The 70,774-nt window shown below is 39.0% G+C and overlaps 7 protein-coding genes across 9 annotated transcripts in view; 4 read left to right on the plus strand and 3 right to left on the minus strand.

Annotated features, from left to right (window-relative positions):
- Positions 1-3,083: 3,083 nt before the first annotated feature.
- LOC144649130 (uncharacterized) lies at positions 3,084-4,393 on the plus strand. Its single transcript, XM_078508577.1, has one exon. It carries the CDS (start codon positions 3,163-3,165, stop codon positions 3,583-3,585), a length of 423 nt encoding a protein of 140 aa, XP_078364703.1. The 5' UTR covers positions 3,084-3,162; the 3' UTR covers positions 3,586-4,393.
- A 7,214-nt stretch (positions 4,394-11,607) lies between these two features.
- On the plus strand, positions 11,608-12,748 carry LOC144649131 (uncharacterized). The gene has a single exon (XM_078508578.1). It carries the CDS (start codon positions 11,678-11,680, stop codon positions 12,119-12,121), a length of 444 nt encoding a protein of 147 aa, XP_078364704.1. The 5' UTR covers positions 11,608-11,677; the 3' UTR covers positions 12,122-12,748.
- A 16,543-nt stretch (positions 12,749-29,291) lies between these two features.
- Positions 29,292-30,360, plus strand: LOC144652075 (uncharacterized). The gene has a single exon (XM_078512115.1). It carries the CDS (start codon positions 29,548-29,550, stop codon positions 29,902-29,904), a length of 357 nt encoding a protein of 118 aa, XP_078368241.1. The 5' UTR covers positions 29,292-29,547; the 3' UTR covers positions 29,905-30,360.
- Positions 30,361-33,168: 2,808 nt separating this feature from the next.
- Positions 33,169-35,802, plus strand: LOC144649132 (uncharacterized). Of its 2 annotated transcripts, none has more exons than XM_078508580.1 (2): positions 33,169-33,267; positions 34,665-35,802. In XM_078508580.1, the coding sequence occupies exon 2, from the start codon at positions 34,732-34,734 to the stop codon at positions 35,161-35,163; it is 432 nt and encodes a 143-aa protein (XP_078364706.1). In that variant the 5' UTR covers positions 33,169-33,267; positions 34,665-34,731; the 3' UTR covers positions 35,164-35,802. The 2 variants fall into 2 exon arrangements, with proteins under 2 accessions (XP_078364706.1, XP_078364705.1); XM_078508579.1 differs by lacking the exon at positions 33,169-33,267 and adding an exon at positions 34,209-34,557.
- Positions 35,803-39,177: 3,375 nt separating this feature from the next.
- LOC144648088 (endoglucanase E-4-like) lies at positions 39,178-42,499 on the minus strand. The gene is made up of 4 exons (XM_078507723.1): positions 42,017-42,499; positions 41,190-41,512; positions 40,251-40,435; positions 39,178-39,638 (listed from the first exon to the last, which is right to left on the minus strand). The coding sequence occupies exons 1-4, from the start codon at positions 42,497-42,499 to the stop codon at positions 39,178-39,180; spliced, it is 1,452 nt and encodes a 483-aa protein (XP_078363849.1).
- Positions 42,500-47,100: 4,601 nt separating this feature from the next.
- On the minus strand, positions 47,101-64,607 carry LOC144651211 (endoglucanase A-like). 2 transcript variants are annotated; one of them, XM_078511125.1, is made up of 5 exons: positions 64,590-64,607; positions 51,258-52,184; positions 48,966-49,132; positions 48,321-48,561; positions 47,101-47,784 (listed from the first exon to the last, which is right to left on the minus strand). In XM_078511125.1, the coding sequence occupies exons 2-5, from the start codon at positions 52,167-52,169 to the stop codon at positions 47,215-47,217; spliced, it is 1,890 nt and encodes a 629-aa protein (XP_078367251.1). In that variant the 5' UTR covers positions 52,170-52,184; positions 64,590-64,607; the 3' UTR covers positions 47,101-47,214. The 2 variants fall into 2 exon arrangements, with proteins under 2 accessions (XP_078367251.1, XP_078367250.1); XM_078511124.1 differs by lacking the exon at positions 64,590-64,607 and adding an exon at positions 53,464-53,589.
- A 2,273-nt stretch (positions 64,608-66,880) lies between these two features.
- LOC144651214 (uncharacterized) overlaps positions 66,881-70,774 on the minus strand; it is a 4,931-nt gene continuing 1,037 nt past the window's right edge. Inside the window, exons 1-4 of the mRNA XM_078511127.1 lie at positions 70,707-70,774; positions 69,886-70,052; positions 68,618-68,858; positions 66,881-67,565 (exon numbers count right to left, since the gene is read on the minus strand). The exon at positions 70,707-70,774 is cut by the window's right edge and continues 1,037 nt beyond it. Coding sequence (XP_078367253.1) covers positions 66,996-67,565; positions 68,618-68,858; positions 69,886-70,052; positions 70,707-70,774 — 1,046 coding nt within the window. The 3' untranslated portion in view covers positions 66,881-66,995. The remainder of the gene's footprint in view (positions 67,566-68,617; positions 68,859-69,885; positions 70,053-70,706) is intronic.

A 70,774-nucleotide genomic window follows, 5' to 3' on the forward strand; every position in this document is an offset into this window, starting at 1 on the left:
AAATAAAAGAAATTAAAGGAATAAAACTTAAAAGAAACTAATGGAAGCTACTTCAGTGATTTTCTTGGGTCGAGCCTTCCTATCCTCGTAAACATTGTACGTACGTGCCTTGGCGAGGGGGCGTTTCCCTGGGGGCGTATTTGAAAACATGGATGATGCCGTCTTCGATATTATAGTAAAAAACAAGAACAATAAAGCACAATTTTTTGTAATGAGCAAGAAAAGAAAATCAAGGGTCAAAGTTAAAAGTTGGCACAGAGATTTATTCTTAAGAGCTTTTAAAGAAATCTTTATATTGATTATTCTCACTCGGTTGCATCCTTTTAATAATATCGCGCGAAGACGTGTTGTTCCGGTGGTCTTTTATTTTATATTTATATCTCTGATCTGACCAGTTTCTTGCCAAGCAGTGTGATTACTGGTTAATTAAATTGATAAGGATTGTTGATAAAACACAAAATTCCTTTTCCGTTTAGAAAACTTGCCAGTATTGAAATAAAATACCAGGAAAAAACATGTTTACTATCTCTCCGTCTTTTTCAGTAATCAAATAACTGAAAACTCACGTATTCGCCCGGTATTCGCTGTTAGGTTTTGCAAGGGTTTTATCTTTACAACATCGCCATTTGTTGTAGATGAGTTTTAGCGGAAATAAAACGCGCGAAAATTTTATTTATAAAAAAGATACAGTACATATTGCGCATATATCGAAAAATTTTAAAGGATCTGTCACGTTTTGAACGTGACCCGACGAAAATGAAGAAGGCCAATTAAAAACTCTGCCCCAGTAGGATATTTTAGGAAAAAAATTCTAGTTTTTCTGTCAACAAATTCTCTTTTCGGTATAGTTTGAAAGTGGACGCTCTCGAAAATTCGTCAAAAGCTTTGAACGAGTTGCAAATATAATTAACTTTATTTTTCGTGCTTGGACGAAAAGAAAAAAGGTGAAAAGCCTGAATCAACAAAACGTTCCGACAAATAGCTCATCGATATTTATGACCACCGATGAATTCGTGACGGTCTGTTTACATGCCGTGGAGCGTGGGCACACGTACATACATACAAGGGGATTCCTTTAAATCTCAATATTTTGTTCTCGTTTCCTCTTTACGGAACCTTGACTGTTTTTGATATTTTTGTCCACATTTTGGAAATCAAATTGAAATTTTCTGTGTGTGTTTTGCAGTGTACGTGCTTCCTGAATTGTCTCTTTGCTTTAAAATATGGTTCAATATGAAAAAGGTGTTTTTTCAGTTAATTGTTTTTTGTAGCGTAATTAAAACTTGATGGAAATTGACAAGACTGGAAAAGCGTTATTGGTTTAATAGAGCCTGTATTTTTAATAGTTTTAAACGTTTTGGATAATTAAGCACTCGTTTCTTATCTTGTTTGATCTAAATCTTGACTTTCTTATCCAACGTTCGATACTAAAATAATCTTGCTAAGTCTCGTGTAAAGAGATTATAAGTGATAATCCCACTGTGCGAAAACCTGTGAAAACCACCACATTCAATTAAAAATGTTTTCATAGGGCCTTTATTTATGACCCCAGTAACTCTAACAAGAGCCCAAGATACGTGACCCCGCACATTTCAATTTTGTGTTTATGTACTTTTAATTTTCCGGACCCCTACCGGATCGGAAAGCCTTACTGGCGCCTCGCCAAACGTAAGCACCGATAAACACTTTCGTCTGCGAGGAGTTCATGAATCGAACCTGACAACTAAGCTGTGCTTTTTATACCCCGCGTATAGCATCCCATTTCTGTTTGCGGTTGAATTAAATGTTTCATTTTTTTCTAATCGTGTTTCAGAAATCAGAGCATAATTTGCTGATGCCCTCAAGGGCTCACAAACCATTAAATCTTCGACTTCAGAAGCCATTTACAAGACTTCCGTTCCATTTATGGTTCTGCAGTTTATACAATTTCCGGAATCTTTTACGAGCGGGTTTTTGTTGAAAACTGTTAATTTGAAGTGCAGCCAGTGCACTTCCTTTCAACATTCTGCTAGCGGTCGGAGTTTAGAACTGCATTAAACAAGAGTTCGTATCTCGTTTCGCACTAAGGATTAATTGATGAATGAATATTTATCAGTGTTGCGCAAAAGATAACTCCCTGGAGAGGGTGCGGTTTTGTCTTTCTAATTCTGTTCATGCTAGGTCACAGGTCACCGCAATTTTCGTGCAGTCACTCAGTCATCATCCTGATTTGTAGTTTAACAAGTTTGGATAAATAGATAAATTTTACCATTGCTAATTTCATGATAGCACGAAAATATTGTCTTGTTGTTGAAAAATTTCAAACGATTGCTTGCGGGAACTGTTATTTAATAGGCGCGCACACTGTTGAACTTTCTTTGCCATCTGCTGGATTAAGTTGTTATGACTTGGATTTGTTTACATTAACCCAAAACCGGCGCGCTTGTTTACATGCAAATTTCCTTACGATTTTCACTTTTTAGAGATCCTGAACGCTACAAATTATCTGTGTGGTCGTTTAAGAAAATCTGTAAGCTTTTCCGCACCTTATATAGCCGTTTTTGAAACGTTTTGAGTTTGCAATTAAGGCTGTTTGTTTGTCTCGGCGCTTACAAAGCAGTAATGACGTAGGAACGTGATCTGTCAAAGTGTCAACCCGAAACAATGGGAGAGCTGAGCCCTGTCAGAAATGTTCTCAAGAATGATAAAACGTGCTTGATATTCACCGCAAAAACCGCATAACAATTAGAACACGTCAACACTATTTTTAAAAATATGCTTGTATGACAATTTTACAAGGCTAGTTCAGGTAAGTTTGGGCTGAATTTGCATTTTGTGTTCCGTGTATTGTCAAACAGAATTAAATCTAATAAGAGAAAAATGGGCTGACCTCTGTTGATTTGTGGGTCATTCAAGTGTTTTGATGTTATCAGGTTCCATTGTCTTTGGTATAAAAAATAGCACGAACCATCAAAATGACGCGTTCTGATTGGCTGGCGGTTTAGGCATGTTATGAATTATTGATTGTTATTTGAAATTCAATATCTAGTTAAAATTGCGAGCACGTACGCCCGCGTAAGTGCTTGAGTGTAAAAGCAACCTAATTATTTCTTTGCATCAGTTGTCTTAGAGCATTTCAACCATAAGGAGCTTGTTGTGAGAGAAAGAAAAAACTTCGAAGTCATGTGCAAAACAGAGCTGTTACAAGAAGACAGACCAGTATGTCTTCACCACGACGATATTCCGCTGGCGATGAAGGAGTTGAACGGGGCTAAAAGTTTCGATTTCGACTTCAAATATGGCCAAAAATCTGCCTTGGATTTCCACCAAGATCTTGCAGCCATCGACCTGAGCATGATGGCGAGCCCTAAGCCGACACGTCGGCGAAGAGTAAAGCGGAGAAAATACCCCAAGTTTTCGTTTGTTCCTAGTCTTGAGGACATTAAGGAGAACGAACTATTTGAAACATCGTCTGACGACGAGAAGAAGGATTTGGCCGCCATTCACCGAGAGCGAGCCTTGAGCTGTGGCATGTCAGTGAAGGAGGAAGGAGGCCGTCGTCACCGTCATAGAAGGCATTCTAGAGGTTCAAGTGGAAGAGTTTAAACGAAGCAGAGCAAGATGAACTTGTCTGATAAAAGCCAAACCCAAAAACTGCGGGTTTAAAACGTTTATTCGCTCTGCTACACGGGAACCTCGCCTTACCGCGAAGGCGATGGTGTGGAACTTCAGCGCGTGATGTATCAAATACGTGCTGTTTGTCAGGACTCGAGAATCCTTCGAAAAGAATAAAAACTTTGCCAAAACTCGGCAAAAGGGAAAGATTTAAGGATTTTAAAACGCGACCAAGAGACGGAAAAAGCGTGTTTTTAAAGAGATGATGAAATGTACATCTCTTGTTGCAGACAAGCTGGAACTTTGTTGGTTTCTCCAGTACACGTAATAATATTCACGTGACGAATGCAAATTCGTGCGAAATAAGAAACTAACATCAAGAGAAACACTCCGCAATAAACGAACAGTGATTGTTTTAAGAAAGCTGAAATATCGCTTTCATATTAGCAACGCTATTTATTCGACGGAGCTGTGTTAAACATCGACAAAATAGATTTATTCAAAAGCATTAGTTCGGGTAGCAAACAAGGATTGCATATTTTGTAAAAGAAATGTCAGTTGTTTGTTCTCGCTTCTTTTGCTTCGTTAACGCGATTCGCTTTGCTTAAAATCTAAGATAAAACCCCAAAATGTATTATATTTTACGGGAAGAAGTGAATTGAGATGTAATTCTTTATTTTGTTCAAATTATTGTATAGGTTTACGACCACAACGCCAGAGTTTATAGCGCTTGTGAAGGGATATAAAATCAATATAACAGCTAGAGTTTATAAGAACATTAAAAGTTGTTGAAGGTTAATTCAGTGTGTTGTATTGTTATTTCGATCAGTTCTGATGACTTGAAATGATCCTCCTTTATAATAGACGACTCTTGTTGATGAAAACCTGATTGCAAAACCAATATCGCTTGTGTTTTTACGGTTTAACACGCCTCCTCCTTGTTTTCGTAGAATTTCCTTCCTCAGTATTTCGTTTCTGACCGTTTCTGTTTCTCTCGCAACCAAGAAAGCAATGGTTTATGCCTCCATTTCACCAAAGAAATATGTTCTGTGATAGATTTCTACCCTCTAGCCGATTTTGGAGCTTCTATTTTACGGCTTCATGCCTCGACAAAGTATGTTGTTTTTGTGAAATGAAAGCACCCCGATATTGCTTCATCCTCGAGTGAATGCACAAGGTTGTTATGATCTTAAAAGTAATGCGTTTTAACGCGAGGTCTTTGTAATTAATCAACCTGGCTTTCGCAGACAAATATTTCGAGGCAGCGAGGAATATTCATCGACTTGCTCGCATCTATCTGTACAAATCGAAATGTGATATCGAAAAATTTGATAAACTGCGCGCGAGATTTTTAGCGGGGGTGTGTATCAAAACATGGGTTTTGAATGCAATTTAAAGCAGAACTACCTCACGAAAACTATGAAATGTGACTATTTCGTTTTAATCCGCGAATTCCTGTCCATTCTCTGATCGATAAAAGTTAGTCTTTAGTTTACCACGTCAGATTTACGGGATGTTAACTAAACGCGCGGGGGGGAAAGAAGGGGGGGGTATAACACGATACGAAGTTAACGTGTTGGTTACAAGAGCGAGAGAGAGAGCGCGCTACTGTAACTGACAGATTTCCTAAACTACTCAATTTCCGTGTCAAACACAAGAAATAAGTTTATTACAACATGATTTGAAAACCAAGTTCGTAATTAACTAGCGCTAGCGTGTGGCGAGAAAAGGCCTGTCTCGCAGCAAGAGATGTCCTTGATGGCTGATAAACAGGTCAAACAGGTCACACAGAAAGCGGAAATCCGATCAAAAGTGATGCTAATACGAGTAACACATTGTTATTCCAGGGGCCACTTGAAATATTTTCGTATCAATTTCGAATTTGTTTTAGAGATGTGATTAAGGGCGCGCAGCTTTGGAAGATCAAGGAATCTACTTGTTTTCCGATCCCTCGATTCATAGCATTTAATTTCATAGCATTTGTCAGCTACTCGACATATTTGTTCAAACGTTGATCAGTTTTCCATAATATACCCCTCCCCCCGGGACCACTCCTGTGTTTATCTAAGTAGAAACTGATCGCTGAAACTAGTACAAATAAAATACAAATAAATACATTTTTAAAAATTCAATCGCATTTAGGCCCCGGGGTAAGGCAGCGAAAAAAAGCAAAGGACATACATTCAATCAGGGTTTTGACAAACAGTTTTAACTTAAAAATATAACTTTTTATACGCCACAAAATGGTCTCAACGCTAGAGTGACAAGGAAACCGCAAAGGCGCGTGGACGAGCCGCCAAAGTCCTCGTTCGCGCGTGCGTTTTCAAACGTTTTGTTTCTTTTCCTTTTATTCCTCCCTCAGCACCTGCTAATTGACTTCTGCAAAAAGTGCTTACATTTCCTTTCCACTAACGAGTCGATAACAGATTCCCTAGCCTTCGAACCGCAAAACTGCAAAAGGTAAACATATTGGGCTGAATCGGGAAGCGCGTGTGTCCTCGCACACGCACGGCTACCTTGCGGTTTGTGTTTACTTTTACTCCAGCTGCATGCTACGCAGTTTAATAACCAACAGTTCTTATTTTTTAAAACTTTTGAAACTTCAGCTCACGGCAGAGGCATTAAAATGCTCAGACTGTCCTGAACACGTAGATATTTGTGCGGAAAATATGCTTGCGGAGAGAAGGGAGCTTTTTTTTAAAATAGAGTTGAGGAGAAGGGGAGGTAAACAAATCATAGGCTCGTGCAATGCTCAATGTCCAACCCTATTCATTCGTTCCTCCAAATGCGCGCAGAATAGCTAACTCCGGTATGGCTAGCCGTTGCATTCAGAGGCACTCTTTTTCCTTTTTCTGTCTTTAATTTTCCGTGGGAGCTTGTGCGTCCTGATGAAAGTGACACGCGTGAAACACGCAAAAGAAAAACAGCCGCGCGAGACGCGGAATGTGTTTTTATGGTTTCAGTTTCGCTTTCCGTTCGACGTAGGAAACGTGTAAAGGAGGATCGCAGCCTATAGCCCACATACCGTCATGAACTGGAACAAAAAACACTGCTTTATCGAATCAGAACAACATTGTACTTTCTATGTGTGCTTTCTTGTACAACGAGAACTATAATTATATGCATGGGTTACGGCTTCTTTTGTTTCATCTCCAAGCACTGATCTGGAGACGCACGAGTTGCGCGCGAGGAGGCTTTGGACAAGCTCTATTTCGTGGAGCCTAGCGATGAGCTGGTCTTACCGCGGTCTAGCTACCGCAGTCACGTGCAGGGTTTAAGATACCGACCAGTAAAACCCGAAAGCTATCATATTCCTGCATGCATGCACGTGCATCAGGGTCGAACCTCCGAGAAAAACAAAAATCAGGAGTTCGTGAAATCAAGGGTAAAATTGCAGTGTTACTTGTGTTCAACTAAGGGAAACACATCCAAAGGAAGGGAAACGTGTTTTAGTTCGAGAAATTACGGATTCTTCTCTATGAAGAATCCGTAATTTTAATTAGGCTTGGATTGATCAGGTATCTTGGAACTGTTTTTCACTCAGTCCCGGTCGACTCGGCCTGTAGCTTGATCACCATTACAGGTTCAACAAGTGGTTCGAACATTTAAATGAGCTACCAACCGCCGAAACACTTGTTATTTTACTGACACACTTGTTATTTTCTAAAGGCTGGAATTTTTATCTCGCTATCCCACCCTTTATCATGAGTGACAAGCACTGATCATGAGAATCAAGGAGGAGAGTTTTTTTGATTGAAAATATTTAAACGCAATATAAACGCATCCTAATTGATAAGGGCTTCTTACTATCTCATCCCCGGTTTTTTATACAATATCAAGACCTGTATGTATAAAGGTCAGATTCTCTTCTCGCTCAAGGTGTCTCTTGACATTTCTTCTGAAAACAATATCGTTCAGATTGCCTTTCGTTAGCATTTCTAATTTACAAAAATAAAACAAGTCTCAACTGAAACTAAATTGATATGATAGTCTCAGTTTTCAAAACCAAGGGTATTCGTGGACTTTTTTCGGAATTATTTTCTGTTTTTCGGATCACGTGACAGTGATTTGTGTATACCGCCAATACATCTTTACTTTTTTTTAACCCTTTTCTAAACATACACGTAGCTCCAAAAGTGTTCTCAAGACCTTGGCACTGTCTCCAAGCCACGTTTTCGCTGTGGCTCTTCAAGAGCTCTGCCACTGTTGAGATTATAGTTCTACTTGAAAGTTGATATTTGCTGTCAGTAGTTATCCCTGTTTCGTGCAAACAAGTTCATCCTGCCTGGCAAACGTTCAAACGACAAGTTTCTTTTGTAACGACAGGGGGAGAGGGGGGTGGAGGGGGTATACCAATAAACCTTTTAAAACATATACCCAGTATATTACTAAAAAAAAAAAAATTCCCATATATAATACCCAAAATTTCGAAAAGCTTAGTATACTGTGTAGCGTTTGGTATTTCAAAAACTAAACCTCGCAATTTGACTACGTGCGTTGTTTGTATGGATGAACATAAGATAATATTATACTTTTAATATGCATAATATCGTTTTGAGTGCCCTAGCCTTTTCATTCATGTGCGTTTTTCAGTCGCTTCTTTTCAGAAGCACTGTCAACTGGATAGTGTTTCTGCAGTTTTAAGTCACGTCAACTCTTTTTGCTCAAGAAGCACTTTAGCTTACTTGTCAAGATGTTACAGTTCTTGACTCTACTTAAAGCTGCATTCTCTGATCATGATCGGATATTTCTTCTCAGACAGTTGCGGAAGTGCTGTCAAATCTTTATCACTGTATGTACTATCAGTTAGAGGTTATATTTGCATCATATTTCCGAGAAATATTTTGATTGGTTCTCCTTACCCCTAGATTATTTCCTTATATGTTACAGCTACACGAGTGAGTACGTGTTCCAGTCGTTTGAAACCACGGCGCCTCACTCTGGCTGATGAATTTAGTTCTGGAAATTTGAAACGTCCATATAACTGTTTCTTTTATCTTTTTCTCCAGCTACCGGTATCCGAAAAAAGAAAGATTTTGTATTGTTGAGTATAATGTCTTGGATTTTTCTACCGTATCCTTTGCCTCGTGTATATGAAAAATATAGCACGCTCTTTGCCTAACAGGCCCTTAACCAGGATTTTTCACGGGGGTGCGTCTATAAAACGTCGGGTGGTATAGGGGCATCCTCCCCCAGGAAATTGTTAACAAAAAATAGGTTATCTGAGACAGCATTTCGCGCGTTTTGAAGCACAGTTTGTAAGGAAAAAGGCTGGTAAAAGTGAAGGTAGCAATGGCAATAATCTGTTACGTTTTCTCACAATGAACGGACTTCCAGGTTCGTGGGGAGGGGGGGGGGGGCGGACGCACCCATCGCATCCCCCTCCTCCCCAAGGGCCTGCCTAAATTGTTCATATTTGTCTCTTGTGGTGATTAAGTTCTTCTTGCATGCGTATATGTTTGCATTTGTTATTCTCGAATTTATTTGAGCAGCCGGGTCTATAGCAGTTTTTATTTCGAGTTTTGGTCTCAATCAATTCACTAGTGCTAAATTCCGGCCTCTTTGTTCCTTGTTCTTGTTTTAAGACGCTGATCTGAATGGTAAGACTAAGAATAAGTTTATTTACAGTCCCAGAATGTTTTCTTCATTAGCCTGTTTTACTTCTTGCCCGTAAATTTATCCCCAACCCCCCCCCCCCCTCGCAAACGAGGAAACTTGTATTTCCTTAAATTGCTTCATTTGAGCGAAAACGGGGAAACAGTTACCACGGAAGAAAGATGTTAAAAAAGCGAGTTTTAAGTTTCTAGGAAATAGAATTTGCTTCCCTGGCAACTGCTGCGTTGAGCGCTTAAGCGGGGTGATATTTTGGGAAACTTTTCCGCAACGATGTTTATATCTCAGTTGTCAGGGTCTTAATATAATATTGTGTCCATGATGCCCGCGTACTTTCTAATTTTTGACATTTGCAAGTTTTCATTCACTATAAACCCTAAGATTTTCTCTTCCCCAGATAAGGGATGTTGCCACTCCACTACAAGACGGTCTACAAGAAACAGGCGAGGGAAAAATTGCAGTTTTTTCAGTTCTGTTGTTTTATTTGTTTCGTTCATGCTATTTAAAGGTGAAGTTGTGATCGTATCGCAGTCCGTAACTATTTACTCTAAGCCATCAAAACATGTACCATATGCGAAACATATACTATGCCCAAGTAGTTCAAAACATGGCATACAGAGAAATATTTCAATCTAGAAATAGAATTATCAGATCAATAATATTATCGTGCTCGCTCTTTTGAAAGCGTTATTGATCATAACAATTAAATCATCGCTAAATTTTGACACATGATGTGTTCAATATAACAAGACTTATCAAGACACTACGTTTTGATAGGATTAGGCGAATTATAGCAATGACTTAAATATTATTTTTAAAGTTGATAATCATCATGGGTATTCTGAGTTCTATGTAGTACTTGGATCCCCCCTATTACTAAAAGGTCTAAATGTCGAGGGGGGGGGGGGTCTCCTTATGTAGGCAGACTCATGATAAAAGCAAGAGAGGCCTTCTTTATTCTTATGGACATGTTCACGAAGGCCGGTATAAAATACCTGAGATATTAGGGATTAGCTAAAATGCCATTTCTGAAAAGTTGACCGGACTTTTTAAAGTAAAAAGAAAACGATAATATAAGAGAATTCCTGCTTAAAACGGACATATTCCTGTTGCCCAATTATGCGAATTTATTGAAAATTTTCTCTAATATATTTGTACATTAGCATTCAATGACTTCCGTCCTTTGCTCGCTAAAGGCATCAAACTATACATACGTTGGGCAGGCGGTGTATGGTTTATAAGTCATTCTACTGATTAGAAAGAATTGTACGTGATCAAGCAGCCAGGGGCTTCAGACTGACCGAGCATTTTTATGATGAAACGCACCGGATGGTCGTTACGCCCTAGTTACGCAAAAAAAAACGAACATTAAATATAGTTAACGAACCAAATTTTCGGAAACCGAGCGAAGTTCGTTAAAACGTGATTGCGTTGTATTGTGATTGATTGATTTACGATGAGCATAACAACATTTCTCGTGACACTCTCTGATATTGTTATGCCGAGTTCTTTCTTTATTCCGATATCCATAAATGGTGTTGCTAACACGATACAGTCACAGTAAAGAGATACAGTTTATCACAAACCGGTGAAATAGTAAATAAATAAAAATACAGACTGACTTTTTCAGTCAGAAACGCATTCCTTAACTAGCATTGAAAAACAAGAAACTCGAAAAACCAGTCACCGGTGCATAATTGACCAATCAATATAACAGCTGGTTTGTAAAGGAAATTCTGCTATTTTCAGTTGTTTTCTAGAATTTCCAACATTTTGTTGTTAGCAACGGAGGCGATGCCTTTATTTTTTTATTCTATTCTTTCACAAACGCAATCTATAATAAATTACTTTGAGTTGTGTATTTAAGAATTTTACTTTCTTTGTTTCGACACCTGTACGTGTTTACGAAGTACTTTCGCTAATAGTTTTTTTCTTGACCTGTGGGGACTCCCATGTACATAAAAGTGACAGGGGTGACGTCGACACGTTTCGAGAGAGGAGCTCTTAGAGATACAAAAATCCCGTTCCTTGGGCACGACTTGAAATATTTTAATTTCAAAAAGGTACCAACTATAAAACGACAAGTATGAGTGCCTGTCATATTTTTCCCGACCTATCAATTTAAACGGTAGCAAAATAACTCTAACGGTAGCCACGAATTTACACCTCTTAAACGTAACCGCGATCACTCCGGTTACTTTTTTAAGGAGTACTCTACTCCCCCCTGACTGTTGTGTCGCGTGAGACGCGCTTGAGGCATTTAGCGAGCCTGATATTGTGTCCGCAATCTTCGAGTACCTGGGCGTTGCTGTAATGTCTTAAAATAATCGCCTCGATACTGGTCCTACGCTGATTGGATGGTAATAAAAAGCAACCGAAGCATGTTTTTGAATCAGTTACGTTAGAGCAGTTGAACTGAGTGGTGTTCTGTTTACAGATTTAGAGAACGAAAACTAAAAGCTTTTCCGTGATGCGCCAAAGAGCACCTATATTTCACGACGATTCTCCAGTTCGTCTTCAATACGATGACAAACCATTAACGATGGAAGAATTAGACGTGGCTAAAGGATGCGATTTCGACTTCAAATATGGGCGAAAATCCGCTTTAGATTTTAATGATGATCTTGTGGCCATCGATTTGAGCATGATGCAAAGCCCAAAAGTGAACCGCCATCGGAGAAAAAAGCGGAGAAAATACCCCAAGTTTAGGTTTGTTCCTAGTCTAGAGGACATTAAGGAGCACGAACTGTTTGAAACACAACAGGAAAATTTAAATTTGAAGAAATTGGAGAAAGATTTGGCGACCATTCACCAAGAGCGAGCTCTGAATTGTGGAATGCCTATACCGAATGATGAAGGTCGCCGGCGAGATCGTCGTAAAGGTCAGTCTAGAAAGTCCAGAGGAAAGATTTAAACGAAGGAGAAGATGACAATCTTGTCTGGCATAAATCAAACCCACGGGTGAAACACACTGGTCACACTGATTCGCTTCAACACCCGCATCCTGCCAGGCCAGGTGAATCCGTTAAAAAGAAACTGCTGAACTTTGCCAAGACTTGGCAAATGGAAAGAGTTTTAAGGATTCAAAGAGAAACAGAGAGGGAGCGCCAGTGAAATGAATGAGAGCTCAGTTGCCAAGCAACAGTTTCCGGAACTTTCTTGCTTTTTCCGCCTACACGACAAACATTCCTGTGAATGGGAACAAGAAATCAGAGAAAATACCTGAGAAAACAGAACCGTGTTTTCGCGATATTTACTCAGATAGAACTCTGGTCAGAGAAAAAAACTCTAGCGCTTTATAAATATACATTGTAGCCAACTAGTCACTCCGTCACAAACTGGGATTCTTAACAAGTTTATGTTTAATTTCCAATATTGTGTTGATCGGCATTTCAGTGAATGTCACGCCTGTAAGCTAGCTGGTTGTCTTCAAAAGTAGTAGTTAAGTGCATTGACCAGTATAAACTGTTAATATTAATTTTACGCAAAGCTTACGCTGTTGGAATAAAAGTGAAACAAGGATTGCAACTTGTAAAGAAAATGTTGGTTGTTTGTCGTTTTATTCTAGTTTCCTTGGTGCCATTCCCAGACCAGGGTCGTGTTTATAAACAGCGGAGGAAAGTGGCACGCAAGCCTACCACGGGTTGGAGTACATTTTTTGTGATGAAAATTAGATTACAGATTAATAAGTGCATCTCAAGAACGTGTAGGATGCAACCAATATAGAATACTGCTCCCTGCCCGTCCACTGTAATTGTTGGAATTTTCTTCCTTTTAAAGTCAAATCATGTTTAATTTTCCCTTGTTGTCAGCAAAGAAGTTGCGCAGTGTGTTCTATTCATTTTACAACGTAGAAAGGAGTCGCCTCTCTTTCTCTGAGTTTAAGGGCTTCATTCGGCTTCATGCCTCAACGAATCGATGTAATGTTTAGCAGTCGGCTTTTCTGCCCCTTATTCATGTCGATATTGCTTCGTTTTCACCTTAATTGCGCGAAGTGCGGCTTTTCAGAAAAGTTTCTCAAACTAATCCGATTTTTGCACTGGGCTTTTGTAATCGCGTGCAATTGTTTTTCTAGATTTTGGAGCTGGGATAAATCTTTTCAATTTGCGAAGCAGGTGGTATTGGTGCTACTCAGATAAGAAGCTTACACCAGGCCAGTAAAAAAACATGGGTGTATATCAACACACTCTTCTTTTTAAATACACTGGCAGTTTTCCAGAGATTTTCGCGATCGAAAGCCTGAATAGTCTTAAAATTTAATCAATGGCACCTGGGTCAAAAAACGTTGCTAAAAATAAAATGTTTTTACTGTCAAAGCGAAAACCAAGACTGTTTACAACGGGGGTCAAACATGTATGAAAGTTTTCAATCCTTCTTGATTTCCATCAGTCCATAGAATTTCCAAAAAGAGTTTGCAAGTGTGTTAAAAAAATTCAATGTTTTTATCGGTCTCAAAAATGCTTTTCTCGCCCGGTTGATTGTCTCGCGCAGTTCGTACAAAAAAGCGGAAATCCGCTCAAATGCATTACCAATATTTAATTACAGAGCTCACTTGAAATATTTTCATATCAATTTCGAATCTCTTTTGGAGGCAATGCAAAAACCTGTTCTTTTCAAAATCAAGCGATCTACTTGTATCTCTCGGTCCAAATTTCACGGTAGCTTGTTTACTACCCGGTGCATTTTTGCTGCTCGGGTGCACCACTTTCCCACTATTAACTGCGCATGCGTGCCCTCTTGTTTATCATTGCAAGAGTTATGCGCGGTCTCAATGTCTTAAAGCACCGATTTGCATGGGCGTGTCTCGGATTTTACAAATTTCATCGGTGTTAAATGTGCTACGATACTTCCAAAGCCCAGTTGCCTACATCTCATACAAGTTCTCGGGTACAATTAATGTATTCACATGCATGACTATAGTTTTGACTTCCTTGATTATTCTCTGTTTTAAGTCACGCTAGCATCATTGAACTACTTGAACAAAGAGATGATATTTGCTCTCAGATGTCTTCAGGGAGTTCGAGTGTTAAAATCTTTAGCTATTGTTTTATGCCGCCGTTTTATGTACGCAGACCGAAGCTAGCCACGCACAACACATCAGAAAAAAAGGAAATTGTCTAACAAAACATCAGAATTTCGTTTTTGTTCTGAGCAGCCAAGATTGTCTCTTTGACTTATTTGGACAGGCCAATTGCCAACACTGTAATTCGTGAGCCATGTTTTTATGTTACACTCAGCAGGTTATGCACTTCTGTTAAAAAAAAATATATATATATTAGCTTTTGAGTCGAGATAACTTGTAAGTATCCTGCCTAGCTTCAACAAGAATGAAAATACGAGTAGTTGACCGGTTTTATATCTATTTAAGCTATTTATTTCATACCATGAACAATACAAAAAATGTAGGCTGACTAACTGCATACTTGAACGATGTTGATTTCATTCCTGAAATCGAATTATCAGATCAATCATGTAAAGCGTGCTTTATTTATCAACAAAATTGCTGCTGAAAGTTGGCACAAACTCAAAGCAATTAAGGGAAATATTTAGGGGACGTGACCAGCCAACGAACATGTAATGTAAACAAATTCTTTATGGTTTGCTGCCTGCAGCATTGTAATATGTGAAATGAAATAACAGAGTAACAGCGATAGGGGAATGCGCGAGAAGGGAAAGGAGGAGAGTGGTGTGACTGAGATTTCCTTGTGAAATGAAATATATAACTCTGGACCACAGCCACAACTAGACAGTACTGTAATGTTGTCGTAATCACTTAGTTGAAATCTCTTACGCTTACATAGTTGCTCACTAACTCTTATGGCATGAAATAACTTTTTTCTTCTTACCATTATTATTGCCTTAGCTGCAATATAAATCTACCTTAAAGCCGGCTTAAAGCCGGCTAACTTTTCAGCACTCTTATTGCGCACATCAACCCTACCCCGGGGCTCCACAATAATGGTGGCTAAAAATAATCTTATTTTGACCCCAGATTTTCTTTTGCGGCTTACTTGTTTTTCCCTTAGCTCGTACCAAAGTCTTGCATCATGTTCCTCCGTTTCCGTCTACAATTAAAGTATTGAATGTTTGTTTACAATCATTAAAAGAACGAAAGCCTATCACAGCCAAAGCCTATCCTTGTGATCCCAAAAGATCACAAGGACAAGTATATGATTCACAAACTTGAATTGCATTTTTACGACATGTATATAGGCTTTTCAACGCAAGGAAAGACGTTTTACGAAGATCCTAAGTTTGGTGGGGATAAATTATTAAACTTGTCTTTTTAGCCAGAATTTTTTTTTTACCTTCGTTTTATTTTCAGACCCCGGGACCCCGCGTTTTCCACACCCCGTGTTTTCCACACCCCGCGTTTTCCACACCCCGTGTTTTCCACACCCCGGGACCCCGGGACCCCGGGACCCCGGCCCCGTGTTTTCCAATAATCCCTCAGCTGGCTAGGCAGTTGTAAAAAAATCTCATTGAAGTATGTGCAGTCATCGGACTTTTCTCCGATAGCTTCCAAAGATCAAAGAATCGATGAATCTCGAGCTTAAAATCTTATTGTTAAAATAATAGAACACAATTAATGAGAACCAAACAGATTCGCGGATTACTTATTACTCAACGTGTTTAGAGAAAAGAACTCTCGCGTTTTGCAATATTGTTTCTATCGGCATTTCAGTGAGTGTCACGCCTGTAAGTTAGCTGGTTGTCTTCAAAAGTAGTAGTTAAGTGCATTTTTGACGATTATAAACTGCTAATATTTACTCTAAGCTTATTGCATCGTTGGGATAAAAGTGAAACAACGATTGCAACTTGTGAAAAAGTTGGTTGTTTGTCGAGTTATCTAGGGTTTCCTTGGCCAGGGTCGTGTTTATAAAGAGCGGATGGAAGTGGAACACAAGCCAACCACGATCGGAGTGCATTTTTTTGTGATGAAATTTAGATTACAACTGAGAACGTGTAGGATGAGACCAATTAAAAAACTTGTCCTGGCCGTCAAACATAAATTTTGGAATTTACTTCGTTTTAAAGTTAAGTCATCATGATGTCTCAACGAATCGATGTAATGTTTTATAGCAGTCGGCTTTTCTGCACTTGAAGCATCTCGATATTGCTTTGTCTTCACCTCGTCTCACTCGCGTAAAGTGCGGCTTTTCAGCAAAGTTCCTTAAACTAATCCTATTTTTGCACTAGTTTTCTCTAATAGCGTGCAGTTGTTTACCTTTAATAAAGAAGCTGGGATAAATCTTTTTACTTAGCTTTGCGAAGCAGGCGGTAAAGGAGCTTACACCACTAAGAAAACATGGGTGTATATTAACACACTCTTCTTTTTAATTACACTGGCAGTTTTCCAGAGATTTTCGCGATCGAAAGCCTAAAAAATTTTAAAATTCAATCAGTGGCGCCTGGGTCAAAAACATTGCTATAAATAAAATGTTCATACTTTCAAAGCGAAAAACAAAACTGTTTACAACAACGAGGGTCAAACTTGTATGAAAGTTAATCCGTATAATTGCCAAGTAGAGTTTGCAAGTGTGTGTTGAAAAATTTAATGTTTTCATCGGTCTCAAAAAAGGCTTTTCTCGCCTGGTTGATTGTTCCGAGCATTTCATACGTACAGAAAGCGGAAATCCGCTCAAATGCATGCATTACCAATATTTAATTACAGAGTTCACTTGAAATATTTTCATATCAATCTCGAAACTCTTTTGGAGTTAATGGAAAGAGCCTTTCTTTACGAATCAATCAAGCTATCTACTTGCATTGCCATCTCTCGGGTCACATTTCACAGTAGCTTGTTTACTACTCAGTATATTTTCCTTTTCGGGTGCACCACCTTCCAACTGTTAACTGCGCATGCGTGCCCTCTTGTTTATCAAGAGGGGTGCGCCGTATCAATGTTTCAAGTCTCAAAGCACCAATTTTGCATGGGCGTGTCTCGGATTTTACAAATTGTATCGCTCGTAAATGCGCTACGATGCTTCCAAAGCTTAGTTGCCTCCACCTTATACTAGTTGTGGGTTGCAAAAAATGTTTTCCCTATAGTTTTGACTTCCTTAATTATTCCCCTAATTTAAAGTCACGTTACTATCCTTAATCTACGTGAACAAGCGTTGATATTTACTCTCAGATGCATCGGCAGGGAACTCGATTGTTAAAATCTTGAGCCATTGTTTTATGCCGCCGTCTTTCATGCGTGCAGACAGTAGCCACACAGAACAATGACATGAGAAAAAAGATCAAAAAAGAGGTTGTCTATAAAAGCTCCGTCAGAATTTCGTTTCTGTTCGTAAAAGACGAGTTTTCTATGATTTGGACAGGCCAATTGCCAACAATGCAGTTCGTGAGCCGTGTTTACATGTTACACTCAGCTGGTTTTAAGTTCAAATACTTCCGACTACTAAAAGGATATTAGCTTTTGATTGAAGATAACTTGCAAGTATCCTGCTAAGCCTCAACACGAAAGAAAATATCAGACTTTGACTATTGAAGTTATTTACTCCGTACCATGAACGATATAGGAAGTGAGAGGTAATTAACTTTGAATGCATGCTTGGATGATACTGATTTCATTCTACAAATTGAATTATCAGATCAATCATGTTAATGCGAGCTTTATTTATCAACAAAACAACTGAAAGTTGGCACAAATTCAACTGAAATATTTAGGGACATGACCAGCCAACAAACATGCAATGTAAACAAATTCTTTTTGTAATAATATGTTGGCTCTGTTCAGCGTTGTAAGATTTGTCAATGAAATAAATTACTCTGAACCACCGTGACCCAAGCTAGTACTGTTTGTTGTAGTAAGGGTCAATAAGCTGTAGGCAATCAGGACTTTGAAATTTTTTACGTTTACATAGTTTCCTTCGAACACTAATGGCATGGTATAACTATTTTTTCTTATTATTATTTCCTTGCTGCACTTAATTCAATTCTGCCTTAAAGCCAGCTAGCTTTTAGCACTCTCGCTGCGCATCCACCGCGGCCCCGGGGCCTCGATAGTACAATTGGGCTAAAAATAACACATTTTCACCCCAGATTTCTTTTGCGGCTAACTTGTATATTTCCTGAGCTCTTACCAAAGACATGTATTATGTTCCTCTGTTTACGTCTACAACGGATTGACTATTGTCAGACAGATTATAAGCAACATCAAGTCACTCAATCAAAAATGGGACTGCATAGAAACGTTAAAACGAAGAAGATCTCGAAATGACCGAGAAATTTTACAGATCAAAGGGATTTCGACCCGTTTGGGGTGTCGTTTGTACTCAGACAGAGAATCCTTCTGTTACTCCCCCCTGGATGGGCTGCTAGCCCATGTATGGCCACCTTCCCCAAGCGTTTTGTCAGGTTTTCCCAGAAAGTTAGGCGGTAACAATTCGCAACCCCGGATGGAGAGAGGCACCAAAAGAGTCAAGTATCTTGCCTAAGAACCGGACCTAAAAACACAACACTATGATTCCGGCCAGCGCACAAACTCGGATCGCTTGATCAGAAGTCCAAATCGCCAAATATTTGGCCACTGCGCCACTTATAAAAGGAAGCCTCCGTATTAACGGAGTTCCGTGTGTTCGGGTTAACCTGAAAGACGTTTACCTATAGGTTTTAAACAGGTGTATTTGGAAAACAAAGTACAGTAAACACGAACGAACACGCCGCTTAACAAATGCATTTTAATTTTAAAATATGATATTGTTTACAGCCGGCCGTTGAAATTAGTTTTGTGAAGTTACTTTGCGAAGTTGCTAATTTTTTAGTTAATTAAAATACAATGAACCAATAGAAAAAAAAGAATATTAAAAAGAAGTAGAGCTGAAAATGTTTCAGCTTTAAAAACGTTTTCGTTTTAGCTGCACTTGCATGAATCGGAGCTCAACTGTTCGTATTGTCTTTCCAACAAACCGCAATCGCCCAGCAGAAAGTTCTGCTTTTTGTTTTTTTCATGAAGACGATATTGCTCTGATAAAAGAATTATCACACAACTAAAATATTTTCGTTGTTAATACGGTTGTTGTAGTCGTAGCTGTTATTTACAAAATATCATCCAGTATTTCCAGCATATATATTTTTCCGCAATGAAAACCTTTTAATATCTTGCGGCCCGAAAACACTGGTTTGCGCAATGCTATTCAGTTGTCAATGAGATCGTATCCTTTGATAACACCTACACTTTGATTCCCATGCCACAAAGATATTGGAAAATATTCATACTACTTGAATATTATTATACTATAGGAGGTCTTTTTCGGTTTCCAATTTAAAACATACAGTCAAATTGTTTCACATCTCCTCTCTCAGTTGGCCAGGCGGTTGTGGCGTGCTGGGAGTCACACCCAAATCAAGCGAAGGAAGAGACGGAGAAAAAAAATCATTGAAGTGTGTTCAGCATTTGACTTTTATCTGATCTAAAACTTTCGAAGATCGATAAATCCAAACGAGTTAACTAACTAGTAAACACACAAAGCGAGTAATAACAGACCAAAATTAAGAGGGAATTCAAAATTGCTGAACAGTAACAATTCTATAATAAAGTATTATTTCGTTTGTCTCAAGACGTAGTCACGTGTGATGGAGATCGCAACGTTTCGACTGCATACTGCTAGTCTTCATCAGGCGATAAGGTCGACTGGTTGTGGTTAGCTTATAAAGCACACGGCTGCGCTGTGATTGGTTGGTTTTCAACAGCTCTGATTGGTGCATTTCGATCCTCAGTGTTCTGCATGCTGGTGTACTGTTGCTCCCTCGGCGGTCCGCAGTCGTACAGTTCTCCTGTTGTTGTGTTTTTTGATCGTGGGCATCCATGCTTCGGGAATTTCAATTCCACTGTCCCTGTTGATATTATTAGGGTGAAGTCTTATGTGAATCGCCTCTTTGACCCGGCGTGTGTACCAGTGCGAGTCACGATCAATAAACTCTACCTCATTCCAAAGCGGGTAGTGTCCGGTGTTGTTGGTATGCTCTGCAACGGCGGAGTGTTCTTTGATCCTATCTTGCATAGGTCTTCCAGTCTCGCCGATGTAAACTTTGCCACATTCACAGGGAATCCTTGTAAACAACGCCATCTTGCTTAGTCGAATCAACAGCGTCTTTCGGCCGTACTAGTTGTGATGGTAGTGTAGTTTCCGACTTGAAAACAGCGCGTACGCCTTGTTGTTGTAGGCAGCGGCGAAGTTGCTCGGAAAGACCTTTGACATATGGTAGAACGGCAGTAGATTTAAACTCAGCCACGGGTTGAAAGTTGTAGGTTCAAAGTTCTGAAATTGCAGGAGGGGGGAAGCGGAGCATTTTATGCCGGGAATTTGAACTTAGCTGAGACACTGTTCAAATGCCCAACCCCAGAGCATTTATTGATGTTCAAAAGAGTCACTAAACTTCAATAAAATGTTGTAAGAAAGTCCGTTAAAACTGTCAAAAGTCCCCACTACGTAGAAACAGTTGCTGTCAAATCCCCTGCCTTCACCGTTTCGCTTCGTAACTATCCGTCAGGCATTGCATAATTGTAACTGTCGAGTCTCTGTTTATTTTATTTTCACGAATACAATATTCGCCTTCAGATTAGTTTGGTGTAGGGTATAAACCCCTTTGTATCAATTTTCAATTTCGCAAATCTATGCTTGGAAATATTACAACTGTTTTCTTTTTCTACAACCTAGAATGATTGTTGCAAGCCCCATTTTAGACACAAACGGTTTTCATGAGCGCATGTTTCGTATGTTTAACACTGTTAATTTTGAATCATCTTTTTTGTTACGTTCTTTATGATATCTTTATAAGGAAAAGCGTAATGAATGGTACAGATAAAAAAAAATAAACAAAACAAAATTCCCGGATACCGTGAAAACAATGAGATAGATGTATAGAAATATGTTCATAATTCGTTTAAAACTTTCATTACTGAGCATAAAGCTTGGATAAAATCAAGACCACGATTGCGTAGATATTTGCATTGCTTCCATTTCCTTACTCACTATCTGTTTATAGTTTCACTGTTTCGCTTCTGTAACTATCTTCAGGCATTGCATTATTGTAACTGTTGAGTCTCTGTTTATTTTATTTTCATGACGGTACAATATTAGTTCGCCTTTAGGTAGGGTATAAACCCCTTTGTATCAATTTTCAATTTCGCTGATCTATGAAAAGAAATATTACAACTGTTTTTGGAACGTTTCTATTGCAAGTCCGAAACCGAAAACTGCTGCTTTTCTTTCTCTTCTAACAAGCTCAGATGGGAAGGGATGGGAAGCTTGCATGCTTACCATGTACGAAACATCACAATGAGGCTTATTTATACCGAGTTGATTATAGATCTCTAGCACTCTACTCTGTCTTTGATTTGAAGTTAGAATTTATTTTGGCTACATTTTCAAGCTTTACTCCACAGGTTATATCATTCCGATATACTGACGTTCCCCTATTATCATTGAGTCTATCCAAAAGCGTTTAGAAAGACCGTAATTACTGTTTTCGGTCACGGTTTCCACAACTATTACCTTCATGCCATCTATACATACCTCATTATTGAAAATTAACGATACATAACGCGAATTTAAAAATTCGCATTAATTTTTTTTTTTATGTAAACACGTTTACTGTAAGCAACTAACCAGTCCTTTTTAAAATTCGCGTTAATTTTATCACGCGCGTAAATTCTGTTTGCGTTGTTAAAATGCTTTACTACATTCCTATAATAAGGTCTACAATACACAGTCTAGTTACTTCAAAACGCAGTCAAAACATTATGATACAGGACCGAATATTTCAGTTTAAAAATAGCTAGAATTATCAGATCAGTTATATTACTACGCGTTCTCATCAATATAATCGTTAAAACTGGAAAAGTTTAGAGTTTCATTCTCAATAAGGCTTGCGTAGGGGATCTCAGTCAAATCCTTTCTTCTTAGATACCTATGTACATCCTCTGATCCCGGGCAAGTAAGTCCCCGATGCCGCGTGCAAAAATTCCCGCGCTTCGCGTACCGGAAGTCAGAGTTCTGTGTACGTGTTGTGTGTACGTGCACGTGTCCAATTAAAATCACTGAACAATTACATGCTAATTCATGCTAATAGACCAATATAACTTGACATAAAAGAACCCGTTTATTCAGTTCAGTTGACTTCCTTGATTAACAGAGCTGTGTTTGTTGGTTTATCAAAGGAAGTTGCGGTTTCTCTCAGATTAACTCTATATTCTAAAATGTTGTTCAGTGATAAAGTAAACCCGGTTTGCATTTCTAGCTTCTGACATTCGTTTGCTTCATTTGTCTCAACAAAGTAAACTTTTTCTAGCCTTATTTTGTTGCGTAGCAGTTCCACAAATATTGCGGCTTTAACCTCGAGTGGCTGGGGTTTTCCGCAATGTCTTAAAATAATCTTCCTTTGTATTGTTTCTTTGTAGTTTAGAGTGTAAAAGTATTCTAATCAATGAATTGCATCAGTTGTCTTTGAGCGTTGGAGCTGAAAGGATCTTGGTTTGTAAACAAGAGAGAACTTCGAAATCATGTGCAAAACAGAACCGTTTCCCGAAGAGGACTCAGCGCAAGAGTGCACATGTCTTTTACATGACGAGAAACCGCTTACGATGAAGGAACTGAACGGGACTAAAGTCTACGATTTTGACTTCAAATACGGCCAAAAATCCTCGTGGGATTTCAGCGACGATCTTGCAGCCATCGATCTGAGCATAAGGCAAAGCCCTAAAGGAAACCTACATCGAAGGATAAAGCGGAGAAAATACCCCAAGTTTAGATTTGTTCCTAGTCTTGAGGACATTAAGGAGAACGAACTGTTTGAAGCAGAGCTACAGAATTTGAACAAACTGAAAAAAGATTTGGCTTCCATTCATGAAGAGCGAGCTCTGAATTGTGGGATGCCTGTACTGAAAGATGAAAATCGTCGTCACCGCCGTAAACGTCATGGAAGAGTTTAATCGGAAGAGAAGGCGACCTTGATTAATGGATGAATTAAACCCAAAACTTCGGGTTTAAATGTCGACCGTGCTTGCAACCTCGTCTTGAGGTGAAAACGATGGTGAAGGGCGTTGCTATTTGCTGACTGTCAGGACTTGAGAATCCTTTGAAGTCCACGTCGTAAAAGACTCGGTAGAAGGAAACGGTTTAAGGATTTTGAATCTCACTCGAAAGAAGAGAACGGATAAAATACCGTGCAGCAAGATGGAATTCAAACTTTGCGAACTTTGATAGTTTCTAATCTTCAAGTTTTACTTGCCCAATATCAAATATATTCAAAACTTAGTGAAAAACTAACTACGCAACAAGAAAACCTGAATATTGTTTGTCACGTGAAATCGGCCAAATTTGTGAATATGTCATGCATTATTTTACAGAATTTGTAGCTGCTGGACCAGATAGTGTTTGTAAACATGTACAGCGCCAACATTGCTGCGAGTCTTGTGACTTACACGAGAATTAGTTGAGCACATTGTATATGAAGATACCAATATCGATTGATACGAACTATTACCCCAAAATTGTATATAGTGTATAGCCAATTGTAAAAAGTGTAGGTTTCGTTTTTGATTTCATAGAGATTGTAAATAGGTTCTTATTTTTGTGTTTATTGTAATGTTTGTAATGCATTTGATTATTTTATAGAAAATGCGAAATATAAATATTAAAGCAGATATCATTATTATTATTTTGCTATATAGCTCTGAAAGTGTTTTGTTAATAAAAAGGAGTTCAATATTTTATCCTGAGTCTTTTTTACTCTAAGCCTAATTACGACGTAACTTTGTGCGCGTTTTTGGGTTTCGTTTGGCTTAGCATGACTTGTGAACTAGTTTAAGTAGTGTTATTAGTCGGCTCTTGTCCCTTTGAAGCATTTAATCGATATTGCCTGATTCGCCGTTACTTTTCTCAGTAAAAAACGGGGAACATACATATACAATTAATGGCTCGTCCCCACGGGGCTTTTCAGAGTTAATATACATTACAAAATTTAACAACGCAGAAAGCTAAACACATTTCAATTATAACGTAAAAAGAAGACAAAGGTGGAATAAAAATTAAAAATCAACACTACAAAGCTTATATTGGATTCTGATACGCCACGTACACCAATGCAATAACAGTTGGTTTGGCACGCAAGTTAGCGCTCATTTTTGAAATTGTCCTTTTACCTTACGGAATACACCTTGCCATCCTCCCGCGCCGATTGAACGAGTTCAAAAACAACAAGCCTTAAGTATTCTCATTTATTCTTCCTTTCAGCAAGAACACCTTTTAAGATTTATAAGGCCGGGCTATTTGCCAACACTGTAGTTCATTCATGAACAAAGCTTGTATATTCACTCAGTTAGATCAACTAGTACTCTTGTTAAGATAGAGCATTTCCAACTAACAAAGTGTATGCGGTTCTGAACGAAGATAAAATTTAAGTATGGTGCTTCACTTCAGGAAGAATAAAGATACCAGCCCTAGATTTTATAACTTTTTAAGTTGTTTACTCGATGCCATGACCAATACAGGAAATTCGGGCTAAATGATTATATGCATGAACAAGTTTTTTCAACGTAAAAATAGAATTATCAGATCATTCATGTTAATACGTGCTTTATTTATTAACAAAACAGCTGGAAGTTGGCATAAACTCAAATGAAATGTATGGAGACGTGACCAATTAACTCACATGCCATGTCAACAAAGACTTTGTTATCATGTCTTTGCGATAAAAAAATGACTGAGAACTAATTTATCGTCAGTTTCTGCTAAGATCCCAAGATCCCAAGAAAAACAGAATGGAACCTTGGAACGAGAATATCAATTTCTTGATCTGTTCGACTTATTTCTGAGGCGATAACGAAAACTCTGTTTTTTTAGAGTCCATATTCAGCATGATCATGATGTCGGACTTCCAAGAGAGTTGCAATGAAAATCAAGCCTTAGGGGAGGGGGCACAAGGAAGTCCAGTCACCTTACACCTCCCTGCGCGAGAGCTTTATCTTTTTATCTTTCAAATTTGTTCCAAGCCCTCTACTCAAGCTTTTCTTTGGCCTTCGCATAGGCCTTGGCTAAGGAATTTCATTATTCCAACCGGAATGTTTTGTGGCATTTGACTTCTCTTTTGACAACGTATGTGTCCAATGCTCTTCCCTTGCCAATGCTTTAGGTAATAGGCCTTATCACGATTTCCGACGCTATTTTGACGAGTAGGAAAAGCGGGTAGAAATTACAGTGTTTGTTTGGGAATCCAACGGCAAATATCTTTTAAATTTTACAAAAATTGAATTCTGGACAACTTATGAATTGTAAAGTTTGGATACTAGGCGAAAGTTTTTATTTGCCAAGATTGAAGGTTGTAGCTGGGCTAGAAAGCGTTCAGTTACGTTTTTAATTTCCCATACATTTGTCTATAATTTTTCCGCGAACCGCGTCAATTTGCGATAAAAATATAGAAAAATGTATGGAAAATTAAAAACGTAACTGAACGCTTTCTAGCAGTATCTTTGTAAAAGATATTTGCCGTCGAATTCCCATACAAACACTGTAATTTCTAACCGCGTTGCCTACCCGTCAAGATGGCGTCGAAAACCGTGATAAGGCCTATTCTGTTTATAGAGTTAAAAACTATTCACAGCATACTCCTTCCTCCTCCTCCTCCTTCCCTTCTCTTACACAGAGCAGGTGACGTCGACGGCTTTGTTAGGTGTTTCAATAACGATACTTCATTCATTTAAGGGTGGTTGACTCTCCGACTTTAGGAGAGCACCCATGACCATCTAAGGGCCGTGGCTTCCTCCCGGGGCGTGCGCAGGCCCTCGAAATTAGGCTTTAGTAGATTGCGCCCGAGAAAAATAGCATATTACGCTATTAGCAGTGCCCATGTTTTGCACTTCACGAAATTATGTTAAGTCCTAGCGTGGTTATGCTAAGTCCCTAGGGGGATATCTATATAAAAACCAACACGCGGTATGAGACGAGCAGTAACGACGCAATCTTGTAAAAGATGTGAGGGGGGTAAGTTAAATCAGGGAAGGAGACATAACCTAACACAAGGCTACGACCGGGAAAAGGATCACCAGAATTGTAAGTTTAATATAGTGTAATTTCAGTTTGTATCCGTTCAAGACAGTTACGAACAATTACGGCACAAAGCCTCAAACAACTTGTAATTTATCTTTCAGTTTGACTATAATGTAACTCTAATCAGAAGAGATAGTGCAGAAATAAATCCTCAGATTTTCTCAAGCTGAAGGTGTCTAGTACAAGTGCAAAACAGCCAATATTTTTTAGAAATTATGCCAAAATTATGCTATTTTCTGGAAATTATATTCTCTGTCACCGAAATTATGCTACTTTGATTTTAAGGAAAATAAAGAGAATGCTCTTTTTAGAGCTCAATATCTCCTTATAATTACACCCTTTGCAAAAAGTTTTCTACCTCGAAGACATAAATTTTCCCTGGGAATTCTTCGATTCGATCACGAGGACTCGTGTTTTTGATCTGAGTTACCTCTTTTCTTGTTCTTTCCGGTATTTCGTTTAGGAACACGTTCTAGAGATTGAAGCTCACGGTACGGCACTGGAAGTGCTGGAAGTGGATTAGTTTTTAATTGTATTCTTATATATCTTCATATAATATTTTAAATTTGTTTTTTGATTTTTTTTCTTCTTTTTAAGTTTTAAGTTAACTTGATGTAGGCGCATTTGATTGTATTCATATGCTAATTTGCGCCGAATAAGTATTAAATTATTATTATTATTGTTACTCAAGACGACGCCATCTTTGATCTGAGACCTGAGGTGGCCGAGCCGCCGAGCCATTAGCGTGGTGGCCTGAGGAGAGTCTCAGTCTCTCAGATATGCACAGGTTAAATGCACAGGGTGACCTGAGTCTGCCGGACCATATTTGACCATGGGCCTGAGCACAGACTTCAATATTTTCCAAAAACAATACAGAAATAAAACTGAATTATTCTAAAACTATGATGTTTTTTTTTTGTTTTCAACGCATAAAAGCTCGGATTATGCTAGCAGTGCTAAACTGAAATAAAAGCTTAAAATAATGCTCGTTTTGCTAAATTATGCTTAACATTGTGCTTGCACAACCTACCAAAGCCAACCTTTGATGGGGACGAATCCCCGAGGCTGTTTCATTTTATTTATGTTTTCTCTATTACAAGTAAAGATTCATCTAAACCTTTCGCTTGCGAACCCTCTCGCGATACCAAATGTACCCTCTATGATTTAAGTTACTGTAAAAAAAATGTATAATTTGAGACATGTTTAGAATGTTTATGGCTCAGATCATGAAAAAAGAACATTCATTTCCGGGCAGCCTTAGAACGAGAATTAGACGTTCTTATAAACAAAACGCAAACTTGCAAGTTTTACCACTGATATCATAAACAACAAGGCCAGCTGTACGTATTTTTCCCGTTTTCCTTGTAGCTATAATTGTAAACATTCTTTATTCATAGCAATTTCCAACGATGACAACAATATAGGCATCATTGCTGAGCGTTTATTTTGACTTAATCAGCAGACTACAGGCTAGGATAACTTTTTCAGGGCTATGAAAGATTCCTATGGTCAAGTATAACCGTTAAGAAAAAAACACCTGAAAGGAATGAAAAAATCGACGAGGAGCCCAGGCAGAAACAGAAAAACACTATCTGTTTCATTCTTTTATAGATTTAGACTATTGTTTATTTGGAAACTTTTCATAATTCTTAAGACGGAAACATGATCGATCTTAAAGATTATGAAAAGTTTCCTAGTCGACGCCAGGCATTGCACCGTAGCATTTGGAGGAAGTTTGCGCATTCTCATTTTATTTTCCTCGGTCCGACTCGCATCCGTACACCTGCATGACCAACGAAAGCCGTTTCCTGGAAGACTTTCTCAAGGTCGCTTGCTTTTGCTTTTCCCTCTCTGTTTTCTTATTTTTTTGGATCAGCTATGAACCTGCGCAGCTGGGCAATTCGTTGTTGGCATACAACAATACGCTCTGTGAGCTCGGCTTGTAGGCAAGTCTAGTTTCCACGAAACAGTCTACATATGTACCGTGCGTGTAAAGGTTTAGCTAGTAGTGTCTCTTAAGGTTGTATCTTTAGCTAAATTAAACCATTAAAAAATAAATCACGTGGATAGTATGGTTTGACTTCAATTAATTTTTTAAAAGCGTGCTGATAAGAGCTTTCCCCTCTCCCCTTTCCCGACCCTCTTCCCTGATCTATCCTCTTCCCTCATCCTGTGCAGCTGGGCAATTCGTTGTTGACACAAAACAACGCCTCGTTTACTGGTTATCAGCATATAGCCTTAGTGTTAGGTTCATTCAATATCATATGGTTGTTAGTAAACCAGGCAAAGATATTTGGACTGCATGCCAGCAACCCCAAGGGAAACGCTCTGGCAACGAGGGCATGCCAGTTCCGGTAAAACTTTGGTGAAAGGCAGGGGCGGTGGAGGGAAGGATACAGAAGAGAGGTTAAAGCGGGGGTAAGTTAGCCCAGTTGCTTGAAATATTGTAGTCAAAGTCCTCTTAACAATTTTAAATATTGACTTCCATTATTTTTTTTTTACATTATTCTTATATATTACTTGTTTTTTCTTTTCTGTTGTTGTGAACTTGAAACTTGAGAGAGTCCAGGTTTCCATGAAATGAATATATCCCAAGTTATTTGTACTGGAGGAGACCTGTTTTGACGAAACAGGATTTTGTAGACCTCTTAAAGCTCTTTCGCTCTGACCGCAAAAAAATGACAAAAACAGTTCAAAGTCAGGATTTCGGGAAAGAAAATCGTTGTACAACTAATCTTCTATTAGATATTTTATTTAAGTACAGCTATACATTTTTTGCAGGTCCTTTGCATTTGGGACTTGCCCAATGGGCCCGCTTAAATACTGGAAATTCGTAAAAAAATATTTACCGATGCTACACTTTTGAAATATCTAGTAAGATGTTATCTGCATAAATGTCAACCATGGTGTGGCGTGACGCGCGATGTATATATATTAGGGAATAAATCGTATTTGAAACAGGAGCTCAGATAATTTAAAGATGCAAAGACAAGAGTCTGAAGTTTGACAGACCGTGTGGCCTGGTATCTAAGCCTTTCAGTGACGTCATGGCCAAAATAATCAACAGCAGCGTGTCATCACGTGGGCTTCAAATGTAAACAGGTTCTGGTGCCATATGTGCCATTCATGAATTCAAAACGAAGACATTTATAGTCGCGTGATCAGCTGCGCCCGTTAAATTGGTCAAAATAGAAAGCGACAAAAAATATCTAGTCCGTCCTTTACTCATTTGCTTGAATCTTCTTTGGTGCTGCTGCCAGTGAAACTCGCAATCTTTCAAAACATGACTGCGGTGGACCGCCCTCTTCCGATGGCTTGTTGGGAAGAAGAAACCGACCGGGATTACTACCTTGTTTACGAGTTCATGTCGTCCCTTTTAAACGCGGAATTGTTAGCTATGAGACGAAGTTTATACGAAAAAGGTCTCCAAATGAAGCATTCTCACGTTTGCAAGTGTCATCTACCGGTGGAGAAAACGTTCTGGGATAAAGAAGGAGCGAAAGACGAGTTCCATTCTCACAAGGTTGTGTTTGACTTCGCGGCAGTCCACCGTGAGCGGGCTTTGAACGCGGGAAAGCTAAACAAGGACAAAGGGAGACGGTGGCGCAGGAAGAATTTTAGCAAGAAAAAGGTTGACTGAAACAACCTTACGGATTGCTAAATGGGAGACACTACGGCTTGCCGAGAAGAAACTTTTTCTTATGATCTACTGAAGGACAAAACTCGGACGATCTAGTGTTAAACATTATTATTGTAAAATCTACTGAACACTTGATTTTTTAAATTAAACAAAACCTCGAATTATTAACCTAGTTTATATAGGCGTTAACTGTAAAGGCTTGTTGTTGATTTGGTTGTGTAAGTATAGCACGGATCAACCGAATTTGTAATTATAAGGAACTAATTGCTTTTGAACCAGTTTAGAAAGTCACGAGACATAGTAGTAATATATTATTATATTATTGGTCGTTCACGTAAAAGATATTCGTTTAAAAACATATATATACACACACAGTCGTTTTGTAATTTGTAAATTTGTAAAAAGCTACAGCGAACTAAAAGTTCGGGGATTAAATTTGTGGATTGTTAAATTCAACTTTGTGGCTTTCTGTCATTATGTTATTTTTTTCCGGGGTGTGTAGCAAATTTGCAAGTCGAAATAGAAAATTGCATCATACAAGAGACAGGTCCATGTGTCTTGGCTTGATCCAACAACCGATGGAAAAATAAGTTTACAGATAGAAGATGACTTATTTTGCTTACAAATGCCTTCAATGGTTTTATTGGTAAGGCTTGTTGATTTTGACTGGTAAATATTTACATCCGATGCCCGTATTTTTAACAATAAAAACTGCGGTGTAAATAGAAACACCTGTTGGGCGAAGCATTCAACCATGTGACTATGTATTTATCACGAAAGATCTATTTTTAGCAGTGGGGTTTCCACTTATTCAGCCGCTATACTTAGCTTCCAAAACGACTAAAAACAATTTTCATGTTATTGTTTTCTGCACTGAATGTTTTTCAATAAGCGGTATAGGTGCAACTGTTCATAGCACATCTCTTAGATCAGTTTTAAATTTAAACGTCGGTAGAATATAATTAGACGCATTTACGATGTGTTTATTGCGATTATTCCCTGAACTTGTTTTGACACCTGCAGGAGGACACAAGATATCACTTGTTGTCTAAAACAGCGTCTGGCTTAGCATCAGGCGTAAATAGGTAACTGGATTAAATTGAATAAACGAATCTTTTGATTAAACAAAAATATTAACAAAAAATAGCTATTGTATGATTAAACTAATCAGTTTACACAGTCAAATTGTCCTTTAGTGTCCCCAGTGTTCTATATTTTCTATTCTTATATTTCTATATTTCATAAGGAAATGGCCCGACAGCAAAATGCAGTAATTTTTCGTTTCCGTGTGGGGTGTAAATAAGATGAAAAGACCACTTCTTTCAAAACATTTTCCATTCTTTTTGCAAAGCTTACATTTTCAGGAGCAGTTAAATACCGTAATAATGTTTATACGGATCGCTGGGTTACTCGATCCTGCCAGCAAAGTTTCGAGCCAGAATAAGTCATGTGTTTTTTATTACTTCCGGCAGCAAGCAGAAAGTTTTGAGCAGTATGATTCGAACCGAATAACAGATAACTGTAGCAAATGCGGAAGAAAATAATTATGCTTCTCCAGCTTTGTGAATGCTGCCTCTATATAAGTTTATGAGTTCTAGAAGGATATGGTTTTGGGGTTGTTTAATGATCGAGTGTCCGGCGGGAGCGAAGCGGTCTGAAACGGTAGTGGCAGCGGGTTAATCAGACGTGCAGTTGAAAAAGCGATACAGACAAAGCCGCTTGCATTGATCAAACCACTATTACTGCTGCTTCGAACCACTTCGCTCAAGTCTCAGACTCAAGTCGGACACTCAATGAACAACCTTAACTTGAAATCATCCCGGAATTATCCCATTAGAATTAGAACTCATAAACTCACACTGAGTCACAGCATTTGCAAGGCTAAAGAAGCACACTTGATCTCTAAAGGAAAAAACAGTTATGGACTTAAAGGTTTTTAGGGTCAATAAATATTACACATAGCACATAAATATTTCAGCTGTTTCATCCATTACTGATTCCGATCCATTTTTCCGCTCCCGTACCCCTACGGCCCTACCCACGGGCATTTTGTATTCTCCCCAGTTTTCGCTCGCTTTCAAGAACCAAAATGGCGGCCCATCGAACTCAACGATCGATGTCTACTTTACGGAAAGATAGGGGACTGTGAACAGTTTACAGAGGTGAAGAATGTGGAAATAGGTACGTCCGCATTTGAGCTGAGATAAGCAACTTATTTGGTCATCGTCTATCTCGGGTTTCATTAGCACAGTGCTACTACATAAAAGTCTACTTTCCCCGCTAGTCCATTGCCGTCTCTCCCCAGTCTCACTCTCCGTCTTGAAACTCGCTCCAGACCTTTTGCTCGAAGACCCCGTGCGTTCCCGGGGAGCGGGGGTACTCCCTATTACGGCCTAAACGGGAGGCTCCGTCCGAATGAAAGGGGTACCTTTAACAGGTTTTATGCATATAAAAGGGTAGGGATTTCGCAAGTTAAGATATATAAAAGAGTAGGGAAATCTGTCATTAAGATATTTAACGCACCTTTGCGGCTATATCATTTTATTTTATTAAGCGCTACAAAAAAGCGACAACAAGACTTCTTCAGTTAGGTATATGTAGCTTTGCGCATTGTTCTGGTACAGTCGAAGCTCTATTAACGGACACTCTCGTAAGTGGACAGCTCTACTTACGGCCGCCTTGTTTGAAACCCCGTCTTAACTCCCATACAAACTCTGTATTTTTACATTCTCGTAAGCGGACATTCCCGTAAGCGGCCGCGAACACTTTCAGACTTTTACAACTTAGACTTTTTCTTTGTTTTTAAGCTCCCGTAAGCGGACACTCCAAAGAAAATCCTATTAACAACTTCTGTATAATGTTTTTTATCAATCGACTTCACATTACCGTTCGTCACAATGATTTTACTTAATTACAGTAATTACAGTACCATATTTCAGTGTTTGTTTTATCGTCATCCAACTCCGTCCGGTTATTGTTAGCTGGGCAAGCTCCCGTAAGCGGCCATCTATCCTCTTACACCTCCAGTTACGGACACTTTTTTCGCGTCCCGAGGGTGTCCGCTTACGAGAGCTTCGACTGTAGTTAACCGCTGTGCCGTGCCATACAGTATATCACAGCTTTTATGTTCTTATTGAGGCAATATATTTTGTAACGACCAAAACGGTTAAGCACCCCCCCCCCCCCCGCCCCTCTACACTTTGAACAAGTGTACCGGTAATTTCATTTTCAACCCACCCCTATTGTGTAGTGATATGCATGTGACATCCCCATTCATGTATTGCACATGAAAGTGTAAACACGATCTACGGAAATCGAGGTCACAGAAGCGCCAATCTCGGACGGCCAACATCCAGACTTTAGGTAAGTTTTGTTTCCCAAAATGCCTGAAAATCGTACCAAGACTTAAAGGAGAAAAATTTAAATTTGTTTAGCACTTTCCGGCTAAATCAGGCGTCTTCCGATTATTCGATTGAGAGCCCTCGAAGAACGCGCGAGAGATTTCATGGATCGTTGCCGAGAATAAAAGATCCGTTTTATGGATATAAATCTGCCACTAAGTTGTGCTTTAACAACTAGACTAGTCACTCTAAAAGTTCCTGATGATTTGTTAGAAACCGAAAAGGCTCCCCATCAACCTAATGGAGACGCGAGCAGGCCTCGTGGAGTGCTCGTGTTACGTGGGAGACTCGTGATTCGCGCAAGGAATTTTTGTATCTTCACATAATCGCTTTATTTTTTCTCGTGACAATTAATCCAGGATTTTAATTAAGGAGCTGGCATATTTCCTTGCATTTGTTTTGTCATTACACAACTTTGTACTCTCGTTACAGAAAATGCTTCGCGTAGGGCACGCGTTACGTGGGAGACTCGTGATTCAGCGCGAGGAGTTTATTTGCCTTCACAAAATCGCTTTATTCTTTCTCGTGACAATAAACCCAGGATTTTTATTAAGGTGCTGGCATATTTTCCTTTGCATTTGTTTCTATTTTCATTACTTTGTATTTTCGTTACGGAATATTTTTTGAAATCCATGCCCGTCACGCACTGTACTGTTTATGTTTATGTCAGAAAATAACATGTGCTTTCAGCACGTGCGGTTATATTTTCATCAGAGATGACAATCATTCTGTCAAAGTTGAATTGCTTTGAACTCATCTTAATTTTTGTTATCCATTTTATTGGTACAATTTTGTCAATAATACGGCGAATGGTGAGAAACAGTCACATAGATACTCGCTATGAAACCTAATAAATAAGGCCCGTGATCGGCGACATAAACAGAATATTGATTAGGCGACTCATAAAAAGTCAGTTAAATTATTCATTTCGGGAACAACAACCTTCGACACCCCAAGCACGCACATCAGTTTACGGCTGAAATTGAAACTACAAATCAACTTTTTTGACGTATTTCTTTTGTCATTGCCCGCAAATCTAAGATTATCCGTGCTTTAAGTATTCGCTGTTCGGAACAGTAAAAACCTAAATCGGTTGGTCAACATTGAATGGAGTTGTTAACATACGCGCGCTGAGGATTGCACTTTGGGACGCACGCAAAATTTGATATCGCACAGGCGGGAAAACTACAGAGTTGTCTGCGGTAGCATTTGGGCTGGGCCAGACGAGCTGCGCCGAGGCATCGAGGAGAAGGTAGCTAATAACCTCCCTAGGAGTTGAAAGAGATAGTGACAATTTAATCCCACACCTCGAAAAGATTTCAATTGGACTAATTTTGAACTTGATCTGCTTGTTTATAGCTAGACTCCAGAAGAACTAAACAAAGAGATCACCAGGAACGTTGAATCACCACTTGATTGATCAAAAATGTCGATTCTAGACAGACCCACAGCTATGACGAGCTGGGAGAAGGAAGCAGAGCAAGACCTTGACTGTGTTTACCAATCCAAGTCGACTCAAGACCGCGCGGACGTGGATGCAGTGTGGCAAAGCATGTACGAGAAAGGTCTGAAGAGAAAAGTAAGTCAGTATTCACTTCCTCCTCAAGCCTCTGATATCAATGGGAGTCTGTCAAGTCCTAGCGGCGCGCCGCAACAAGAGTCGGAGAAGGCGGAGAAAGAAGAGAAGAAACCGAAAGATTTGTACGATGTACATCTTGAACGAGCGCGAAATTTGGGAATATTGGCTGGAATGGACGAAGGGCGACGGTGGAGGAAACGAACCTACTCAAATAGCTCCTCAGGCGAACAAAATCACTGCCATACGCACGAGGGTCAGGATCTAGGGAAAAGTATATAAGATGACTATAAACTGGCTCACGAACGCTATATTGTTTATTTTTGATGTGATCCTAACTCCTCCTAACTTAACTGTATTCAAAATTGAGTGATAAATGATCAATGCACGGGGTCGATGCGGGGGAGAAACTGACAAACGGATTTTACGAGTCGAGGCAGCATTTTTCTAAGCATTTTCCAGTTGAATTAGGATAATTTTAAATATAAACGAGTTGTTTTTAGGTAATAGACGTTCTTGAAATATTTATAATAGATCGTGGATGGTCAAACCGAGCGAGTCACGTAGCACTGAAATGTTTGGTTTTCATTGGTTCATTAACAGACAACAAAAACACCAGGACGAATTCACTCAATTGTACCGTAATTGTTTCCTTCCTTTTTAATTTATTTTTGTTCAGTGTGGCTGATCGGCTGCACGAAATGAAAACGAACTCTGTTATTATCAGTTTCACAAAATATTTTAATCTCAAAAATCATCTTGTTTTGATTGTATATTGAGACTACTGGATTTGTTGTGACCGCGTGGACTATACGCGTTTCAAATACTGGGTATAAAAGCACGCAAATGTGTAATGCTTCTGACTGAAGCAGCAATGTTTACTTGTTATGACGGGGTAAAATAAAATTAACATAAAATCTGTTGTGTTCAAGTCAAAACCATTATCTCAGCTTAGCGTGAGTCCGTGGTTATTTCTTTTACTAACATTTCTGAAATTTCTACTGAAGAAATTAATACGTTGCCGATTTTGTATGTAAAACTGTGAGATGCGATCTCCGGTGACAACCGAGCCGTTTGTATTTTAACCTTGAATTCATCTTTGCTTTGAAATCGAATCGTTTTCCGTTTTAATTTTATTTCTATACAAACAATTTACCAGCTGTCTCCCACAGATGTACTGAACCTGCGAAAAACATGTCAGCGGACTAACACCCAAAGAGAGACAACAGTGGCTATAGCGCGCAGTCAGCCGAGATGTGAATGTTTTTAACCTTTCACGTTGTTGAAAGCAAAAACCTTAAACCTTAACAGGATGGGAAAAAAGATTCTAGAGAAACAATTCGTGCTATCTAACAATGGTCTTCGAACCTATTTATCATATTTAATTGCGTGCTGGTTATAATTATTTTGAGCTGCGGTTTAGAACGATTTCACTGACAGACTGCACTGATTTCTTTGATTTTTGGCATCCTAAATGAAGGATGTTATAATTTTAAGAATAAGTTATTTTTGTGGGGATAACGATTGACATATCAGCATACCGTGATAAAAATTACCTCTGATAATTAAAGAACATCGTTTCGCCGACTCTTCAACAGTCATTTTCAAGTTCGGTCCAAGAATATAATTAAAATGTATATAGAAAAAGCGCTAAAACATAAAGACAATAGCCCAGACATCGACAATAAGAACTGGAAAGAGTTCAAAAATATAACCTTGAATAATCGCATCAAAAAATATTAAAAATATTTTTCTCGTATCGAGTCACACTCTTAAGTTTCAGCTTCAGGAATCCGATTATAATAATAATAAAAATTCAAAAATACGTTGTTCTTGTTTTACGTGACACCCAATAGTCCAATCCTTAGTGATCTTCTATAGGCTGGTGCACGTGTTGACAGACAGCAAAAGCCGACATAATCTGCATCACAAAAAAAAGTGTATTTTTGGTTTACGACTGGAGGTTCTGCTCCGCTGACATTGATTTCGTCTATTATCTTACGGGCGGTGTAAACACGACGGACCTCGGTATTTATCTTCCGGCTGGGTCACCATCTTTTTTTTAAATCTGACAACCGATTTTTTCCCTTACTTCTTACTTCTGCAAACAAGGCCTTTTGGCCTTGGAAAGCCTGTGCTGACAATTGCAAATGTCGAGAAAGAGGCACGCATTTTAATTCACGCGAAGCGTTTTTCTTTTTAAACAAACAAACAAACAGATTATAAGTGCGCCGCTGGCTCGACTCACAATCCTAAGGTAATTCGCAAAAATTTGGACAACTTTATAGACCTTATCCAGGACTTTAGCCGGTAAACAGAATATTACATGTGAATTCGATGATTCTCGTCTGAACTCAATACTTGACTATTTTGGCAAACTATTCAAAACGTTGGTTAAGGTGATTGGTGTTCTTAATGTTCTGGGATGAATAAATGATATGCAAATAGCTATATAAAAGACAAACACGTACTTCCTTTATGCACTCTATTTTTAAATGCCATGTTAAGGGGTATAAACGGCTAGAGTCAAGCCCTGATTGGTCTCTTTTGGCATGGGGTTAATTTTAATTTTTTCGACGAGGATCCCCGTTATTTCATATTGGATTCGCTGACCTGCTGAATACGGCTTTAACTGACGATAGCGTTAAATAAACGGCATGCAATGCATGCTAAGGCGAGGACGTTAAAGTAAAGCAAGTCAGTATGTTTAATTTCCAGACAAAGGACTGGGAATAGACCTTTGGGGCTTTGTTTGTTTGTTGTCCCATTTCAGACTATGTGATATCACCCTTGAGGATCTCTTCTTCACTTGGTATTCAGATAGTTAAAAAATGGACAATTTACATACATAACAACAACAACAATAACAACAATACAATGTTAAATGTGGTCCTTACACTTAGCTATGGTTTCGATGCGTCCCGCAGATATGGTTAGCAAAATCTGCGGGAACGCACCAGCTAGTTTACAGGTAAGCCACAATAATAAAAAATAAAAATAAAAAAAATAAAAAAAAAATAAAAATAAAATAAAATAAAATAAAATAAAGTGAATAAAATTATTCAAAGCTTTAAAGCTTTAAATATGTGCGACGCATTTCCTGATTAAAAATGAGCTAAAAGTTATAGAATATATACAATTATTTAATTAAAAATTACAAATGACGACTAATATCTACAGCATTTAACGCCTTTCTAAAGGTTTTATAGCATATTGAAGTTCTGGCAGTGTCTGAGAGGCTATTCCATAATTTGGGGGCGAAATATCGCCAAGATTTGAGTCCGTGCTTGGTAGTTTGCACTTTAGGTAGATTGAGAATATTTTGTCCTCTTAAGTTGTAGGAAGAGTTTCTAGGTTGTATCAGCTCACGCAAGCAGGGAGGACTAGGACCGTTTATTGTTTTGAAAATCGAGCTAGCAATTTTGTATACTCGTTGCTCGGCCAAGGTTGGCAGGCCAAGGGCTTGTAGAAGGTCCCTGTAAGGGGTGTTCTTGTCCTTGAAAACAAAGCGAATGGCCCTTTCGTTAACCTTCTCTAGCTTTGTTGCAGAGGCTGCAGAAGTGCCATGTCTCTGCGCAGTAATTAAAATGCGGAGCAATAAAAGACGTATAGATTGTCTTTCTTATTTGGTACGGTAGCATTTTCTTCATACGCTTTAATACTGCAACTTGTTGAGACACTTTCCTACAGACTTTAGTGACATACATAGCTTTAAATGTCTATTTAGTGAAAATGTGAGTCCAAAAAATCACATCTCCCGTCGTAACACCAATCCACGACCGCTTCACAACATAAGGTCCGGGACTACGTCCTCGCCTAAAAAACATATCGGGTTATCACTGAAACCGAAAGCATTATTATTGAGCCGTCGAAAATGGATTCGGATTTAGGTCGATAATTATAATTGCCTATTTTCAACATCGCAAATACTTCCATTTCAACTGACGGAAAACTGTTCCTGATTCCAACTTGTACCAACGTATAAATTTCATTTTCCACGTCTGATCGTTAAGTCCGAATTTATCAGGTCAGTATAGATTTGTTTGATTGGTAATTACTTGCCAGAAAGCCAGGTCAATGTTTTCGAGAAAAGGAAGCTGGCCTAAAATAATTGTTGTCAATGTTTACCTTAAGCAACTGTGTCGGCAAGATAGACAGGTAAAATACATAAACAGACTTAAACAGTTGATGATATTCTATGATTCATTTTATTGACCACCAGGTATACTAAACACCAGTCTAAATACCAGAAATCAGTGTTAAGAATTATCCATGTGTCTACTATTGAACTTTGCCTTAGCGTTTTGACGCTAACTGCAGATGCCTCAGCCCGGCCACCGCAGACTGGAACCCAGCGTTGTAATCCGTTGCCACCTCCGAGTATTTCACTTCAGTCCTGTCGTCTTTGAATTTGTCATAGCGATCAGGCCCGCCTACCAACGCACCATACAACACATGCGCATTAGGACCAGCATTCTCGTAGTTTCCCCAGTCGCATCGCGCGGGGGCTGATGGGCAGCTGCTTGAGCGGTGGTGGGGTCTTTGAGGAGGGTTTTTGCCAAAGCCAACAACGAAGCTGCGCCCGCTGTCTCCGAGCATGTAGTGGATCTGCTTCCTTGCAAACTGTCGATGCGCAACTGGGTTGAGGCCAAGGTCAGCGGCTAATAGCGCCAGGAAAGCTGTATTGGCGGCAAAGCGGTTGGCACCCCATGCATCGCGGAACACAAGGCCTTTTGGGGTACGTTTGAGTGAGCCACCTGCAAAATTGAGGTTACGAATTAAACATCAAGCGAGAATCGAGAAAGATATTTAACAAGTTCAAACCATACCATACTAAGCAAACCAATTATCTTGGAATCACATAATTTTTTCCGATTATCATTTTTGACTCCGACTAAGATAAAAACCATGCCAATCGCCATAAAGAAGTTTTCACACAGTTGTTCTCGCAAACGTTTATAATAAACGAGTCCTACAAGAAATGCCAAAAGGGTTATCAGTCAATCAAAGGGTAATAACTCCCCCACTCAGTCTAGTCACTGCAAATTAGCGAGGAAATTTAACCCCTCGACTGATATTTTTTTAGAACAATAATTGAAAGGGGTCTGTGGCAATCATTGAGGAAATTATAATTCGAACTTATTAGAGAATAATGTGTATGTGGACGACAAATTTCGAGTTTTTCTATATTTTGCACGGTTTGCATTGAGCCTTTTTCTGGATTTTAGTATTTCGAAAATCACTAAAAAAATTATTGTGGTTTGTTTGTGGTCGAATTTACAAGTTTTCACTGGCATTTTCTGCTCAAGATATTGACTTTGTCCATTTAATTCTAGCTTATTTTACTGGAGTCTGTGTGGATGTTTTACCTGGTAGCCAGTTTGACAAGTACCGCTTAATCGCCTGACCGTAAATAGGTTTTTTCGTCAACCCGTAGAGTAGCAGATGCACTCCTGCAGTTTTGTCATCCCAAGAAAAGGCCCAAGATGAACTGAGCATGTATCTTTTGTACAAGGACTCAGCCATGTAAAGGTACTTGTTCTCACGAGTGGCTCTGAAAGGTATAAAAGTATGTCAATAATTTGTCGCTGCCTTTTCCTGAGTCAGGTCCTATTGTGTCCGCTAATGAAAAAATAAATAAGAAACCTGGGTGGGCGGTGTGCGAACGCTTTCATAGAACACCGTGTGTGTACACATGTAGTTAATTAATTCGATTTAGATGTGTCCTTATAAACAACTTTTATATGTTTTATTGATTCCTTTATTTTTATTTTGCTACTTTCCATCTTATGTCGATTAGAGATCTTACATTCAACAGTTTCTCGCGTTTACAATGTACTTTCGGTCAGGTGTTATGTGGCATTATACGACTAGAATTATTTCTACTCCCGCCTGGATAGGATGCTACTTCATCGAGGGGTAGACAACAACCATTAAATTCGCCGTTGCCCATTTTTACAACTGGGCCCAGTTGTACAAAAGGTGGATAATGCTTTGCACCGGATAAATTACTATCCGATGGATAGAGAAGTAGGTTTTGTATGATAGTTATCCACTGGATAGCGATTTACCGGGTGGATAGCATTATCCACCTGAACAACTGGGCTCTGGGTGAAGATAGGCATACATACATAGTGTCTACCTCAAGAACGCAACGCAATGAATTCAGCTAGGGCTCGAACCTGGTAAAATCCCTCTCTTGTCACGAAAACAATGTTACCTGTACAGCCAAGCAGTACGCAACGCAATGAATTCAGCTAGGGCTCGAACCTGGTAAAATCCCTCTCTTGTCACGAAAACAATGTTACCTGTACAGCCAAGCAGCTCCCCACACCAGTTCATCCTTGTAGCCACCAGACTTATAGAATTTCGCTGCCTTAGGAATAGAGTCGCTGTACTTTCCGAGATAAGTCCGCGCAAACTCATACAACCCTTTAGCGTGCGCCAGCAGTTGTGCGGAATAAGACGGATTGGACTTCCGGAACACGATTGAGCCTGCAGCCAAAGCAGCTGCTGTTTCAGCGGCAACATCGGATCCAGGCCTTTGAGCTGTTATCTTGAGTGCTGGCCGTGCCATTGTCATATCCTCTGGTCTGCCCCAGTATTTATGGTCAGCATCACCGTCGCCAACCTGAGGCGGGAAATGGAATGGAAAGAATTTGAAACGTCTATTGAAAATATACTTTTTGCGCACTGAACAGAAAATCCTCGGTTATAAAACGACGACGTTAAGAGGTGATGGATCTGTGTCAAAATATGAATCGCTAAAGGGACCTAAAAATATGGATAAACAGGAATTCTATCCTTATGGTAGTGAAAGAGACCAATGCTTGATGATAAGAATAAAATTAAAGGCAAAATGTATATCTTTTTTTAACTTGCCCGGGTCTTTTCTCTGCCGTAAGGATCAGATTGCTGTTTGGTCCAATTTATGTCAATATCAAAAGCGTTTTTATTTTAAACTTTTGCATTAGAGGGGTTGGCTTATTAGAGAGAAAGGTTTAATTATTTGTTGTTGTTTTCCTTCAATCTTGCACTCAGCAAGCGAATATATAGTTGATTTTTTTTTTAAATGAGAGCAGGAGCCCATTAATGGGCTCTTGATGAGAGAGGATGTCTGCAAGTATCTTCTTACCTGTACATAAAGCTCGAACTTGCTGGCATGGGCTTTCATGAAGTAGTCCAAGGGCCATTTGATGCTATCCAACATGTTCCTCATTTCACCGGCTGCCACATACGCATCACCATAATTGATTAGGCCGCAGGCCAACACTGTCACACTGGACGCCATTGGAAACCCGAACTTAACAAAATCCCCCGCATCGTACCAGCCGCCACTGAGGTCCACGCCAGTCCCTGCGCCGTCGCGAAGAGTCGCGCTTTTTCTCCAAGGGACTCGGTTTGTGGAGGGAAGTCGTCCGGCGCGCTGAGCTTCGTAGAACAAAATGGACTTGCGCAGAACCTCGTTGTAGTTGTATGGACTAGAAGCTGGGGGAACAGGGGGTTTTGGCTTTAAACCCCCGGTATTCCCTCCTCCTCCTCCTCCGCATGCGCAGGCGTGTCGTGCCAAGACGAGAAAACACAGAATAGAGGTAGAAAACACCGAGATGTATCCCATGATGCACCTCTATGAAGGAAATTTTATGTTTAAGAAGCTGTGTAATATTTCACGTTCACTATCAATGAAATTTGTTGCCTTTGAGAAATGTTATTATGTTTTCTACCGATATGAAGTCAGAAGTATCTTACAAAGAAATGCCTAAGACTTGCTCTTTCACCTTTCCACTGTAACTATTGGATGCCGGCGCAAACTCGTCATCATCATCACCATCACATGCTTCAAGTTATTTAAACACTATCAGATTTTAAGCACAATGCTTGTGGGGTGGTGTGCTAAACTAATCAGTATTACTTATACCTAATCGTACCTTTTTGGTACGCTTCGGCGGCATATCAGGCGAGTTTGGTCGAGCCATGGCTCGTATTTTGGCGAGACGCAGTCGAGCCAAAATACCCATGGCGAGACCAAACGAGCCTGATATGCCGCCGAAGCGTACCAAAAAGGTACGATTAGGTATTTACCGTACCCAAATTTAGAATTTAGCGAACAATTTGGGAACGCTGATCCAACTGTTCCAGTCTTAGTACTCGTCGGCAAACATCGCGCAGTTGGCGGGCGCACACAAGTTTAGTTTTGGCGGGAAAGTTTTTCTCCTTTTACGACCAATAAGCACCAGCTAAATTTAAATAATGAGGTTTTGTTTTATTGGTAAAACCCTTTCTCAATGCATCGTACGGTAACAATACTTAACTTGAAAGTGACCGTGATATCGGGGCATATCAGGTCAGTGACTTGATATCGTAGGATATCAGGACAGTAGATCGCGCTTCTGATTGGCTACTTGCGAATTTGGGTACGGTAATAATATATATTACTCGTTCGAGGAAACGCTTCTTTTCGTAACCTAGGACCACTCTACACATGGTTTAGTCATTTATTATTCTGCTACAAATCAACGGAACACATTGCCTAACAAACCTAAAACTGCCATTAATGTGAATATTTTTATTACCATTCTTAGACGACAATGTAAGTTATTTTAAACGGTTATGTGCCCCTTAGTCTGACAAGTGTAAGTATGAAACGAAAATAATGCACTGTACCGTAAGCTATGTATTGTAATGTCATTTCAATAAAAATGAAAAAAATTGAAAAGAAACCTAAACTAGATTGCTAATTTTGATTAGTGTTCACAGCTGCATTCTTCTTTGCAGTGATATAAATAGTTTTTCTTTTCATTCTGAGATACTAGCAGGAATGCTACTCTATAAATCCGAATGTGGAAATAAAGGTTTATGTTATGTAGTAGATGGGTCATTTGAACTATAATGTAAGCTTTTTCTTCTACGAAGAAATCAAATACATATAAATCAAATACATATAAATATTGATAAAAATTTAAGTGTTTGAATCATGTGTGAGATTCTGACAGCTGCATAAACTAAACGTATCCCCGATGTAATGAAAATCCTGTGGAACAAACCTTTTTCGGGGACACAGTCTTTACAAGGATCATTGGTTTGGGGTCTACTAAGCGAAATATGCTTTAAAAGAAGGAACCGTCGGTAAAATCAAAGAGATGGGACCCAGGGCCACCATTCCTTGCTATTTGCTCGTTTGTGTACTCTTCATTCGGAATAATGCAAGGACCACTTGTACAAACAGCAGCGAAGTAATGAAGCCGGATCTTGGTGTAGATCAGGATCAGCAATATAACTAACCTAACTAACCTTAATAGGTTAGTTTTGATTAGCCGAAATATTGGGCAATAAAATATATTTAGCCTTTTAAGCTGTCCGATAAACCTTGCATTTGGTTTAACTTTTTACTTTTCTTTCGTCGCTCACCAAACCGGCTGAGAGCTCGGTACAACCTGCTACACTGTTAAATATATATAAAACGGGGGCCGATGTGACAAAATCCCGCTCTTTACGGACTCTACGACGGTCGTGTAGGGGAAAACTGATTTTTTTTTAGGTTTCTTTAGGTTGAAATAATTATACAGTGTGTTAAAAGTTAAAATATTTGTTTGCGATGTTATAAACGTTATATAATTGCTAATTTCCATCAACAGTTTACGCACAAATTGTCCCTCTTAATTTCCAAGCTTATCCTACAAATTTTACAAATCTCAAATTGGTGAATTTGGTATATTAAATGGTAAAATACTAATTTCTTTGCGGTGTTGTTCAATCAGCAATTTCTATGAAAACCATTGAACAAATTACCCTATTTTCCAAGCTGAAGGTACTGAAGTTTGAAAACTCTGATTCAGGTACCCGAAATCTGGCGACTTTTGTAAGCTCTTCGTCAATGCTTTGTGAACACAAGTGGCATAGTATAGTACACAAGCCATTTTAATTTTAGACCAAGCGTGGGTACTAAGGAGGATTGTGGTTTGTGAACTATAACCCAACCCCAGCTTTTCTAAAATTGGCTTCCGAGCACCGAGTTTTTTTTTTGAGAACACCACAATTTAAATTCTCATCTAATGCGGTATTTTTGTCTTGAAAAAGGACTGAATGGACGAGACTTACCCTGATATGTGCAGTGGCAAATAAAATGATGATGATGATGATGATGATGATGATGAGAGATTGTGAAGCAACATACAGGGTAAATGGCACAAAATTAAAAAAATCTAATTTTAAAGGTCGAAGCTCTGACGCTTGACCTATACATACCTAAAAAAATTCAGTCCACGGCTAAGGGAACCCAGCGAGCCCACAGGTACTCAGGAAAGTGAACTAAAGGTTATTGAACTAACGGTCTTAAAAGTCTTTCCCGTTATTAAACTTCAGCAGCTGATTCAACGGTTTGCTTTATGAGCCGCTGTATCAAAAAAGCTTTTCCGAACTTGTGAAATATTTTGAAATAGAGATGAAGAAAGCAAACAAATGAACGGTTTTTTTAATATTCTGAAATTTCTTTTTTAATTAATTTTTAATCGTTGTTGAAGTTCATGGTTTGGTGAAAATTGCACTGTGTTGTTTTCAAAATAACTAAACAGAAAAAGTTTCAATGAAATATCGTACTCCTTGCGGTGCGATAACTGCTTCGTTTCGGCATTATTTCATTGAAGATAAAAAACTGGCCCTTGGTAAAAAGTAAATTGTATCTTTTAACTCGTCTTTTAGCGCCAAATGATTCCACTACGCGACGTCACTATGTTACTCGATTGGCGACTTGCACACGAAACAATGTTCTGTTCTTTTTTTAAAAAAATTCTCGGTTTGATATGTGTATCAAACTAATTTAAACAACGTGTGTTTCAACAAAAAAACGCCTTGAAATATAACAATAAAGAATGGGTTTTTTTTACAAGTGATATGGTGCTTATGGCATTTCTGGGAGAAACTCGATTTCGTTATCTTCCATTAATATGAAAGCTTTTTTGTGGCCCCATGGTGCTCAGGGTGTACTGAAACCCAGAACGGGTTTAAATTTAGTGGCAAGCAATTAATGTTAGTATCTAGGGTGAGCGTTTCGTGTCGTCCGATTTAAGAGCGAGTGTGATCACCACTGAGCCACCAGGGAGCTGGCTCCCAGATTTTGTAAATTTTAACTCGATATCGTGTTGCCTTTACAAATATAAAAAAACAAACTAACCGTAAACAGGCTAACCAAAGTGCATTGTAGGCTAACCAAAGTGAATAGTAGGCTAACCAGAGTGAATATTAGGCTAACCGAAGTAAATAGTAGGCTAACCAGAGTGCAAAGTAGGCTAACCGGTACTAGTTATCAGTCAATGACCGTAAGTGACGGCCATCTTGAAGTAGGAGAAGCCACGAGCCAAGCGACCCACACTACCGGAGCTTATCCCGGTTTCCATAGCATTAAGCGGCTAGGAATATTACTACTCCCCCCTGAATGGGATGCTAGCCCATTGCAGGGTTCCCCCCCCCCCCCAGCATTATGTCGCCGGTACCCATTTATACACCTGGGTGGAGAGAGGCACTATGAGAGTTAAGTGTCTTGCCCAAGAACACAACACAAGTGACCCCGGCCGGGGCTCGAACTCGGACCGCACGATCCGGAGTCCGGCGCACTAACCATAGGCCACCGCGCCTCAATCTTGAAGTGGGCATAAAAAAAATGCGCGTTTCGTTGGTCCTGGTTAACAGCGAGTTCGACTTTAATCTAAAAACTTTTATCGCACTATCCAATTTTGGGAGTGTTCTGCGAGGAGCTGAATAAAAGGCGGTTTTATCCTTTTAAGCGCCAAGCTCAGAGTACTATTTTTCCTGATTGATTTTCATATATTTGCTTGAGCGGTCAGTTTTGGGAATTAGATTGTACATCAAGACAGTCTTTCAGTTCTTGTTGATGACTCTTCGGGGTCGGATCCGGGATTTTTCTTAAGAAGGAATGGCGTGACTGATTTTTTTTTGTTGAATACCAGTTGTATTAGAAAGTTTGCCGTCTATATTTTCTGTATTAGAAAGTGGCAGGTCATGTTGTGGGGGGGGGGGGGGGGGGGGGAGGTTACGCATCCTCCTAGATCCGTCCCTTCTCTTCTCTCTCCACCAGTGTCCTTTTCATTGTATATATTTATATTAAACAAATGACTAAGGTGACAGAAGCAGTTTTACCATTGGAAATTAAAGGGTTGAAGCCAGTTGGAAACTTTTATGAATCTGAGACCATAAAGAGTCGAGTTCTGATCTTTTTAGATTATTTTATTCAGATATCCCTGCTAGTTCTACAACCAACATAAAATAAAACTTCACTGTCGCATAGCTTTCAAGAAAACTCTGCTTATTCCCACAAGCCTAAGAAATCTCCAGCTGTTTAAGCCCAGCTACTGCGGACTGGAAACCAGCGTTGTAGTCTGTCGCCACCTCGTTCACGACGTAATCCGTCCTGTCGTCCTTGTAGTTGTCATTCTGATCAGGCCCCCCAACTAACGCGCCTTTTAAAACATGCGCATTAGGTTCCGGACTTTTAAAGTTATCCCAGCCACATGGCTTTGGAGCTGATGGGCAGGAACTTGAGCTGTGGTGAGGCCTTTTTGGTGGGTTTTTGCCAAATCCGACGACAAAGCTGCGCCCGCTGTCGCCCAGCATGTAATGAATCTGTTTCTTTGCAAAGTTGCGGTAAGCTGTTGGCGTTATGCCGTGGTCAGCGGCAACAAGAGCCAGGAATGCAGTATTGGCAGCGTACCGGTTTGATCCCCACTTAATACGCCAAGCAAGGCCTTTTGGAGTGTAAGGAACGCTACCTCCAGGAAGCCAGCTGTCCAGAGACGACTTGATGGCTGCCTCGTAGGATTTCTTCTTGGTTAGCTGAGCAAGCAGCAGCTGCACGCCCGCTTTTTTGTCATCCCAAGACAACGCCCATGCCTGTGCAACGAAAAACAAAATGAGTTTCAATTACTTTGGGGGGGGGGGAAAACGACTTGTGCTCTGCGAATTTCATTGTAATTCTCAAAGAACTACATAATTAAAATGACGGTATAAAGCAATATTAGTTATCTCACCAGCACCTGAAGAGTCTAATTAACTTCTTGATAGTTTTTGGGCAGCCTGATCGCAGTGCAAACTCTGCTTACTACGGAGTTTGTTTTATGCAATACTACTGCAGAAGACTTTTCATTTTGTTTTGCTTTTCCATGCTTCAAAACAATTTGTTCAATTTCAATATACGGATATAATATAGACAAAATCAATGCAATGATTGTCAACAAATCACTTCGAAACCACTCTTCAGTTCGGTGGGAAAGTTCAGTTGTCCCTTATTGTTAGTGTTAAAAGATAAGCGGACTTTTCGTTTGAAAATTAATTAGGAAAAGTTTATGTTAAAGTAATTACTGATTTCATTCATCAGTTGTCATCGTTTTACTGAGCAAACACTGCCGTAACTATCAATATTTTCAAACCTGTCCATTCATCCCAAAGTCATTGTAGTACTTCTCGGCTTTTGTGAGATAGCTGCCATCTTTCGTTGCCCGATACAACCAAGCTGCTCCCCAGGCCAACTCGTCCTTGTAGCCACTAAACGAGCGGTAGAAACTGTCCGCATTCGGAATGGAATCGCTGTACTTTCCGCGATACTTGTCTGCAAACTCATAGAGTTCTTTTGCGTGCTTCAGTAGTTTTGCAGCATACTTCTTAGAAGAGCTGTTAATGCAAAGACAACCGATTTTACCTTGTGGTAAACAACAACAACAACAACAACAACAGAATTTATTTCTACATCTTTAAACTGTTCTTTTGTTCTTGTGATTTCTTCGTTACTTTACTTCTCATCAAGACTTCATTCACTATATATATAAAGAGCATATGCCGTGATTTTCTTCAAATATACATATACACTACATGGCGTCTATTCTTTTCAAAGGAAACAGATATGACTCTACAATATGGCCTTCTCCCAACTTGTGGAACCATAGCTTAGTTGGATCGAGTGGGATAAAATCCCGTTAACTACATAATTTTTTTAGCCTTCTCAGCAATTGTTCAAATTTAATTTGCAGTTACAACAACAAGGAGAATTTCTTTACTTTACGTTCGTGTTAACTTACCGAGTATTCCGAGCTTTAAAAGCAATTGAAGCAGCACCTAGGGCTGCCGCAGTTTCAGCGGCCAGATCTGATCCTGGTTTCTGTGGAGTTATTTTCCAGGCGGGTCGCGACATCGTCATGTCTTCTGGTCTGCCCCAGTAGGCGTGGTCAATGTGTCCATCACCAACCTAAGTATATTGTTAAGAAAGAGGCCACTCACATTTTTGAAAGAACGAAAACTGTTCGTTGAAGTGGAAAAAATGCTCTTGCTCTTTCCTTGATACTTATACACAAAGCTCTCTAGAACAGTAAAATTAATGAAAATTCGCATCTCTTTTGTTTTAAAATTTGCAGAGACGGATTTAAAAAGCTTCATCATAATAAAAATTACGTGATCATTAATATGCCAGACATGACAGGCAGAGAGAATCAATCTTTTTGTTAGGAGGGATCATGACTAATACACCACACGAGTACTACGAGCAACATACGGTAACATACGAGTAACACACGAAACATACGGGCATATACGGGTACATACAGGTAACATACAAGTAACATACGGATACATACGAGTAACATACAGATACATACGAGTAACATACGGATACATACGAGTAACATACGGATGCAAACGAGTAACATACCAATACATACATGTGCATACCAGTTCCTTTTTCATTTCCCTTTATTTTGTTTTATTTTTCATTTTTATCAGTATGCTCCCCCACCCCCCTTCCCGTCAACAAGGTTGCGTGCGAGCCCAAAGGACAAAACGTATTGAAGACGCATCAAGAATTTGAAATGTTATAAGGTCAATAGCTCAACTTCTTGAATTCACTTACATACGATCTTACCCGTAACATAGGAGTAATATAAGGACACATACAGGTGCATACCAGTTCCTATTTCATTTCACTTTATTTTATTTTGTTTTTTTATTTTTCATTTTTTTGTTCCTTGTCCTTTGGGCTCGTCACGCAATCTTTTTGGAGGGGAGAGCGATGGAGAAACACGTTACATCTAATGACCAATAATTGATTTTTCGATTATTATTCGATTATTATACTCGTATGTTACCTGTATGTACCCGTAATTGCCCGTATGTTTTGTTTTGTTTACTTGTGTTGCATAAAATAAAAATGAAAAATGAAATGAAATGAAATAGGAACTGGCATGCACCCGTATGTATCCGTATGTTACTCGTATGTATCCGTATGTTACTCGTATGTTACCTGTATGTAACCGTATGTTCCCGTATGTTCCGTGTGTTACTCGTATGTTACCCGTATGTTACTCGTGGTACTCGTGTGGTGTATTCGTCATGATCGTTAGGAGGGGGACATGGGGGTTTGCGGTGTTGCCAATTTTTTTATGCAGTACTGCGGTGAATAAATTCCCATCTTGCGGTGTTGAAATGATCTTAAACCATACGGTGAGCGATCTTTGTGTTTTTAAACCTATACGGTGTTCGGTGAAACGAAAATATTACCGGTGTTAGGGAACTCAATTTAACTGTAATATCTTCATTTATCCGTCCTTATTTGTATCTGGTGTTTAATTTGTAGCAAAATACAGTCAAAAATTGTCTAGTTAATCACTAATACGCTTTAGCTGTCAATACGAAGCCGTTCATTGAAAAGTAACTTGACTATATTGTAAAATAAAGGAGACATTGTTGATTCGTGATTTAAAACCAGCCTTAAATGAAAACGTTGGCAGTGAGAAACTTTTTCTCTACTAGCCATAATGTTTGTTTTTCTTAAGCAGATTTTTAAGTCTGTTTGTTGTTAATTAACAACATTGTCATTATTTTTTAGATTACGTACCAGTCTTTTATTTCACGTTTAAATCTTATTGTAATCTTGCTAACGGTCACTTCTGAAGATGTATGTTATAACATACGAAACAAGTTCTTAAATCAAAGTTTTTTCCGACATGCGTTGTCTTATCATGTTTGTCACCGCAGTGTGTTATATGAATTTATTGACTATATTGCATTAACAGTGTTTCGTCATTTTCCTTGGGGTGATGCTATGTCTGTGTATTTATGTCCCCCTCTGTTAGATATACATCTACATGAACAGAATTCTTGAATTCAAATGCAAGCAACTGTAAAAAAACCGATATGAAAAATTTAATTCACAAAATAAAATAAAGAATGGGACAGAATAAGTAAAAAAAAAAAAAAAGAAAAAATATGCTAACTAAAATGTCATTGCAAGAAAAAGAGTAAACTGGTTGGTACAAGTGGTGTGACATTTGCAACAAGCTAGTGGTTTTTTTTTTAAAGTGTGATTAACTCATACAGACCTGGCCATAAAATTCGTACTTTTTAACGTGCGCCTTTATGAAGTAATCTGTAGCCCACTTGATGCTATTTAACATGTAATTGTACTGACCAGCGGCTTGGTATGCCTTCTTGTATTCCACTAGACCCCAGGCCAACACGGTGACAGAGGAAGCCATTGGGAAGCCAAACTTGACGTAATCGCCTGCGTCATACCATCCTCCAGTCAAATCCTCCCCATTCTCTCCCTTGTCTTTCAGTGCCGAGTCCTTTCTCCACTTGACGCGGTTCTTTTTTGGAAGTTTCCCAGATCGCTGAGCTTCGTAAAACAAGATGGACAGCTTTAGCACTTGGTCGTAGTTGTATTTGCCAGGCGTTGATGGCACGCCTGTGGTCGGTTTGGTAAGCGGTGTTGATGGTGGGCGTTTAGTGGTCCTTGGTGGTTGAGAGGTACTGAGGCCAGTGGTCTTTGGTGGTCGACTAGGAGTGGGATTAGGACGCGTTGTTGTGGGGTTAGGAGGACTGGGACCAACAGTAGATGGTTGCCCCGTGGGGGGTGCTCCGCGATTGAAGGTCACAGTACCTATGGGCGGGTCTCCATCAGCAACGGATTTTTTCGCAATAAATTCCAACTTAAAAACGGTTCCTTTCGAAAGTTGCCAGTTCCAGGGCTTATTTTTCATCGTGTACACTTTGTCGTCTATGTTGTCAACGATCTCCGCTCGCCAGATTTCCAAGTTCGGAGTGGGATCTGGAAACGACAACGTCATGGTCCATCCGCTAGTTACGTCATCCGTTATCTTCAATTCGATTCTTCCTTTGAAGCCACCGTACCAATTGTCAACAATCATGGTTTTACCTTGCTCGCCGATTGTTACGGGTAAGCAGTGTAGTAAAAGGATGAAAAGCGGGGCAGCCGAGAAGATCCACGACATGCTGAAGATATCTATCTAAAAATAAGAGATATTCAAAACAAGAAACTTATCTCGAGAATGTATTGTTAATGTTGATGATCTGAATGAAGTTTTACCGATAGCTGAAAATTGGTCAAAATTTTAACTGTCAGCTGAGAAAATACGCGTTTTTCGAACCAAGATCTGAAAATCGTGTTGGTCTTTTCGTCTAATCACGTAAAATAGCTTTTAGAAGAAGTTTAGAATAAAGAATCGATTAACAGAAGAATAACTGGTTCTCCCGTCTCCCAGCAAAATGATGTGCGCTATCAAGGGAGCTTTCCTAATAAAAATATATCTATATTTGGTTCCTAGTGCTCAATATTATCATAATTTTGGAAATACTAAAACAGCTATATCACACATTCACAATATTTTGAAGTGGAAACTACACCTATTCGCGTGGGCTTGTCAGCGGAAATTGACGGAAATAAACGGAGCCGGCTGACTTTGGCTATTTTCACTTTCAAACCTTAAAAGGTAGAAAATTTCTAAAGTTGGAGCAATTAAATTGAGATTAATACTGCTTGGCCGGAAAAATAACAATATATGCATGCAAATTCTCCGACTTAGAGCTGTTTTTGTATTAATACTGCTTGGCCGGAAAAATAACAATACTATACATGCGAATTCTCCGACATCTTTTTGGGAAAGGAATTTTGCACAGCCGCTTGTTAAAAAAAATGGTTAACTGAACTGGCATCTGAATCGATCTATCTTGAAATCACTAGGTTGCAATGCCGACCAATTTTTATCCAATAGGAAACCTTTTTTTGGTAGAAAATGTTCAGTCTAATAGTTACATGATTTAAAAGTATTGCAGCAAAATGTCAAGCAGTAAACAAGTAATTTAAACATAAATCGAATTGCAATGTTTTGGGTTATTAGGGCTAGCCGATCGACAATTGTGCTGTGCAACGTCATGGTAACACATCTCTTGCTTGGATAGCGGGTAACATTTAAATATCATAACACAAAATGACAAAAATGCATGGGTTTGAGCTAGATCTAATCAAAGCAAACATAGGAAGTAATTTTTTTTTTGCTTAGCCATAAAACGTGTTCACCCATCTTGCTAGGAAGGTTTGATCAGTTAACTGGGACTAAAAACTAATCTTTATAGTAATTGAATCGTTGAAATCAATTTCTTTCGTTGTATGTGGCTTGAATTGACGAAGAGTCATATATGAACGGTTCTCAAGGCGGTTTTTTGTCTTATTTTAGCCAACCTGTAAAATGTTTGCTTTTTATGTTACTATTCATACAAGAGACTTACCTTTACACAGAATGATATAATTTAACTCTTCGTTTGGTTAGTGGCGGATGATTTTACCCGTTTATATGTATTTTTTTTAATATACTATTCCAATATTTCCTAAACAAAAAAACACATACAGCTTGGCAAACCCTTATCAAACTTCAGTCAAACGATGTTTGGCCAACTGCAACTACTGTCTTTGCCATGAATATATCTTTTGTGTGTTAAGGTACCTTTGTTTGAACGTTTGTATGACTTAAGCAGCGCAAAACACACAGATAGCGCTGTTACTAATAGAACTAGATTGAGCTTTTATTTCGCCCTTCCTTTTGATCGTCATAAAATAGCGCAGCTGTCAAACGTTACGCGTCATAGACGTCATAGACGCCATTAACTCCCACATAAACGATAAAACCGCACAAAAGGACTTATAAAAAGAGATTATAAAAGAATTTGATTTCAATAGCTTTCAACATGTTACACTTTTGAGCTAATGAAGGCAACTTTATAATTTTGTAGCCACGGAGCTCCACACATTCGTTTTCATAGTCGAGTCCTTTGCAGTCCGTTTATATCGTACATATTTGCTATTGCTATTTACCTTGTTGGTTATTTTTTAGGTTACTTTACGTGTAATATTTTCGTGTACATTTTTTTTACCATTTATTTCTATTGTTTCGCTTTACGTTTTTTCCGTTTTTGAGTCTAATGCTTGCGTGCGCTTTGCGCATGCGCATTAGACTCTTTGTTATATGAAAAAAGCTGTTAGCAATCCCAAGGGAATGGTTCGGGATCGATAATCGTTCGCTGTAATGTAGAAAACAATGATCAGCTGCAAGAACGGACTCCGTACGGACACGCACGATTAGTTTCAATTAAGAGTGAGTCCGCACGAGAACCATGCAGGCGAGTCTACAGCGTATCTCACCGATTTCCCTCAAGTTTGGCACACTTGTGTAACTTCACTAGTACATTAACCATGTGCAATATTTTGGTTCAATTGTTTATTGTTTTGGAGAAATGTCAATCAAACTGTCAGACAGTGGAAAGTACTCAAATTTGACCTAAAAATATTCACCATGTTTGATCCCCTGCTACATGCTAAATATAAAAAGAAATGATACGAAACTTTTACATAAGACAAATCAAGTCCCGAACAATAGAAAAACGTTCAGTAAACTTGTGTCATTTGCTGCGTTTGGCTGAAAGCAAAATTCCAAATCTCCTTATTCAATTCGTATCAAAAAAGTGGGGTTTCTAAAGTCGTTGTTTGTAGAGATGCGGCGTTTCTTCAATCGAATTTGAACGTATCAATAGATTGCCAAGGAAATGGTGTCCCTATTTATCAAATAAAATCTCTGTTAAGTTTAAGAGGAATTACAGGTTCGCATCAATAAATGGTGTTAACTTCGTGACAATATGCAAATGAGCTCAACACGGAAATCGTGATAAGTTCAGAGTTTGTAAAATATAAACTAAATAGAATGTTGCTATAAGAAGTAAAACATCGTTATGAAGCTTTTTGCATAAAAATACTTTTAAATCGTTAGTAGTTTTAACTACTGGAAGTCGTTGGCTGGTAATAAGCAAATTAAACAAATTCAAACGAACACAAAGGTCATACCGACCTGCTGGTCGTTAACTGCACCAATTTGAAAGATATCTCCACAAGCAAGCATCATTGCATAAAAGTCATTTCCTTCAAGGGTTTTTGGCATCGCCCTCTTGGTGTGTAAGCTGCATTTTTTCGTATTTGCCAGCACCATAGTAATTTAAGAACAGATGTTATCAAAACAAGTTGGCGGCGAGGCATCAAATATAATATCCACCGATCATGAAAACCGACTTGTTTTAGAATTCGGTCGCGTGTTTTGTTCACATATAAAAAACATGTTTCCACTGCAAAGAAATTATGTAGTCATCGTTTCCATCCAGTAAGAATCTGCGGCACAAGTGGTTTTTGGTGCTGTCGTTCTTCGAAGAACACCGACAATAGTTGATTGCGTGACAGACCGACTTGTGAATTTTATCTCAAATTTCATGTCTCAAATTTCACTCTGACTCAGATCATATTGCGATCGTCATGGCTTCGTTTATGTGCTTTCAAGAAGGACCTGATATTCAGGGGCCATGGGATATGTATTGAGTCATCTATAAATGATCCAATACGCCACAAATCGCCATGGCTTTAATTTTCTACCTTTTTTAATTTTGGAAATCTGAAATAGAAAAATTAGCCTTTAATACCGACTTACCGTAAGTAATCTTATAAACGCCAGGGTTTTTTAATTTAAGGGGTACATGCGGGAGTGTTAAATAAATATGAGGCGTTTAGTAGAAAAGGGGCATTCATTTCACCAGGAGCCCATGATTTCACTCTAACTGTAACGAAACAAATAGACAAACAAGTATGTAAATATGACGCGTAGTTTGCTCCCGGATAAAGATAGGAAACAGATTTTGTGAGTAGGAGACTACTCTAATCTTTTCTAATGCAAAGCCTAAAGATGTCGTTCACAGATTGTTCGATATCGATGTCTTCATCGTCATCGCATCGGGGTTAACCATGTTGGCTAGCTAGCTCCTTTGGTCCCTTCGATGTCCGAGTGAATCAATTAACTAACTAAAGAAAATTGCGTGTTTTTTACTCCATGAAACGTTTACTTGAATTTTGAGGCGAATATACTTTTTCTTTTTTTATTGAGGAGGGGGGGGGGGGGGGTGGGGTGATGGGGGGAGCAGGGGTGTCTATTAGACACGGGACGTTTATTAGTAGAGGCCTCTAATACAAATTTTACACCTCAGGGGGAGGCGTTTATTTGGCGTTTATTAAATCATTTACAGTATTTCACTCATTTACATTTATTCTAAGGATTGCCTACAGGAAAGATAAAATAGAACAAAAGAGTATTATTATGAGTGTCATTGAAAGCGAACTTTCAACAACCTGGTCAAGGCAAAGACGAATCATGAGTTGTAAAAAGGCACGCTGATCTACACTTATACAAATATTTAATTCCGTCGATACGTGGGTCCGTCATTCTAGCTTTAAATTAGGAAATCAGTAGGAGCACTATCAGAGATACAGGTGATTCCAAATTTGTTGAAATTGTTCTGGATCCTTGTTCCCAGGGACTTCGTTCCCCTAAACCAGCGGTTGATAAACGAGTTTAGATATTAAATTTCGTTCCAAGAACTTGCGCATTTTCCGTCAGCCTTGACCGAACTGGGCCGTCCTCTGCCCTCTGGGCCATTTATGGTTCCGGTTTAATTGTGCGCATGCACCGGAGACTTGAGATGGAATGATCCGTTCTCGCTCCCAGAGTCTACGGTCCTTCTGTTCTGCGCCAGGGATCGAGACCTCTGCCGTTAATGTCTGTTAAGCTACGCAACGAATTGAAGGCGGGGTTTGGCTGGGAATGCAAAGGGATGAGGCACCAGCGGAGTGGCCCCGAGGCGAAAGCGGAAACCCGACTAAGAGGTAAGTGCTTGGACGGTTGCTATGGAAAACGGCTCCACATCGAGGCCCTTTGAGTCACACTAGGGCTTTCCACAAGTTGCTCGGCAACTTTGGCATTTTTTCATGTTTCGAGCAACTTTTTCCCCTTGGAGCAACTTTTTTCCCCTTGAGCAACTTGTTGCATTTTGAGCAATTTCCAGACCGAAGATTTACGAAGATTATACGAGTGCTGTTCTTAGGCAAAACGAACGTTTCCGAAGACTTACGACGTTTGCCGAAGATATTCGAGGGACATCTGAAGACGTTTCAACATTCGGCTCATTCTGTATAAAACATTACAAAACTCGTCAGCAAACATGACGTCATCGATATCTTCACGATTTTTCCCAGTTAAAGGAATCCTTGTAACTTAACAAAATAATATTTCCTTTAATATGTTATTTAGATACTTTTGCTGTAAAATTGCTTAAAACTGCTTTGAAGATCTTACTCTCAAAGGGAAATTAGAAAAAATTATTTTGGTTAGAAGTAGCGTTTTGGATTTTTTAGAGCAACTTTCGAGCAACCTTTATTATATGAAGCAACGTTTTTGGATTTTTGGAGCAACTTTTTGAGATATTACGGGAAACTTTTTGGGAAATCTCGAGCAACTTGTGGAAAGCCCTAAGTCGCACTGCCCGAAGCCAGTGGAGAGTACGGATGAAAGAAAGAAGGATATAGTGAAGGCTGAGAGCAACGAAAGGAAACTACTTGCAGCAAGCGAGCAGAATGCAAATATACGCGTCAGCATGACGACATGTCGACAGCGCACGAAAGACATGATCCACGAGGGCGAGGCTGCACCAGGCACGAACTCAAACCAGTTTAAATTCGTGCGACTGATCGCAGTGACAAAATGAGTGAAAGCAGCCTTGTCGCAGCGTGTGTGCACTTCTGCGACAAAATATAAACTAACCAATGAGAGAGCTTCATGTATTGAATTCAAAAACTAGTTTACATTCTCCCTCTTCCAAATTCGCTGCAGGTGCACCGAACAAACGCCTTGTTGCAGGGACTTTTTGAAGTAGTACACACGAAGCGATTTGTCGCAGAGAACCTCACTTAAGGTTTATTAGTACTTCATTAGTGTTTTCATTAATTTGAAAGTAATATTGTGTATAAGCTACTTTAACTTTTTCATATATTACATTGATCTGCAATACGGCACGAACAGGAGCTAGAGAGATGGTGGATATAACCCCAGTGTATAAAGATTGAGTGAAGTCCAATTGGATATGTAATTATAAGCGTTATTAACAAAATCAAACTGCGCGGTCGTTCGATTTTGTTAACAAGGCCTTTGAAAGACCTTTCAATTGGCATTAATGGTTTTGACATCCACACTATAAATCAAACATTCAGTTAGGGACGCAACATTATTTTTTTGGAGGAGTGGCCAAGTGGGATCAAAAATCCTGAAAAAAAATTGTTTGCAATAGCAAAATGCCCACATAAATTGTTTGAAGACATCAAAAAACATTGTCTGCAGAAAGATGCAGCTGGAAAAATTGTTTGGACAGGGAGCGCCACGAAAAAAATCGTCTGTACTGTACTATACTACTCTTCGAGTAAAACAATGGTCCATTCCAGCGTTTCGATTGAGCACTGAGGCAAGTCTTGAGAGACTGGGTACTAGTCCAAAACAACATGGCGCCCGGGTGAAAAGTAACTTACCAGGCTTATGAAAATGTGAAGTACTGAGGCCATCGCTTACGAGAAAAGTGGAAACTAAATCCTTGCAGAATTGTTTGTGAACATTATAACTACCAGGTAGACAGGAGTGAGCGACGTTTTCTCTTTCCAATCTGCACGTGAAGATACGCTTGAATTCGATCGATGATGAACATGTCAAGTGGCTTGTTTACCTTTTCTCACGCCGTAAGTCTGTATTTATGGGCACTAAATAGCCGGATAATTAACATCACGAACCACTTTAGATGCTAAAAGGTTTATTGGATTTATGTAAGCGGTATTTCTCACGTCCTCAGCCGACCTATCCATCATGTTATGAAACTCGTTCTAAAACTTTCAGAACTTTGTTTTTGTTTTGCTCACATGTACCACATTTTTGTACGCTAAAATCATACGTGCCGATTGAACTTAACATACTTTTTTTGACTTTAATTTATTATTTAGTAAATGTTTTACAAAATAATGGCTAATGGAACCATCAGAATAACGCCGCATCGGCGATATTCAAACGTAATTTTACCCTAAAATCTCCAGTGTCACGCATTGCCCGAAATACCTTATTTTTAAAATAGGTTTACTACCAAACGTGAGAGCAATGAAAAATCTTGATGATATGATTTAAATTGTACTAGGTGATACTAATTACAGTGGTATTTTTATATGGAAAGCTTCAATTCTTGCAGAGATATTTTGGTCGAAAGATGGGTCAAAATTTGGGTATTTTTTGGCTCAAAACCGACCATGGGCACGTTGACCACGATATCTTCCACACGTTAAAGAATTTTGCGATAATATTCTACCTACAGCATTATCATCTCAATATGTAACCCCATGCAAAATATAAAGGAAATCTGAGAGGGTCGATGTAGACTCAAATTTTAATATTGCATGGATTTCATATGGACCCTCTCTTAAAAACAGCCAATCAGCGACACGTGTTCCCGCGCATAATTAAAAGTTCTTTCTCAAGTCACGATTATTCAACACTTGAACAGGACGTAATAATTTTCCAGTTAAGACATTTGTAAGCTTTTTGTGAAAATAAATCTTCGTTTTCAGTTCAGTTAAGCACTTGTGTTTTCGTCTTGCTTAAAAAGCAAGACGTCTTTGAGAAAAAATATTTCGACGGCGACTCGCGTTTATTTACACAATGCCCGGGGTATCCAATCGAACAAAATCGAACCAAAAATCAATCGAACCCAATCGAACACCAATCGTTCGATTGGGTTCGGTAATCGAACAAAATCGAACATCTAGTTTGCTGTGAGTTCGATTTTCGAACCAATCGAACATAATCGAACACAATCGAACTCAATCTTGTTCGGAATCTTTCTCTTGATAAGTAAATCAGGCAGGACTAATCAAAATCAATTTTTATTGAATGGAATGAATATAAAAACGTCCAAATATCGAACTGAATGTCAATGTTTAGTAAAATACCGTATTTATTCGATTAAGCGCCCTGGGCGCTTATTAAATCAGTTTTGGACCTTGAGAGTGGGCGCTTATCGGCGAGGTGGGCGCTTATTCGAGGCTGGGCGCTTATTAAATTATTACGATTTTCAGCAAATATTAAGTTTACATTTGTAACAAAACAATAAATAATAACAAAACGTGAAGATGTACCAAAGCAGAAATTTAATTGTTCATTGAAAGTTTCTGTATTCTGTAATCAATACTCCTTTTATGGACTTCAGTTTTTTTTTTCTGGGGTGAGAGTGGGCGCTTATTCGAGGCTGGGCGCTTATTAACTTTTCCTACCTTAAGGGTGGGTGCTTATTCGAGGTGGGTGCTTATTCGAGGTTGATACGGTATATTTGGTAGAAGAGAACAAAACGACGGTAAAATAACTGAAATGCACTATTGTTTACATTTCTATATTTGAAGGAAGGATATGGTTTCTGCCCTGCTTTTTACCGTTACACTCAAACAGAAGTTGCACCATTTCATTCACTGCAACACAGGCAGTTGTGTTCAATATGTGAAGAATCATTAAAAGTAGCCAAAACGCTGCTGCCATCAGTCTGTCCAAGCCCTCGAGGGCGGCCAAAAGCGACGTTGACAGGAGAGCAATTTTCAGCGTGACAACAATTACATTGGAGAAAGTGCTTACTATTAACATGGATGACAAAAATAATAAGTGAACAAGTAAAACAATTTTTTTTCTTAAGATAGACATCATCGTAATAAGCAAAAAACTTGCATGCAAAATTGAGCCGTGGCCAGAGCCGTGGCTCTTGAAATCAATCGATGCAGAATTAACGTCGCGTCGCTGGTGTGCCCGTGGCTATTGTGCAGATAGTCGTCCTACCCCGGGGTATGGCGAATCGCCAAAAAAAGATTAGGGGAACGTTGCACCGTACAATATGTACGCAGTATAAACAAACACGAGTTCGGTAATCGAACGTTCGATTGAGTTCGATTGCTGGTTGTTCGGTAATGGAACGTTCGATTGAGTTCGATTGTTCACTGTTCGGTAATCGAACTTTCGATTGACCAAATTTTATTGTGAGTTCGATTATGTTCGATTACCGAACCCAATCGAACGATTGGTGTTCGATTGAGTTCGATTACCGAACGTTCGATTGGATACCCCGGGACAATGCGACCAAATATTTATTTTGTTTTAAAAAATAGAAAACTTTACCTCGTATTTTGTATTTAAGTCATTCGAATTTTGACCAATTTTTTCTTTACAGTGCAAACAAAAACCTTCAAAAATAAAAGATGTGCATGGATAAACGTAAATCAAGTTACGCGACTAAATCAAAATGCGTTTGTTTGGCCGCTTTGCAGTATTACACTGTCCCGGCCTTTGCCATACACTGAAATCGAATTTCATGCTTTTACGACTCTCAGAGATCTTAAGTTCTTCTTACAGCTAGAAAAATCATAAAATGGTTACATTGATATGGAAGTGATGATTCGCGAAATTTGTACATCATGATAAACAGTCTTCCCTCCTGTGTATGGTAGCTCGATAATTAATAATTGCCTAGTTTCCAGCGTTCAAAAGGTCATCATTATATTGACGTGAGCATTTACACCCGTTTTTAGAAAAATCTGTCACTAAGTGCTTACAGTACAATGGAGTAACAGTCACTATTTCAAGTGCTTTTATTGCAAAATCTGTTTCAAGAGTCATCATCAAAATGGTGAAAAATCTGAAAGAAAACGATGTGAAGTTCTTCAACCCTTGTTGTAATGAACATGCTTTTTGTAAATCGTCACGCAATCTTGTCCAAATTTTTAATCGTTTCTGCTTTTACGGACAATACGGAAGAAGTAACATCAACTCCTGTTCATACTTTAAATTTTGTGAAGCATATAACATTTATGACTGTTTCGTTTTCATCCATAATCATCCACGATGCCCCTAGCTTGCTATAAGCATTTTAAATTAAACTCCCGAACACAAACCTCTAACCAATTTTAACCGGCTTACGAAAACCGCGCAATCTGTATCACTATGTCATACGGCATTAGACTCATGTCACCCTTGGTGACCTATTTTTTTTTTTTGTTAAGGTTGTCAGTATGCTTAGTTAGTTGCCGTGGAGTTGGCACAAATCTTGTAAGTTCGTAATTTTTTATATTTTTTCGCCTTTTGTATTTATTTTCCGCTTGTTTCTTTGTTTAGCTTGTTTGTGTCGTTTGTATTGCAGCAAATCGCTAGTAAAAGTGCGTATATTGGAGTTGTGTGTGTGGATTTGATTACAACTTTAATTATATAGCTGTCAGTAAATCCTCTATTGTCAGCGCAGCTTTTTTTCCTTAATTTCTGAGAACTGTCCAATTTGGGATTAAATTTGGATAGTTTCGATTAGGACTTTCCGGCTAAAATGCACAAACTGTCCAATTTAAGAAAAATTGGACAGTTTTGTCTCAGCCAATCAAATCGAAGGAAAAACGAGATGTGACGCATATTAGCCAATTAGCATTAAGCATAGCGTCAGCCCGGTAAACTTGTCGCATTGTTGACAATGGCGGAATTTTTAAGGCAAGTTTGCTACGTTTTTTCATTCCTTTTGAGCTTTTCAGCAGTAGTAACAACAAAGAGAAATTTTCTAAGTTGTCAGAAGAGGAGCTAGCTACACTAAGAAGCAAAAACTAAGAGCAAAACGCCTCCTGATAGTACAAAACTTGGGTGAACGTAAGTGCAGCGAAGCGAAGCAAGAAATCTGTCAGACATTCATCGCCACGAGCTAGATGCAATTCTTTGTCGTTTATGCTGATATTCGAAAAGAAAAGACGGCCATGAAGTATGAACGAAATAGTGGAAAGGAGTATGTCAGATTCAAGAAGTTGTAAAGCTCTTCGGACACTTTGTTTACGACTTTCATTGATTGATGCAGTGTTTTCACTCACTTTGTAGCAAGCTTCGCAAACTCAGGTGAATAAAATTGCACTGTTTTGTTTAAGTTTTATTTGTGAAGACAATGCTTTGAGTGAGTTGCATGTGCTGTGTTATGCCTACCATTGTTGAATGTTTCTCCCGTTCTGGACAGATAAAAAAGTTTATTGTTTACGCTGGATTGACTCCAGAACTTCAGCGTATCAAATACGAACTTTCCAGTGTGGGATTGACTGACTACAAGCTATATAATTAATATGTAACCGGACTACATGCTTGTCCAATTTGGAAATAATTAGATTCAAAAAATTTCTCTGACAGCCAAATTGGACTCGGCCTACGGCCTCGTCCAATTTTGGCTGCCCTCGGAATTTTTTTCATCAAATTATTTCCAAATTGGACAGCATGTAGTCCAATTACGTATACTAAACTGTACAAGCCGCTCTTTTTTATCAAATTCCTTAGCCTGAAATGATGAACGTAACACATTCGGGCAGTTAACCGGGTCATGAAAATAAACGTCCATCACCTGTCAAAGTCTTGACCAAACTACAGTTTAAATTTCTCCCGAGAAGAACAAGCTTAGTTGAAGAAAAGCACTAAAAAGAACACCTTCTATTTAACATATAATGTGGATCAAAATAAACAAGCTGCATGGCCTAATATAAACTAATATAAATCAGCCAAATAACCGTAATATTATCATGATGTTGAAATGTATATATATTTTTTGTTTGGGTTTCAAACATGGTTTGGTTTAAGGGAGTTTACGTCTCCTGAATTTGAGGTCCGTATAAACTACATGATAAAACTTACTTATCCTAGACAAGCTCAGCAGTCGTTTAATGAAAACAATTAAAAGTCTACTATAAATAGTGCAAAACAACGTCTACTTAGGGGAATAATTGCAAATCTTTCCATAGCAAATCAAAGTCTGTATTAGCCTATGAGTGGCTTATATTCGGGCCTAGCCTCGGTAGGGAAGTGGGGTGGGGAACTTTCATAGAAATGTTTCCTTTTGTGCCTGAGATTTTTCAAAATTGAGAGAGGCTAATTTCGGGCAATTTGCCATCTATATTTTATAATAGGAAATACAGTTTTCTGGTCGAGAAATTTCTTAAGTTTATCTTACTGCTTACGGCAAAGCATCCAAGTTTTTCTCAATCAGTATCAGCAAGTTAAAAATCTCCTAATTAGCTATTTCGCACGACAAACCAGTCTTGGCTTATTGAGCAAGAGGTTAATTAGAGATTTGTTGTTCATGCAATGTTAAATAAGTGAAGTACGGCAGCGAGTAAATTGTCGTGATCTATTTCCCAGGGGAATTTTCCGCTTAAAAGTGTCCCGTCATCTAAGTCTAAAGTGGAATCTCGGTAGGCGCAAAAAAATATTCTTTGTAAAGAAACACGAAAACATATTTTAAAGTCGAACTGTAAATGTAACCATGCAAGCAACAAAAAATTTGCTGTGCGATATGCATGGTGGCCAAATAAACTTCAATAAGCAGTAGCCTCTACAACAACAAAACTGAAATCTACCAGTTCTGTTTTGTTGTCATGCACACAAGTTCTTACATAAAAGATATTGTTCTTTTTATACCTGAATTCTCGCCTCAACTTCAATTGTATGTCCCCGAGTGATTGTTTCGCTTAATAACCTCTACCTGTTTTAACTAATTAAGCCCTCTCTTGACCTACCCGAAAGTAATAACATAAGACAAAAAAATTTGTACTAGAAATGTCAATCAAACAAGCAAAACAATTAAGTTAATGCTTGTGCCGTTTATAACAAGAATAGCTCGCCAAAAAATACAATAAAAGTAAAAAATACGAAAAAAGTGTTAAATGCATGATAGCGAAATAAAAGGTGGTATTTCAGGACGGGTGTTAATCCCCAAAAATTCCTTCTGCAATCACCCCATGTCAATGTGGATGTTAAGCTAAAGGAGACTAAATAAGACCTTAACTACTTATAATAAACTCTACTAAACTATTACCTTTAATAGAGCGACAATTTACCCCATTCATCCGCGTAAAACAGCTATTTTTCGTGCCTTTTTTGTGCATAGGTTTGAGTGGAGCTGGGGCTCTCGCCAATAAATATTGGAGCAAAAAGGGACTTACTTTTACTCCCCCTCTCCTCTTTGTAGAGAAAGTAGGGGTTCAAAATGATTTCTACTGAAACACAAGCCGGGCCTTGTGTTTAAAGCTAGAAGCTTGTGGGGTCGTGTATTCCAAAAGAATTGAAATGGAAGTGTTCACTTGGTTTTGTGGAAGGAGGAAAACCGGAAAATCCACGAAAAAAATCCCTTAGAGCAAGTATTGAATCGCCTTTTTAATTCACTGATTACCCGTTATTGAAATCAAATCATCATTCCTTTATTTATTCAATCATACAATTATTCATTTAGCTATTCGATTTATATTACTTTATTGCGATTACACGAACATAAATATAAATTAACATAAATTAACGAACATAAATATAAATTATAATACACACGGACATAAATATAAATTAACTTCTGCATGACAATCCCTCCTTGTTTTCCGTGCGACCAACGGCGACTTCGACGACTTGTGGGTTTCCTTGACCAATTTTTGTCGCCTTGAAGTTGAACTCAAACTTTTTATTCTGATCAAGTTGTTTATTCCAGGGCTGATTTTTCAAACACGGTTTTCTCTTTGTTGTTGGTCTGTAGTTTCGCTTGCCACACCTCTAGCTTTTGAATTGGTTGGGAAAACGTGACAATCATGTCCCAACCTTTGCTTAAAGCTGTACCCGGGATAATGCTGAACTTGCCAATAAGACCGTCGCTCCATTGGTGCTCTATGGTAGCGCCTCCTTCGTCAAAACAGACGATATTGACAACCAGTAAGGGAAGAAGGACGAGAAGAACAGTACTGATCCGCTTAGTATGTTGTGTAGAAAGTGAAATGAGTGGTTACTTGAGGCAACTAGTTACTCTGATATTTTTATGAAGTTTTTGATGATAATATTGATGACGATGATAACGATGATTGCGATGATGATGATGATGATAATGATGATAGTGACGATGGCAATGGTGATGATGATGATGATCATCATTATAATGATGATGGTGATGATGATGATAATGATAACGATGATGATGATGATGATGATGATGACGATGATGATGATGGTGATGATGATGATGATGACGATGACGATGATGATGATGATGATGATGATGATGATGATGATGATGATGATGATGATGAGCTTCGTTAAAATCAAGTGTATCAATGGTTTTATAGTCCGGGAGCTAGGAGCACAGAAATGATGATTTGCACTTCGAGAGTACTGAAAAGGTTTGACAAAGGATTTCAATAGATTAAAACCTCCTCTTTCACGCCAGGTAGTTTGTGGTTTCAAATTGTGGTATACGTTTTGAGTTATAGCTATGTTTTTTTCAGTTGGTTCAGGTCAAAAACGGTCTCACATGACAACGAGGCTGAAATTGCCACTCAATTATTCATAGAAACTTATTCAATAAGAAAATAAATGTTACCCAGACAACTGATAGGACTCTATGAAATTCGATTTTATGGAAAGCATCACGGCTTGCAAAGAAATCACATGATATTTGTCCTCGTTTTGCGTGACGTGTGTCACAGCATTCTCATTCGCTCTTTCCGCTCCCAGATTTCGTAAATTTTAACTCAAATATCGTGTTACCCTTACAAATATAGAGAGCTTACCGTAAACAGGCTAACCGAAGTGATTAGTAGGCTAACCGAAGTGCATAGTAGGCTAACCGGTTACTAAACAAATGACTAAGGTGACAGAAGCAGTTCTACCATTGGAAATTAAAGGGTTGAAGCCAGTTGGAAACTTTCATGAATCTGAGACCATAAAGAGTCGAGTTCTGATCTTTTTACTCTATTTTATTCAGATATCCATGCGAGTTCTACAACCAACATAAAAAAAAACTTCACTGTCGTATAGCTTTCAAGAAAACTCTGCTTAGTCCCCACAAGCCTATGAAATCTCCAGCTTTTTAAGCCCAGCTACAGCGGACTGGAAACCAGCGTTGTAGTCTGTCGCCACCTCGTTCATGACGTAATCCGTCCTGTCGTCCTTGTAGTTGTCATTCTGATCAGGCCCCCCGACTAACGCGCCTTTTAAAACGTGTGCATTAGGTTCAGGACTTTTAAAGTTATCCCAGCCACATGGCTTTGGAGCTGATGGGCAGGAGCTTGAGCTGTGGTGAGGCCTTTTTGGTGGGTTTTTGCCGAAACCGACGACAAAGCTGCGCCCGCTGTCGCCCAACATGTAATGAATCTGCTTCTTTGCAAATTTTCGGTAAGCCGTTGGCGTTATGCCGTGGTCAGCGGCAACGAGAGCCAGGAATGCAGTGTTGGCAGCGTATCGGTTTGATCCCCATTTAATACGCCAAGCAAAGCCTTTTGGAGTGTAAGTCACACTACCTCCAGGAAGCCAGCTGTCGAGCGAGGACTTGATGGCCGCCTCGTAGGATTTCTTCTTGGTTAACTGAGCAAGCAGGAGCTGCACGCCCGCTTTTTTGTCATCCCAAGAAAACGCCCATGCCTGTGCAACGGAAAACAAAATGAGTTTCAATTACTTTGAACGACTTGTGCTCTGCGAATTTCATTGTCATCCGATCTTCAAAGAACTACATAATTATGATGACGGTATAAAGCAATACAGTCGAAGCTCTCCTAAGCGGACACCCTCGGGACGCGAAGAAAGTGTCCGTAACTGGAGCTGGCCGCTTACGAGAATGGTTCTCGTAAGCGGTCACTAGAGGTGTAGGGGAAAGGTGGCCGCTTACGGGAGCTTGCCCAGCTAACAATAAACGGACGGACGTAAATGACGACAAAACAAGCACTAAAATGTGGTCCTGTGATTACTGTAAAATCATTGTCACAAACGGCGATGTGAATTTGATTGATAATAACAAGATACAGAGGTTGTAAGTAGGATTTTCTTTCGGGTGTCCGCTTACGGGAGCTTAAAAACAAAGAAAAAGTCTAAGTCGTAATCTCTGAAAGTGTCCGCGGCCGGTTACGGGAATGTCCGCTTACGAGAATGTAAAAATACAGAGTTTGTATGGGAGTTAAAACGGGGTTATAAACAAGATGGCCGTAAGTAGAGCTGTCCGCTTACGAGAGTGTCCGTTAAGAGAGCTTCGACTGTATTAGTTATCTCACCAGCACCTGAAGAGTTTAATTAATTCTTGATTAAGTCTTATAATTTAGTCTAATTTATTCTTGATTGTTTTTTGAGCAGCCTGATCACAGTGCAAAAGTCTGCGTACTGCGGAGATTGTCTTATGTAATACTACTACAGAAGACTTTGCATTTTGTTTTGCTTTTCCATGCTTCAAAACAATTTGTTCATTTTCAGTAATATACGGGTATATAATAGACAAAATCAATGTAATGATTGTCAACAAATCACTTCGAAATCTTCAGTTCGATGGGAAAGTTCAGTTGTTCCTTGTTGTTAGTATTAAAAGATAAGCAGACTGTTTGCTTGACAATTAATTAGAAAACATTTATGAGATATTAATTCCTGATTTCATTTATTGTCATCGTTTTAATGCGGAAACACTTGCGTAACAAACAATATTTTCAAACCTGTCCATTCATTCCAAAGTCATTGTAGTACTTCTCGGCTTTTGTGAGATAGCTGCGATCTTTTGTTGCCCGATACAACCAAGCTGCTCCCCAGACCAACTCGTCCTTGTAGCCACTAAATGAACGGTAGAAATCGCCCGCATTAGGAATGGAATCGCTGTACTTTCCGCGATACTTGTCTGCAAACTCATAGAGTTCTTTTGCGTGTTTCAGTAGTTTTGCACCATACTTCGTAGCAGAGCTGTAAAAGCAAAGACAAACACCCAATGGTGAACTCGTGGAATCTTCTCATGGCCTTTTCTTGCGGTAAGAAATAACAACAACGAAAAAACACAGAGTTTATTGCTACATTTATAAACTGTTCTTTCATTTTACTGCTGCGAGGATACCTTCGTAACTTTAGTCTCATTAAACGTCGTTCAATATAGACGATATAATGAAGATGAAGTGTTCAACATGACTCGAGTCATGCTGAACACTTCATCTTCATTATTTATTACCGAGCTTAAAATTTACCATCTTTATTATTTACTACAAACTTGATGAATTCCACATTGCTGATCCTAGCAGTATGCAGGACGCGTGTCACTTATCAACCTAGTAAAATGGCCCAGCTCACAACGAGTCTCTCGTAGCTCAGTTGGTTAGAGCGCCCAACCGGTATCTGGGAGGCCATGGGTTCGATTCCCGTTGGGGACTCAGAATTTTTCTTTGTCCCATGCTCGAGTCATGTTAAACACTACATCTTCATTATTTATTACCGAGTATAAAATTTACCATCTTTATTATTTACTACAAACTTGATGAATTCGACATTGCTGATCCTAGCAGTATGCAGGACGCGTGTCACTTATCAACCTAGTAAAATGGCCCAGCTCACAACGAGTCTCTCGTAGCTCAGTTGGTTAGAGCGCCAAACCGGTATCTGGGAGGCCATGGGTTCGATTCCCGTTGGGGACTCAGAATTTTTCTTTGTCCCATGTTCGAGTCATGTTGAACACTTCATCTTCATTATTTATTACCGAGCTTAAAATTTACCATCTTTATTATTTACTATAGACGATATATATACCGTGCTTTCCTTCATATATTATTCTAATCTTTTCAGCTAGAAGCATACTTGTATATGACTTCACAATATGGCCTGCCTCCAACTTGTGGTGTCATAATCGAATGGGATCAAAAACCGTTAAGTGTTAATTTTTTCCTCAAATTTGCAGGCACAACAACAAGGAGCAGTTCTTTACTTTGCGTTCGTGTTAACTTACCGAGTATTCCGAGCTTTAAAAGCAATTGAAGCAGCAGCAAGAGCTGCCGCAGTTTCAGCGGCCAGATCTGATCCTGGTTTCTGTGGAGATATTTTCCAGGCGGGTCGCGGCATCTTCATGTCCTCTGGTCTGCCCCAGTATTTATGGTCAATGTGTCCATCACCAACCTAAGTTTATTGTTAGGAAAGAGGCCACTCACATTTTTAAAAGAACAAAAACTGTTAGTTGAAGTGGAAAACATTGCTCTTGCTCTTTCCTTGACACTTATACACAAAGCCCTCTAGAACAGTAAAAATAATGAACTTTCTAATCTCTTTTGTTTTAAAATTTGCAGACTGAGACGAATTCATCCTCGGAGACCCAGGGGCAGTTAGTGGGGGCGACGGGCAGCTTAAGCTGCCCGACGCCCCCACTAACTGCCCCTGGGTCTCCGAGGATGAGACGAATTCAAAATGCGTCATCGTAATAAAAATTATGTAATCAACAATATGCCAGACATAACAGGCAGAGCGAATCAATAGTTTTGTTCGATATACATCAACATAATCAGAATTATAATAATAATAATAATTTATACATTTATAAAGCGCTAAAAAAGGGAAAAATATCCTTGAACGCAAGTGCGAGATGCTGTAAAAAACGATATGAAAACTTCACAAAATAAAGCAAAGAATGGGACAGAGTAAGTAAAAAAAAAAATAACGAAAAAATATGCTAAATTAAATGTCAAGGCAAGAAAAAGAGTAAACTGGTTTTTACTAGTGGTTTGACATTTGCAACAAGCTAAAGGTTTATAAAAAGTGTGATTAACTCATACAGACCTGGCCATAAAATTCATACTTTTTAACGTGCGCCTTTATGAAGTAATTTGTAGCCCACTTGATGCTTT

The sequence above is a fragment of the Oculina patagonica genome, chromosome 4, assembly GCF_052425735.1.
Source record: "Oculina patagonica isolate OP01 chromosome 4, crgOcupat, whole genome shotgun sequence".
Taxonomy (NCBI): Eukaryota; Metazoa; Cnidaria; class Anthozoa; order Scleractinia; family Oculinidae; genus Oculina; species Oculina patagonica.

Coding starts and splice junctions, on each gene's coding strand:
- LOC144649132 (XM_078508580.1), top strand. CDS start 34,732: ATGTCGATTCTAGACAGACCCACAGCTATGACGAGCTGGGAGAAGGAA.
- LOC144648088 (XM_078507723.1), bottom strand. CDS start 42,499: ATGGGATACATCTCGGTGTTTTCTACCTCTATTCTGTGTTTTCTCGTC. Junction 41,513..42,016: donor AGTTCGAGCTTTATGTACAG/GTAAGAAGATAC, acceptor TTCCCGCCTCAG/GTTGGCGACGGTGATGCTGA. Junction 39,639..40,250: donor CTTGTCAAACTGGCTACCAG/GTAAAACATCCA, acceptor TCAATTTTGCAG/GTGGCTCACTCAAACGTACC.
- LOC144649131 (XM_078508578.1), top strand. CDS start 11,678: ATGCGCCAAAGAGCACCTATATTTCACGACGATTCTCCAGTTCGTCTT.
- LOC144652075 (XM_078512115.1), top strand. CDS start 29,548: ATGACTGCGGTGGACCGCCCTCTTCCGATGGCTTGTTGGGAAGAAGAA.
- LOC144649130 (XM_078508577.1), top strand. CDS start 3,163: ATGTGCAAAACAGAGCTGTTACAAGAAGACAGACCAGTATGTCTTCAC.
- LOC144651211 (XM_078511125.1), bottom strand. CDS start 52,169: ATGTCGTGGATCTTCTCGGCTGCCCCGCTTTTCATCCTTTTACTACAC. Junction 48,562..48,965: donor TTTAAAGCTCGGAATACTCG/GTAAGTTAACAC, acceptor TTGCATTAACAG/CTCTTCTAAGAAGTATGCTG. Junction 47,785..48,320: donor ACTTTGGGATGAATGGACAG/GTTTGAAAATAT, acceptor TTCGTTGCACAG/GCATGGGCGTTGTCTTGGGA.